This window comes from Cydia amplana, chromosome 4 (assembly GCF_948474715.1).
Source record: "Cydia amplana chromosome 4, ilCydAmpl1.1, whole genome shotgun sequence".
Classification (NCBI taxonomy): Eukaryota; Metazoa; Arthropoda; class Insecta; order Lepidoptera; family Tortricidae; genus Cydia; species Cydia amplana.
Window position 1 is genome coordinate 11,998,421 of NC_086072.1, and position 72,089 is coordinate 12,070,509.

Below are 72,089 nucleotides of genomic sequence, written 5' to 3' on the forward strand. Positions count from 1 at the left end.
TCTCTCGCGCAAACTATTCAGTTTAGAAAAAAATGATATTAGGAACCTCAATATTATTTTTGAAGACCTATCCATAGATACCCCACACGTATGGGTTTGATGAAAAAAAATTTTTGAGTTTCAGTTCGAAGTATGGGGAACCCCAAAAATTTATTGTTTTTTTTTCTATTTTTGCGTGAAAATCTTAATGCGGTTCACAGAATACATCTACTTACCAAGTTTCAACAGTATAGTTCTTATAGTTTCGGAGAAAAGTGGCTGTGACATACGGACGGACAGACAGACGGACAGACAGACAGACATGACGAATCTATAAGGGTTCGGTTTTTTGCCATTTGGCTACGGAACCCTAAAAAGCAATTTTTTTTATCAATATTCGAAGAATAAAGAATTAAAGCCTTTTACGAGCTGTGGTGTCGGTAAAAAAATATGTATTCGTCAAATCAAACAATCGTTTCACATCGGATTAATGTGAGCAAACATTTGAGCAATTAAGTACCTAGTTGATACATATTATTACATATATTATCTCTTAACGAATTAGTGCTAATCACGACACGCTTTCGGTACAATTCTACGACGTATTAATTCACTACATGGCGGGAAAACTTATGCTACGGGCTACGACGTAGCACTACACGGTAGTTTACCAGTGGATGAGTTCACATTGCGTCTACTTTAATCAACCAAAGCATGTTTCATCCTCGACTTCATCGTCACATCGGGTGAAATTGTGGTCTAAAGCTTGCCTATTCCAACATAAAGAATACCATTAATTAAAAAAAAACAAGTCCTTTTATTAATTTGGTACCTATACATTACTTTTATAGCGTAGGTAAATAGCTGCAATTACAATAATAACCAATCCTACAAAAAACGTTTGACCCAGTTTCTCAGTGGCATTTTTAACCCCCGACGCAAAAAGAGAGGGGTGTTATAAGTTTAACGTGTCTGTCGGTGTATCTGTCTGTGGTATCGTAGCTACCAAACAGATGAGCCGATTTTCGTTTAGTTTTTTTGTGTCATAGATAATTTTATCCCGAGTGTTCTTAGCCATGTTTCATGAAAATCTGTTCAGCCGTTTGAAGATCATCAGCTCTTATAATCTTATAGTCGGGGGGTTTTTTAAATTTTGGTTAGGTTATTTGCACTTTGCATAGTTTTATGGGTTGGAAGTTGTTACAAGAATAAAACAGCTTTAATCCTGAACCAGGTTGGATGTAAATCGGGTTATTGGCGCGTTGGCAATCAGAGCCAGGTCGTGCCAAAGATATAAGAAACTATTGGACACCATTTTCGGTTACCTACTTATAAGTATGTCAAATGTTAGGCAATTCTGACATATTTTCATACTTACTACATATAACCGAACCAAGCTAACTCTGCACAGACTTTGCAATGTCAAAGCGTGGTATAGTTTGTAGCTTTCTAATAGAGCCCGAAGGCTAATCCTATTGTCTATTGTTAAGTAAAACCGCTCGTGCCACGTGCCACAACCACCTGCATAAAAAATCGGTACTTCGGTTACTGAGTGCCGGCGAGTCGAACGCTACAGAACCAGTCTAAAATGTGTCATCGAGACGCGTAACAAAGGCGCGTTATCGGAGAGCGCATGCACCTACACTGGTTTTTTGAGCGTTGGACTAGCCCGCGCTCAGGTGCCAAATAGAATAATAAGGACCCTTTTTTGCAGGTAAGTAGCACGTGCGGTTTTACTGAACAATAGACAATAGGATAAACCTTCGGGCTCTACTAGAAAGCTACAAACTATAAGCAGTGCCACCAAAAACGTTAATTATATATGTGTAAATTAAGGCATTATTGCAATCTATCACGTTGATTTGTTGGTCCGACTACTTAATATTTAATACCATCAATAACCGGAGAGTTTATTTTGTCTGCACAATAGTTGCCTATATTTTAAGATACCGCGAAAAATATACTTGCGAGTAGGAAACTCTTTTCATTGAAAACTATTAATTTTTACTATAACCTACTTCTATTAACTATATCAACAATTGATTTCGTTAATTTTGTTGTTCATAATGTTCAAGGATTATTTAGAACTTTAATTACACTACAATAAAATCATAAATATATATTCCTAGACTATTGATTGAAAACAGATAGGTGCTTATATGTTAACTGGACGTCGGTTTTAAATTTCGTATTCGGAATGAAATACACTTTTATCATTATCATTTTACTTTAGAATGCACGCGGCTTGGCTTCTTTTAGAAGTCAATACCTACTAGTCCATACTGTCCGACGTCGCGGGGTCAGGCGGTGTAATTGGAAGTAAATCTAATGACCAACAGTCACTACCAAAGCCAGGCATTGCGATGCGCCGGGATTTAAATAAAATTCTGCTAAAGTTGGCTCCAGGGCGTTTTTAGAAACATATTATGTTTGTTAATCCTTTTACATGGAACTACTTTTTAGATTATTTTTACTTCGAGTCAACAAATGAACCATAACAAGAGGATATCCTCTATTATTTATTAAAATTTGCGGCGGCAGCATGGTTGCATTTCTATCGTCTGTCATGCATTATATGGCTATTAGCTGGTGTAAATCATACCTAAAGTCTATTTTTTTATTCGGTAGACTAAAATGACATTTCATAGTATGAACATAAAATGTCATTTCATACTATGAAATGTCATTTTAGTCTACCGAATAAAAAAATAGACTTTAGGTACCTACAATTTATTTTGAACATCTGATATACTTTTTATAGTTATTCGGAGCTGCTAGTCATACATATAAAAAGCACAAAAAACGAAGAGCACACTTTTAACAATGTGTAATAAGGACACGAAAGCTTTGCGAAGCATCGTTAAAAGTTACTGGCAGAGTACTTACCTACAAAGATTTGAGGTAAAATGAAAATATGTACTACAACTACTGAACTAAGAAAAATTGTTTTGCAATAAGAAGGTACTACATAAATAACTTGTTTAGCTTTCAAAAATAATACTTACTTACTTACTTACTTACTTAAAATATTCCAAAGATGGCTCTATCCTTGGATAGTCAAGTAAACCTATCCATTGACTAGAAAAGCTGCATTTGGATACATGGGCAGGCAAAGTAGTGTTATATACTACATGTTTCGTATTTGACTTTCTTTCTGTAACGTAGTTATGTGCTTTTAGTGGTTGAGGTTGACAACAAATATTTACTGTACACAATATTTTGCGAAGAATATTTCTCATGTGCGAGTGGTAACGTAATTTTCTTCAAAGCAACTGAAACTAATATGTGAGGTGCGCCAACAAAAAGACAGCGAGCCGCCTATTGTCGAGGACAGACAGCCTGGGGCGCCATTCCGTGTTATTTTTTGACGGCTCAATACAATATCAGCCGTGCAACATATCACGAAATTAGCCACACTTCGTAGAATTTAAAAGTCTATTTTGAAAAGCCAGCAAATATTTTATATCCAACTCCGGTTTTTATGTTATAGGGTGAATCAGCTGTTTCTTGTCCCTTGTTAAGGTTCGATTTTATGCTATTAAAATTTACCAAATATGTATTTTTCTATTAGTTATAAGACTTGTGAGTGTTATATTTTTAATATTTGGGAAAATTATGTGATGTAATTGGCATATTTTGTGATCTTACTAAAGCATTTGATTGTGTGGATCATGGAACGCTCATTTTGAAATTAGAACACTATGGTCTGTCAGAAAATGCCCTAAACTTTATGTCTTCTTACCTTAGCAATAGAACACAAACAGTTGTTGTAAACAAAACCCAGTCTAGCGGAGCTGTAGTCCAATTAGGAGTGCCACAAGGTTCTATTTTGGGTCCATTCCTGTTTTTGGTTTATATAAATGATTTGCCATGTATAGTAGAAAATCTTTGTGAAATAGTTCTTTTTGCTGATGACACATCATTACTTTTTAAGGTTGATCGGAAATCTACCGATCTACAGTGTAATTAACAGCACACTCGTTGATGTACTTAACTGGTTTACTATGAATAATTTGCTTCTTAATGCTAAGAAAACCAAATGTATTAGATTTTCTTTGCCGAATGTTAAACCAGTCGATAATAAAATACTTTTGAATAATGAATGCTTAGAGATGGTAGATCAAGCACTGTTTCTTGGTTTAACATTGGACAAAAATCTACAATGGAGTCCTCATATAGGAACACTGGCTAACAAATTAAGTTCGGCCGCTTACGCCGTGAGGAGAATTAGACAATTGACTAATGTTGAAACAGCTCGCCTTGTTTATTATAGTTATTTTCATAGTGTAATGTCATATGGTATTCTGGTTTGGGGCAAAGCAGCTGACATACAGACTATATTTGTCTTACAAAAGAGAGCCATTCGTTCTATATATAACTAACGCGTGAATCATTAAGATAACTTTTCAAAGAAATTAATATTTTAACTGTAGCTTCCCAATACATATATGATAGTATTATTTATGTTATTAAGAATCTAGACTGATTCACTAAGAATTCTGATGTCTATAACTTTAACACTAGAAATAAAAATAAGCTTGCTATCAGAAAGTTTCGTGTCCGTAAAGTACAAAAGTCATTCGTTGGGCAATGCATTCATTTTTATAACAAGTTACCGGAGGATGCTTTAAGATTACCCTTTCCAGACCAGCTATCATGCTCGTATTTTTATCACCTGTCATGCTATGCGTCACTTTCGCACTTACATATTTGTTAGAACGTGACAGCCATGGTGACAAATGATAAAGAGCCGGCCATCATAGCCCTACAGCTCTTAAGAATTACTTCGTCGAGGACTACTTGACAGACAAACGTGCATGGTCCAAACCAGAAACTAATAAAAACTAGTAGCAATTAAAAACATTATGTATAGAGTTATAGGTGACACAGCTCAGTTAAGAAAGCACATCAAATATTTTATGTTGGTACTTAATTCATAAGAATCAATCAGATTTATATATGTTTTCCCATTTATTTTAATAACTATATTTTCTTTTCCTTTTGTAAGTATTTGATATATTTTCTGAAAGAGCTACGTATTTGTATGATTCCATGTATATATGTATATATTTTTAAATCTAATTTCTATTACACCTTATAACAACACAGTAATAACAACATCCTGAGGATGGTAGCTGGACGCCTTGACTGCCCAATGTTAAAATATTGGGTCAGTATTGTGACGGGAAGGGCATAAAATGTATATTGGGTGACTCCTTTTTCTGTTTTTCTGTTTTTGTTTTTAATTCTGTTTTTGTTTTTAATTATGTATTTATATGTAGGTACTAACATCTAGTTTCTAAGTTTTCGATGTAAGTAGACTAACACTATGGATGTAAAAGTCTGAAATAAACATATTTTTTTTTTTTATGTATATAATTGCATGAATTCTATAGTAATTTAAATTGTATTTCTTTTTCCTTCTTTTCTCGTAATGCATGTTAATTATAAGACGTAATTTTTTTTTTGAAAAGATGTGTCCCGCCGAGTTTGTTGCCGGCAACAAACCGGTCCCATATTGGGATATCCTCCTCCAATTGAGGGGGGATTTAAATCTTCTCGGGGCAGAGGTGTAGGGTTGGAGCCGGTCTACCTAGCTTTATTTGACGTTCATAAGCGCATTGTAATTATGCCTACTTGAATAAACTATCTTTTATCTTATCTTATCTGTATAAGCCATTTCCATAATGGGCCATTAGCTAAGCATGTTAGTTGAACCTGATACAGCATTTCTTCTATCAAACTGTACCACTATTGTCCTCTGGACATCAAGAGAGAATAACAACAAAAAATAGTTACACCACCCAAAAACATTTCCTCATATTTCAAAGCCTGTTAAAACCGTAACATAGAAACAAATTTAGTTTATTTGAAATTAATTGACACCTCATTTACCAAAATTAGTTTGGTGATTTTGACTCTAAGTACGTTGGAAGTCATAATACAAACTGCTAAAGTCATAACCATTTCCTTCGTCCCACGTCTGGTACAAACTGAATCTGTATAATTCAAGCCTAATACTCGTAATATTTAATTGATACGTATAATTTAATCAATCAGGAATGCCCATATGACATAATTTTGGCACTACTACTAGGTACTATCAATTTAATTGTTGGTTTTTAGGGTTCCGTAGCCAAATGGCAAAAAACGGAACCCTTATAGATTCGTCATGTCTGTCTGTCTGTCTGTCTGTCTGTCCGTCTGTCCGTCTGTCTGTCCGTCCGTATGTCACAGCCACTTTTCTCCGAAACTATAAGAACTATACTGTTGAAACTTGGTAAGTAGATGTATTCTGTGAACCGCATTAAGATTTTCACACAAAAATAGAAAAAAAACAACTCAAAATTTTTTTTTTCATCAAACCCATACGTGTGGGGTATCTATGGATAGGTCTTCAAAAATGATATTGAGGTTTCTAATATCATTTTTTTCTAAACTGAATAGTTTGCGCGAGAGACACTTCCAAAGTGGTAAAATGTGTGTCCCCCCCCCTGTAACTTCTAAAATAAGAGAATGATAAAACTAAAAAAAATATATGATGTACATTACCATGTAAACTTCCACCGAAAATTGGTTTGAACGAGATCTAGTAAGTAGTTTTTTTTTATACGTCATAAATCGCCTAAATACGGAACCCTTCATGGGCGAGTCCGACTCGCACTTGGCCGCTTTTTTTCATTCATTAATCTAGTATAAATCTTGGGATAATTGTAATTCAAACAATTACTCTAAGGACTCGTCGTCACATCGCCTGCGCTATGCCAGCTGACCAGTGTTGCATCTGTTTAATTTATTTGTACCTACATCACAGTAGGTATTTAAGGTTCCCAATGCGCTACTCTACAGGAAACCTAAAATTAAAACGGATCTCTGACATCAGTTTGCCCGAGGACTTTCACAATAAAGTGGCAATATAATTGACATATCATGAATTGTCTCTGAACAAGTAGGATGCTGCTTCTGCTCTTCTCCTGGCAGACGGCGCAAGATTACCTATTTGCTAACAGAACACATCCTCTTCGCTTGCACTGTACTATTCAATAACGATATTTCTACTTACAGTGCCGCCAGTACCGCCTTCGAAAGTTGTTTCATACAAATCTGTAGGAAATTTAGAGATATTATCTTTATATTCATTTTAATGTTAAAATTATGTTATTTCGCTATCGGACAAAAAGTATTGTATGCAATTGCACATAATTAGCTTGGCTCGTTTCATAAAACCACACTCAAGCTTTAAGCTTTTCATTATGTATCAGGAGTATAATTTTATGAAAATGAATACAGCCATGTCTTAATGACATATTTTTTGGAAATATTACTTGCAAAAAATACCATACGGTATACTTAAGCGTGAACACGGACTGGATAACGGCTACCGTACGGGCTAACACGCTACCGTTTGTATTAGAGGCGACTTCTGCATGGGTTCAGCCCCGCAACTTTTATCAGATATGCCGGCTCAGATGAAACTTTCATTTTGTACGCGGTCGTAATAGCCCCAGCATAAGAATTATTGGCTAAGTTTTACAGAAAACTGAAAATTGCCTACTTGTCTTTTGTAATAGAAAATAAATATCTTTATTTCCTGTAAGGTATATTTATATATTAAATCGGGATACAAAGACACATTTCTCATGTAAGTATATTATTGATGCCATTATAAAGTTTTAAATAAATCTCGGTATTATCTAATTTCATTAGACATACAAGAGTCTATACATGTCCCTACACCATTCCTTTTTATAATAAACCATATTTTCAAGTAGAGGCGAACTAATTTCAAATAAAAATAAAAGTTTTATAGACAAATAAATGTACCAACGCCAAACGTAACAATTTTGGCTTTAAAATATGGATGACCCATTTCTTCAGCAATACTTTATTCTGATAGAATCCTGTCAAATACACACCAAATACACGCCGGAAATAGCCAACAATATTTTTTGAAACATCCAGCCAGGTGCGCTGCGGCCACTGCGAAATGAAATTTCCGTGAAAAAAATGAAAAATGACTGACAGATGCACACATAGATTATACTTTGGAGGGTCGACGCCAGCAACACCCAATCATGGACAATATTCTATTATATTTATATAAAGCATTGTATACCTGCTCGTACAAATTCAGCCTCGAGTAAAATAAATCCAGTTAGATATGCAGTATTATTACGGCTACTGACCTGTAGGTAGTCATTTATATATTATAATAAACGCCTACATGCCGCCCCATTTCTGACTAATAAACCCATAGATACCTTTTATAATTGCATAATAATTTTAGCTATCAAGATTCAAAAAAACACTTATTAACATAAGCAACAACACAAGCTTCTAACAATAAATACAAGCTTTCTTGAGCTTACCGTGGGGCTTAGTCAATTTGTGTAATAATGTCCTATAATATGTATTTATTTATTTATTATTATTTATTTATCAACAAAAATACTATACAGGGTCACTAAACTTTACTTAAGTATTAATGGATACATTAATCATTTTGTATCGTGAAATATCTAATAGCTTAATACTCGTAAAGTTAAAGTAATTAATATATATTTCACCAGTCATTCATTAGCTAAATAGTATCGATAGCGTGGCGATAAAATCTATTTTGTTAATAGGTTATCTCGAAATGTCCCAGGTTATCGGGAATATTTCGGTTATAAAACCGGTCACACGGTTATCTCACGAATTTAAAAGTATGTGAATGAACTTTGCAGGCATTTATATTATCTATCTATATACATACTTCATTTGTAAAACCTGAGAAAAACAAGAAGGGTATGTAGGTAGTCGCATATCGAGAAGCTAGTGACTAAGCCGATGGCAAAATAAATAATATTACTACAGCTTTTTTTTGTTTAAGCGATATTTAGGTATTTACCCACATTACGTTGCCAAGTAATTACGCTGGCATGAGAAGATCAACTTTCAAGATATGTAAATGCAGAGAAAGTTAAGAGCTTAATTCAAAGCCTTGCCAAATTTCACCCAAAGCAGACGCGAGATACCTACACGTGTAATATAATTAATTTGCTTTTTATAAAAAAATACTAATAAGTTTTACCTATATATTTCTTCGAAACTCAACTTTAGAACAGGTAATACAATAGAACATTAAAACCAGTATAATACATATATAAGTACTGCTTGATTTCACTAGCTTCTCTACGGGTGCCTGAACTCACCTTCTAGGCTGTATTATTCTAAGCTCTAATCAATGAAGGGTCGTCTGTTCCCAGGGGCACGACGTTGTATTATTACTGTAAATATCACACAGTATTACCAAGCAACGTCACTGAAGTGATACGGATATTTAGTTAGTCGTGGATAACATCGAAAGCAATCTTGTATCCGTGATACACTTTATACGCTCGCCTCGTCGCGGGCAATAAAACGAATCCCATTTTATTCCTTCCACGAAGGCGGTAAGCGTTCTGTAGAAGTTTCCAACCCAAGCCAAGGCTACTGAACAATACTACTTACATGAGCTGCGATACAACAAAGTAGGCAGATACCTACTTAGTCTACTTACGACGGGTCTGGCCTAGCGGGTAGTGACCCTGCCTGCTAACCCGATGGTCCTGGGTTCGAATCCCGGTAAGGGCATTTATTTGTGAGATGAACACTAATATTTGTTCCGGAGTCATGGATGTTTTCTATGTATATAAGTATGTATTTATCTATATACGTATGTATATCGTCGCCTAGCACCAATAGTACAAGCTTTGCTTAGTTTGGGGCTAGGTTGATCTGTGTAAGATGTCCCCCAATATTTATTTATTTAGGTACAGTTTCTAATTTAAAATAAATAAGTCTCGAGGATTCATTTGGTAAAAATATTAGTGATACATCTCAATCACCTCATGGCCCTATGTCATGTCATTTACCTACTGGGCACTTAACTCGATCTAGCCATATCTAGTCTTATCGATTGCTCGCTCGATCTAGTCTTATCATAATCATAATCATAATCATTTAATCGCAATCCATGGTATTACAGGTGTTAACTTAGATTAGGTACAGCATGGACCCGATATATATATATCTCTGGGAAAACGCGATTTTTTGAGTTTTTATATGTTTTCTCCCAGATATTAACTTCTAAAGTGGGCACATATCCAAAATATGAAATTAGGACAGGCCAGCCAGTTAATTTTACCCGTTAACTTTAAATTAGTTCTCATCACATTAAACCTTATCAGGGTCATTATAAATACTGCACTCATTGTAGATTTTGGTCATTTGATAAGACGTTGTCGAGAAGACAGCGTTGATAATTAAAACAGTATTAATATATATTAATAGTTTGATATTTTTAGGTTAGTTATAATGTGTGTAAAATTAAGTGCTGTACTGTTTCAGACAGTGTTATTGTTAATTATAAATGTAAGCAACATTTCAGAAGCTCAACGTAAGTACAAAGTGAATGAACCTATTTAATCTTGCGCTCTTGAGTGTTATTTTTTAAAGCCTAGGCTTAGGTAGGTGCCTAAAAAGATCACTTGTAAGAATTTTGTTCATGTCTTACGAATACTTAGTTATACTCGTAGTATAGTTTCCAACTTGCTTGATACGTGAATGTATAAAGGAATATGCCTAGTGCGTAACAAAAAAATAAAATTGAATAATTTGCTATATGCCTAGTGCGTTCCTAACAACAAATAGAACTAAATAATTTGCTCTTACATGTATATATATATATATATATATATATATATATATATATATATATATGTATATATATATATATATGTATATATATATATATATATATTATTTCCACAGTAAAACTAATCGATTTTGTCTTGATTGAATGCTTACGGATTTGCATTTGCTTGAATGCCGCCAAAAAATAGTTATTTGTACAACAAGAGATCAAAGTTTGATATTTCTTCGAGTGCTTATTTTGAGTCCCGTGCAAGCGAAAGATTCTATACTAGATTCACGAGCGTAGCGAGTGAATCTAATTTAGAATCTTGAGCGTAGTAAGGGACTCAAAAGCGCACGAGATGTAAATAACTTTGATCTCGTGTAGTTCACAAAACTTTTCACCTGAGCAGTGAGAACATATTAGAGAACCCGAAAAATATATTCCTTCTTCATCACTTACCTCACTCATGTTTTCTTAAGATATACCAGCAATTAAATTTTCACCTCAGCAGCTCGAACAAAGGTACTTTGCTACTTAAAAACAGTGAGCAAAATCGCATTTTGCTCACTGAGTGAGCAAAATAGCATTTTGCTCATTTTGTCTCACTCAGTGAGCAAAATGCGATTTTGCTCACTGTTTTTAAGTAGCAAAGTACCCTTGTTCGAGCTGCTGAGGTGAAAACGAATTTAAACTTTCATTAAAAAACAATATGCTGAAATAACACTACTCACATTTGGAAAGAACAATAAAGTGATAATATATACCAGATCATTGTCTGGTTTTAGTTGATATAAGATATTTATAATAGAAATAAGGAGCGAGAATAACATATTTAATTGTAATTACATTTTTAGAGGGAGTGGAGTATTCGCGGATGTAACTTCCTCCCGCTTATATACCTGACTGTACCTAGTACCTACGAGTAGAATATAGACTTGTAGGTACTAGGTACAGACAGGTAACCGCTGATGAGGTATATAAATGTGAATTAATATTAGTTACGTTACGTTTCAGATCATCGATATCCCAGATATTTTGCACAAAGGAACCACCGTGCTCTGCAGGTATTAATTTCTATGTAACTTTGTAAGTACGTAACGTATTTTTCTTTAATATTATGATAGGCTTGATAGATACGAGTAGGTATGTTAAAGCAAGGAAAATATTAACCTTTTGAACGCCAATGACCTTGGAGGATACAACTAAACGGAGTAGCCATTAACAGGCTTTCCCCTCTGTCGAAAATAGGCGGCCAACGGTCATACACAATGTATGGACTGACGTTTATCTGACATGGCTATTTTTACGTTACGCATACATTTGACGTTCCCCTCCCCCGCAAAAATCGGCAGACTGTTTTGTACAGAAAATTACAGACATGGCGTCTCCGTTTGATTATATCCTCCAAGCCAATGACCGTTATATCCGCACCGTAGGTTCAACGCCAAAGACCGATTAATCGGTCACATATCACATACCACAGAGCAACATAGACCTACGTGCATATAATAAAGTTCACTTTCAGTTTTGACACTTCGGTGACGTGGCGTCCGAGTGACAGCTTTTGTGTTTGACACGGCGTCGAAAAGGTTAATAATTACCGACTGTATTTCATATGTAAAACTTGTACCTAATGTACCTACTTAGAAGTTCGTAGGTAGGTGTGTAATTATTATCAATCACACAATAAGAGCTTAATACATTTACATAATCTTCAGCACAAATTGGGTTTACAGGGCTGGGTAGCCCAAAAATAAGTAGGTACTTACCTACTACATTGACAAAAATTTTCAACCAAAAACTTCATTACACAACCATTCGAACATTTTCTTTTTCAAATTTTTTTAGTCATTTAAATTTTGTTCCAGGTTCCGTCCCAGTTCAAGGACACAGTGTCCCTAAAAGTGTATTACGAGAGCCATTGCCCCGGCAGCGTGAAGTTCTTCAAGGAGCAACTGGCTCCGTCGCTGGAGCGGCTGGGGCGCCATCTGGAGGTCCTTATGATACCGTATGGACATGCAAAGGTATGTGGGTGGTTGTTACCTGCACCGGTAAGAAGTAAATGTACTGTCAATGTATATGTCGCAGTAAGATAGATAAAGCCGTTATATAGTTATAACCCTAGGGATATAACTATATGTCGTAACATAGTTATACGAAAGCGATTCATTACTATCTTACTAGGAATATAACTATAATCAGAGATGTGAAAAATACTTTATAAAAAGTATTTAAATACAAAATACAAATACTTCCTTGATATACTATTTCAAATGCAAAATACAAAATAGTTTTTGAATTTGTATTTAAAATACAAAATACGAAATAGGTATTTTCAAAATACTTTTTAAAAATACAAATACTTTGCGATAAAAGGTACTCTGAATAGTGAATACCTAGTCTGAATTAAAAAGTATACTCAGAATATCCGAATTGAAAAGACTCTATTCATTCTTTGAAAACAGTGTGTCAATCAGTCCTCTATCTAAAGTGCAAATTTCTAGTTGTTTGCTCATATTAACCGGAAGGATGGATGGATGATGGTTTATAACGGACAATTTTTAAAAGCATTAATTTAGATTTGTAATGTTTTACAGCTAGTATAATGCCTCTCGTTAGTGTGATGAAAACGTCTCGTTTGTGCAGAAAAGTTTCATCAGGGCAGAAAAGTTTGTTCTCCTCTCGTACATTGAAACCCTCGCAACACTCAAGATTCCACTTTTTTAACCACTCGCTACGCTTGTGGTCATGTGCGACGTTACTAAACAGATTCAACAGTATGAGAGAGTTGCCAGGATTGTAACATCAGAAGAGATTGTAACTCCTACCTACATTACCTAATACTATAAAGTATTTTGTATTTTGAAAATCGGTCCCAAAAACTATTTCAAATAAAATACAAAATACTTTTCTTCAAAAGGTATTTAAATACAAAATACAAAATAGGTATTTTGCATTTAGTATTTGCATTTTAAATACAAGTATTTCAAATAAGTCACATCTCTGACTATAATACGGTATTTGACTAAACTAATGTGGTTAAATGGTTATCTGCCAGGGAATCAATGAAAACAGTAAGTATATTCGTTTTTATTTTTATTACAAAATCAACTTTGTTGGTTGCAATTAGTTGTATTACTTTTTAGCAATATTACGTAAAAGTACAGGTCGATTCACGAAAGCTGGCTCGAGATTTCTACTGAGTGACAGCTATTTTCATAGAAATTCAGTCAAATCTCGCGCCAGCTTTCCCCCCCGAAGAAGCCCCCGCCGCCGACTCCGCTGCATCCCCGCACTACACTGCTACAATTACTTATTACTATCTTACTAGGAATATGATTATAATACGTACTATACGGCATATAACTATATCCCTAGGTATATAAGTATACCTCCGCCGCACCGCCGCACTCCTACCTACAATTATTTCACTAAACTGAATCCAGTAATATAACTATATCACTAAACTAAAGACGTATTATAGTTATATTCCTAGTAAGATAGTAATGAATCGCTTTCGTATAACTATGTTACGACATATAATTATATCCCTAGGATTATAACTATATAACGGCTTTATCTATCTTACTGCGACATATACACTGCGTGATTGTAGATAGATATATCACCAAGTTAAAATGCTAAAGTGTAAATAACGTCAGATAAATCAATGATGCGCTGGAGGATCGATCCAGAGGCCGTGAGTTCAAGTCTCACCCGAGGCAGTAATTTTTCCACTTTTAAATTTATTCTAAGCTTAATACTTCGCAGACGTTTCTGCTTGTTAAAAATTAATTAAAACAATGATGTTGTGTGAAGTTTAATACCCTTTATTTTTAACTACACTATGAGAAAGTAAGTAATATGTTTGAAATGATAGGCCCCGAAATTGGCTTCCATGCAGCAGGCAAAAATAAGTCTATCGTGTATTCATGTAAGCGACAGAAAGTGAAAATTGGAAATCATTATCGCCAATGAAAAGGCGAAAGTGATGAAATCAAAAAACAACCGAAATCGTTTTTATTTGCATATTTTTTGTGGTTAGCAATGAACTGTTGGGACTTTGCCTATGACAATAAGTCTTGTTACTTTAATATCACTTTGGCTAAGACTAGTAGTAGAATTGGAACTTCGCCTTTATGTATCCATCCGTAGTATTTTACCTAATACTTACTGTTACAAGACAAATGCTATTTTAAACATGTACTTAATTAATGGATTAATACAGCGGTCGGCAACCTTTCAGCCGCCAAGGGTCACATAGTAGTTAATGAAGATGACGCGGGCCGCACTTTCTTAATATTTATGACTTTATCAGACATTGTCGTTTGTCAATATTACATACATAATCCCTGGCTGGGAGGCTCGCGGGCCGCAAGTGACAGGTTCACGGGCCGCATGCGGGTTGCCGACCGCTGGATTAATACATTAAGTTGTTCAAAGGCACAACCGGGCTCGAATCTAAAACGGGTCGGGATCATCTAGACGTTTATATGATACCGCACGGACACGCGATGGTAATTATTCAACTAGTAATGGAGTCCGGCAGGACTAACTAACCTGGTTAAATTAACTTATACGCTTACGTGGAAATTTTGTACTTAGGCTAATTACCGAGTACGGCTTACGGTATATTCATGGTTAGCAATTTTCAAAGTTAGGTACATATTTAAAAAAACGTACCTATTCGTATGAGCATTAAGACGCTGTAAAAATATAACGTAACATTATGCAATATGCAAAACTTACAGACGACACCAAAAAAAAATTACGTGTGCGAGTACACACTGATATTTAATAATTAGTGTATTTATATTGACTAACTTAAACAAACTATTAACTTCATTAGCTTAGACAGCTTCCCGACCTTTAGCATAATCCAGTGGGTTATTTTGTCTAGATAGTACGCCTTTTAACTAGATAGTATGTGCAACGTAGCTAAAAGGTGAGATCAAAGCAACGCTACGAAAAACATTTCCAACACAAACTAAAATAAACGAATCCGGATATCATAGCATTCACAGCCTTTAGGTGCGTCCAAGGTTTGTCGATTGTGCTGTGCGCCACTCGCCACTCACAAAAGTTTTGTGAAAGAATCGCTAACTGCTCGCATGCATTTTCTAGTAAAATGTACAGCGCGTGTGCAGTACGCAAGGCAAGAGGACCATCTAGCTAGAAGGATCTTTGAACACAGTCATCAGTGTGACACAGGCAAGCTTTAACAAGCGATTTTTTTCAGACTTATTACGAAAACGGGCGCTACACGTTCGAATGCCAGCACGGCGATGTGGAGTGCTACGGGAACATGCTGCACGCCTGTGCCATAGACGTCGCACGGAACAACACCAAAGCCGCGCTGTTCAACGCCTGCATCATGGAGCGGACGAACGATTACAACACGCTCAACTACCTCGTCAACTCGGTAATTGCTGTTCTATTCTTTAAAACCACCACGCGCCGCGTCCAATTAGTGAACTCACGGCCAACAAAGGTTACATACCTTACTATACTATAAATAGGTACCTACCTACCAGTCCTAACTCATCTATAAAAATAATCGTACAAATTTAAATTAGAATAAGGTAAACGTCCTAGTACTTGGCATGCTAATGCCTAATAGATGAGATCCTGCTGGCCCCTGTATTGACAATGATATGTACTGGGATAATGACGAGCACTTGGACGTCTACCTTACATACCATAGACACACACACACATACAACACATACATATATACATATGGTACATAGGTTAACATTTATTTTTAGTATTTAAAATTAACAAACCAAAACCAAAACCAAAATTCATTTAAAATACACATTTTTCCTAGCATGGCACTAATCTATGTTTTATTTTTAGTGTGGCCACCAATACAATATTTCTGCATACGCTATATGGGAAACTATGAACACTGGCAGAGGCGCAATGCTCCTAAAGGGCTACGGGGACGAGACGCATGCCCTACGACCTCGCTACGTGCCCTACGTGGTGCTCGACGGCGCCGTCGCGGACTCCGTCACGACCAACCATCTCGGATACTTCGCTTGTCGACTGCTCAACCCAAGACTGAGTGCTTGTGATACTGGGTTATAGTGTGATATATTGGCTACGGACACGAGACTAGTGCGTTCCGACCGCGCTACGTGGTGTTTGAACAAGCAGTCGCGGGCTGTAAACTAATCAACCCGTGACTGTTTGGGATGGTGTGTTATAGAACCTGTTTACACAGTTAATAATGTTTAGTGCCACTTAACGCAAAGCGTTAACGTGCCCATGGTGTGAAAATGTGATTGCTACTAGTACAAGACAAATGCGCTACGTGCCCTAGAGGCCGTCGCGATTCTTATATTTTAATATTGAGACCGTACGAACACAACTCTACTAAAGTCCGTAAAAGACGTCACTACATAGTATAAAACAAAGTCGCTTCCCGCTGTCTGTTTGTCTGTCCCTATGTATGTTTAGATATTTAAAACTACGCAACGGATTTTGATGCGGTTGTTTTTAATAGATAGAGTGATTCAAGAGGAAGGTTTATGTATAATTTGTTAACCCGTGCGAAGCCGAGGCGGGTCGCTAGTTATTTACATATCGAACGCACCGAGGGAATGTCGTTCTTCTTCTGTTACTACTGAAAAAGATATTAACTGATGAGAATGTAAATAATATGTGTAATAAAATATGACTGGAACATTCACTGTTTTCTTTATTTCAAAGTAGGTACCTATCTATATATTCTTACTACATTTAACTTAAGAATTACCTACACTTGTAAATATTTTCAGTTCAAGTACTGCAGTAATTAAAATACAAATATTCTTACGACATACAAAGTACGAGTACCTTGCGTTTTTGATTTTACGGCGTTAGTATCATTGAAATATTTATAATTTTAGTCATACCTACACGTGTATTTTCCACGTCGTGTAATATTTTTAACTTTTTTTTCGTAGAATTGAAATAATTTGTCGTAGGTACCTATATGTTTAATACATGTATCTCATGATGCACTATTGTATACATACAAGACATAAAAGTACCTTAAGTAACAATTGTCAAGAAGATAATTTACCTTAATATTTTTTTTTTTCAAATTTAAACGGCCAAGCCAGATACATATTTTGACTAAGGTGTAGAGTTTATGAATTTAGAGTTAGGGCGTGTAGAGTTAGAAGTCTATGTACATGAGATCTGATAAGTTTTTGACAGTGCGAGCCTTAAGGTGACAGTCCATTTCCAACCGGAGCTGCACTACTGTTCATTTTACTATGGAAATTGACAGTAAAAGCGACGCGTTCAGTACCAGTAGTGCAGCTGCGGTCAGAAATGGAATGTTACCCTTATGACGAGACTTGGCAACATTTTGCATGAAAATGTTTTGGTGGGATTATTACTAGCGTACTGGCGTGTTCAATAAAGTGTGATAACTAATGCAATAGTAGATACCTACGTAGGTATTTGATTGTGTCTAAGACGTAAGTAGTTAGTCACAAAGTACGTAAGTAGGTAGCATGTGTTGAGTTATCTAGTACTAAAATTCCCTTCCGGGTAGACTAAGGATGATATATAAGTACTAATTGACAGTAATTATCATTCCAACAGTCGACAACGCAAAGTTAGCAGTCACACTGATAGATTCACTATGTTTTTGAGGTGTTTATTTATAAGTTTGTTTGCTATTAGTTTTGCTTATAGTTCCGGTATGTATAACAACCTGATATTTTTGTAAATATAACATGGCCTGTGTAGTCAATCTTCGGACATAGAATTTATCATAAAATGTAGATCTGGCATTTGCCCTTATATTGTTGACCGATTGTTCAAAGACTGATTTACCCATACTTTTCTTATCGTTCACGATCATCGATCATTCAAGTTGTGTTCTTTCATCTTAACTATTGCTGAACAGTGGTTTATGTTATCTGTTTTATTCTATCGTTCAATCATATCTGACAACGACATTATGTAATAATTAAATGTTTTTATTTTATAATATAGGGTGCCTGCCATATTTATTGGCCAGTCCTTAATAATCTGAAGTAACAAGCCAATTGAAACCTTATTATTAAAAGTGGCCATTCATTACTATAGTATACAGTGTGGAAAGATAAGTCGGGCCCTGGAGGGAAATTACCTTAAATCCTTAAGCTGGCTCATTTTACTTAAAGGAGACATTCCTTTATTTTTAAAAAGAAACAAAACTGCATTCAAAGGTTTTCTAAAACTCGCTTGCCCTGCCCGGGACTCGAACCAACTAAAATGAAAAAAAAAAAAACAAACACTCCCTATTTTATTATACTAATCGATTTATTTTTAAGACCAAATGTTTGTTAGAGAAATTTAATCCTGAATAATAATACTATCAATTAGTATCATAAAATAGGGAGTGTTTGTTTTTTTAATTTTAGTCGGTTCGAGTCCCGGGCGAGTTTTAGAAAATCTTTGAATGAAGTTTTGTTTCTTTTTAAAAATAAAGGAATGTCACCTTTAAGTAAAATGAGCCAGCTTAAGGATTTAAGGTAGTTTCTCTCCAGGGCCCGACTTATCTTTCCACACTGTATACTGGCCAATAACTATAGCAGTTACCCTATTGAAAATAAGAACTTTATTGTGACCATAAATTTTCTTCAGATATTGGGTCAGGGAATAAGATCCCTGATTTATACGCACACCATAATCGTAACTATGAAGTAAGTATATTTTATTATTAGTAAGGGCTATTTTCAACTGTTTGTTATCCAATGTAGCCTAACAACCGGAAGCAATGAAACACCAACTTACCTATATCCAGTCCAATTTCTTCCTCCCTGCACAATTTTTTTAAGTATCATGATCACAATTTACTTTAACTTTCAAGCCTTTTAAACGTTATTAAACTAAAACGGAACGTTATTGTAAATATGTAATGGAATTTTCTTTTTCGAGATCTCTGCATCATTGTTAGAATTTAGGTTATATAAGTAATCGTTTTCCTTGATTGCAAAAAAATTAAATCTTATAATACTGTATACCTGCAATACTTAGAACCATCACATATCATACGTAGTTGTTGTTAATAATTATATGAAATTTTACAGATTAACAAAAGTGACAAGGTTGATGTCAGATTATACTACGAGTGTTTGTGTCCATTTTGTATAGAGTTTTACACACACACTTTAATCAAAACAGTAGAGAAACTTGGGGCATACATCGATCTTAAAACATATCCGTATGGGAACGCCAAGGTAAGGCATACTCACATCCATCCACAATTAGATTAGGTTACCATACTTTTATTCGTTTGTTATAGAAGGATCCAAAGTCCTCAGCTTCAGAAACAAATTATACAAAACCCGTACGAATAAGAAACTATACCTATGTAGACTTTGGATAAACTACCCAATTAGTAGCCTTTTGAAAGTATACCTACCGTTATAAGTCTCATATTTGTAAAAAAAAACACTAGGTACTGTTGCCGTTAAATAAGGTTGAAGCAGCCAATCATTGAAAGAAGGCCAATATTAGTATGAGTATTGGCCACTCTTACCCAATTTGTAAACTTTATTTTCAGAGGACAAAAGAAAATGGAAAGACCGTTTTCGAGTGCCAGCACGGCGAGGAGGAGTGCTACGGTAACAAGCTGCACGCATGCGCTATAGACATACTCAAGAATACTACTCGGTCCGTGTCTTACATCTCCTGTATGATGTCAGGACAATGGCAAAATTCTGGTTCAAATGATAATGGCGCTACTAGAGTAAGCGAAACGCCTTATCTGTTTAATAATAAGTACATAGGTACACTCATCAAGTGCCCATATCTTCGACCGCATCTAGCTTCATTTCCACCGCAGAATGAGACGTTGGCACAATTCAATGAAAATGAAATCCATGTGACCTTTTTGTGTCTTTTTAAATCTGTATGAGCGTTAGGAATCCTCCATTGTGACGATATACTTAAACGTAACTAGAACTTGCAAGATAGTCACCTGAAAAAGGGACAATAAGTGACTTCATTAAAGATTACATATCTGTTCCTCAAGCGTTGTTGATGTGTGCAATTTATGAGTCTGTAATAAGACTCTTGAGTAATAATAAATGATTGCTTATCTAATTTCAGTGCGGTAAAGAAATGGGAATCAATGCAAAGAAGATCATCAAATGTGCTAAAGGTAAAAAAGGCGAGGAACTACTAGAATATTACGGGAAAGAAACCGATAGAGATGTTCCGAACAAGGAAGGTGTGCCATGGTCGCTAATAAATGGCAAATATGTCAACGGAGGTGAACTTGACAAATGGCTTGCAACAATCTGTGCCGCTTTAGAGCACCCACCGCCACAGTGTAAAAAATTGTAAACTATGGTTAGCTGGACTAAGAAGATAAATTTGCTTTTTTTATACTTGCATTAAGAAGATAAATTTATATGAATCAAAGGGTAATTATTACTAATTATAAAAACACATATTTGTGCAAATTTTATTTAAATCATATATATGTTATTGAAATGAAAAAATAGATTTATAATTTCAGCTAGAGGTGTTGGAAATATTGTTTATAATTATAATGTCCTTAAAAAAATAAACAGTGTATCCTTTCGATCCTGCCCTGAATATTTTAACGCCAGTTATCCGTCCAGCATTGATCCTAAACCTTTCGTAAGCTATTGTATTGTTGACTCTTCAAAACATGAACTTAATGTTGACATGCTTCAGTTGAATAAGTATAGGATTGTATTGATCAGTGAAGGTTAATCAAAATTGACCAATGATGCTTAGGACTTGATCTGAGAGCCACACTGAATTAATGCATCTTCGAAAAATTATGCGGGAAAACCAGTCCCGAGGCTCGGCCTGTGTACACTAAAAAACGGCAGTAGGTAAAATGGACGTTTTCGCAGGTAAAATGGACTTTTTCCTACTGTTTTCCAAGAGTAAAGAAGCCTTTACGAACAAGTGAGATATAAAACTAATAAATAGCCGATGAGATTCAAATTAGGTACTATTCTTTGTCGAAAACCTTCCTTCATTAATGACATAACGTAGGAACGGTGAAAAAACTCTCTTTGTAGCGTAGTAATTCAAACGTTGTGTTGCTAACCCGCGATTTTTCAAATTAGCCGCCTTTTTCTACTGACAAGATTTGCTTGACCAAGTATATTTACATTGTTAATAATTTAGTCCTACTTATTTTTCGATTAGTAGTGAATGTTTTTAAATTGTATATTGCTTGACATTTGTATGTAGGTAGATCATAATTATTTAGCTACTATGACGATCATGATATAAATTGGTATTAGTAGATTAGCCTAGAAAAAACTATATTGTAGTTTAATATTATGAAACAAATAAATCTAAAGCTACTTAATCGTATGAAAGTACGGAACTCTCCATTCTGCGTAGTCGGTCATGGCGGGTTTTGCTTTGGTATCAAGTACACTTTATGACCATTTACCCCGTCTACATTTTGCTGCTAAGGCCTATATAAATACTAGTTGTTCAGCTTTGCTATATCATTCGTTCGCTAGACAACGATCAGAACCATACAAATTCAAAATGTCACTGTTCTTGAAATTATTGTTTTATTTGTCGGGTATAAGTTTTGCTGTCAGTTTTGGTAAGTACATTATTACCTATCACCAATATTGATTTCGCCTGTAACTACCTATGCAAGACGATAATTTATATAGCAACCTTTACGGAACCGTATATAAACCTGAAATTTGGTAATAGTTACAATGTAAGTGCGGATGAAATATTATGTTAACCTACGTGTTGGCGACTGACTGACATGTGACGATGACGGTTTCTTTTGTTGACCTTGACTTTATTATAATATTTGTAAAACCTTTCTATACTAGTTTGAATTCTTCTTTTCCATGTCAGTCTGCCTGTCACCGCCTAACTAATATAATAATTAATTTAATTAATAAAATAATTAATTTACCTACAAAACCTACGTGTTTCCATCATTTCATTATACAGTCCGCCCCGTTAGCTATCACTACGAATGAGCTTAGTTACTTACCTAGGAATCCGGGAAAGGCTTACTAGACTTATAATAACCTATTGATATTGATGTATTTCCGGACCGTCACGTAGAAGTTATTACAGACTTTTTTCTGTACCTTGCTAACCAAATATGTATACCTCTTTGCCTTCAGAAATTGATCACAGCAATCCTGATGTCGTCGAACATTATAGTAACTCTCAGGTAAGACTATACGGGGAATAAGATAGAATATTAAAACTTAGTTTAAGATAAAATAAATTGTACGCCCAAAAAGGGTACAACTGTTGATACTCACCAAAAAATGTATACCTATAGTTATACTTCCTGTACCTACACAGTTTATACAATAAATATTTCTGATTTCTGAATAAATTATTTATTATAAAAAATTAAAAAGACGACTGCTGAATTTTAAGCGAACTTTTTTAGCAAGCAAAAATTTTTAGTATTTCAAAAAATATTGATTTTTAATTACTGAAGTTTTCTCCATCCTAACTTTAATTATTGCCCTCGTAGGTGTATTTGTAAATCCACATGCAAATACATATCTGAGAATAAATAACGCCCGACATATAAATTTAAAATTGCTTGCAATCCGGAAATACAAATGACGGCTAAATAAAATTCATCTCATTAATATAATAAAAAGTATTTTATAAATGATATGCATCCTTTATTCTGCGATTTCTATGTGGCCCATACCAAGTACTTTCAGTACCTACCTATGCATAACAGTCTAGTATCTTAGCTCAGCTAAATATCATGACCTTCAGGGCTCAGTGATAGAAATAGTCCAAACATCCGATATCAATTTAAGAGCCCATCAACGTGCACACTAGCGCCACGACTGCTAAATAATCGTGATTATTTAAATTAAACGAAAAATATTTAAAAAAGAGGGCCGCTACGTACCGTAAAATGGGGTGAGTAGGTGCAAAATTTCATTTCATTTTTTTGTCCATATTAATGCAATAGAAGGAATTCAAAGAAAATTTGTCAAGCGGATGAAGTATAAATTCAAAGAATTTAATTCTAAAAATATTTTATCCCTTCAAATCAGACGCGAATTTAGAGATCAAATTCTATTATATAAAATCCTTGGTGGACTCCCCCGCGCTGCTCTCCCGCGTCTCTCTGCGCTGCGCGGACCGCCGCACGCGCTCCTCTAAATTATTCGCTGTCCCTTCCCATCGAACCACTTACGCTAGGAACAGATTTATCATAAGAGCGTGTAAAAATTACAATGATAAATATTCTCATGCTGACTTGTTTTTCATTCCGTCAGTACAAAAATTTGTTTCTGCAATTAAGAGCGAATGAACAAATAATATATTACTCTACAGCCAATAGAGCAAAACTAACACCATACTGATTTTGATAGTTTACTATTGTACAATTAAATTAATGCATGTCACATTTATATTTTAAGTAATTTATTGAATGATATTGAATTGGATTGTATAAACAAGTCTTGTCTGAGCAACTATAATGAGCTAATTAATTAGTGGAAACTGTTTTGGCTTATGTAATATTTAATTGTAATGATCTATATGTGTTATTTTTCGCTGTTTGTTTCCCATTATCAATAAATAAATAAAAAATAAAAAAACTGACATTCAAACCTCGATAACATTTTATTTTTACATATGCAAACTGAATGGTGTACATAATAAGTGTTCCGGACGTTTGTATTTTAGTTTTTATTATATTTTGGGTAGTTCCATTTCATAACTTTGACGATAAACAGGAAATCCCACCTCACCCCGTAGTCCCTCGTATTTGGGGTGAGTTAGGTTTTCATACAAAGGTGATTTTGGCAGATTGTTGGATCGATTTTTTTTTATTATGAGTATTACTATAGCTCCATTTTAAATTGGAATACATTATTTTTGTAGCAGTAGCCTTAAAATTCCATCTCACCCCCCTTTCATCCCTTCTCTCCCCATTCATAACCCATCGCTCCCCGCGAACCCTACTCACCCCATTTTACGGTACTGTATTTCAAAAGGTACTTTAATACAAGATAAACTACGTAACGGCCCCCTTTTTAAAATATTTTTCGTTAAATTTAAATAATCACGATTATTTAGCAGTGGCGCTAGCGTGCACGTTGATTTGCTCTTATTGTGCTCCTGGTGATACATTATTTTGATTTCTCTATATTTTCAGATAGTAAAAACTGAAAAAGTTGACCTGAGAGTGTATTACGATTGCTGGTGCCATGGCTGCCGCGACTTTCATACAAAACAACTTGACCCAACTTATAAGAAAATTGGATCTTACATAGATCTCAAAACGTATCCTTATGGTTTAACTATTGTAAGCAGCATTCATTTATATACTGTTGTTTCCTTTTCAAATAAACTTATGTGTTGTTTTCTGGGACGTTGTCCAAGTGACAATAGTGACACAATTTTGTTCAACATAGCTCCTAGTCATCTGCCACTGTACTGCCCCATGCATACGTACCCTACGAAACTCCCAATTGTAGTTTTGACCAATAAAGTAGTACATTTAGCGTCATATAAGTAGATAGATTAGATAGTTTAATACATAACACACAGCTTTTTTACTATAGCTTGATGGATGTCAGATCGAAATGTTTAATGGTGATGATTACAAAAACTGTCAGAAAGAATTGAGATAAATTGAGAACCAAAAAAAAGTGTTAGACCTGACAGAACCGTAAATATTCTGGTTTGAATCCCGTAGTCATAGAAGGTAGGATCCTATAGAAGTGGTCTACGCGTGCCTCCATGAGGGACAAAACATACGCAATGCCCACCATAATCCATACTAATTTATGGTGGGGAATAAAAAAAAATGTTAGGGCAAACAATAATTGCGCTTTCGCTGCTACTCTTACTGAAAGATACATAAGACTATCCCGTTCGGTCATTTCCCCCCGCCCCTCTTGCCTGGTCCAGTTAAAATACTAGGTTCATGCCCGTAGTCCACATAGTGATGCACAGCAGATTAAGTTCCTACCAGTAGGGTAGTATAGAGTGAAATAATTTAAACCAGAATCCAATTAATATTATTAATATTAATTAATTATGTTGTGGAATGTGGTATGTATTGTATCGATGTCGAGGTGGTGTTTCGTATATTTTCTGGTCTCTGACTAAACGTAAGGGCGGTTGCTTATTTTTTTTTAACAGAGATTCGTAGATCATGGAAAGCTTTATTTTGATTGCGCGTTTGGCCCAGAGGAGTGTCACGGACTCAAGCTGCACGCATGCGCTATCGACATACTGAAGAACATCTCCCAGTCAGAATTCTACAACTCTTGCATGATGAATGGTACTTGGGGAGGCAAGGGGTCAACTGATAAAGACGCTATCAATGTAAGTACCTACGGGTTCAAAATCAAACTCAAAAAGAAATAGGTTTTTTTAACATTTTTTTATGTTTGATAAACCTTTATACGGACCAGATTTAAAAAAATCCACAATTCAATCCTCATTGCCACTTTATAGTAATAATAATTCAGCATTTAAAAATAAGATGGCCATGTAAGCCTCAGACACCGGTTCGATTGCGGCCTCCACCACCGGTAGACTTGGTAACTTTTTTTTAAGTGTATGACATCTATTTAAGTTTATAAAAGATGAAGTTATTGGATGGCCATTTTTGCCTTCCAATTTGTAATTGTAGGGTAACCCTTTGTAGGGTAGGTAACCCAACAAAGGGTTAAGACATACTGTGGGTTAAGATGAGTTTTATTGAGTTTGCGTTGTGACATACAGGGAAAATTCTTTAGAGCTTGAGCTTGGATCTAGAAAAGAAACTCTATGTTTTATTGCGGTTTATTTTTTATTTTATTTATTATATTTTAGAAACATACAGTCGTTTACAAACAGTACTTATATATACAATATTGCTTAAGTTTAGACCTAGAGTTTCATTTGTTACATAAAATCAACAGTCTGTTACAATTTTAAATGTTACCCAAAACTAAACATTTGAGAGCGTAAAGAAAGGAAAAGATATTACCTAAAGAAAAGCACGTTTTAAAGTATTCGTGGAACAAGTAAATATATCTATGTTAGAGAGCTTGTCATTTTCGTTAAATAGTTTGCAGGCACGTCTTATGAATATATTTTGTGCATAACACGTTCTACTGTTGGGAATCGAGAATAACCTTTTCTTCTGACAGTGGCGCTGACGTCTACGAGGAACCCTGAGCTGTATTTGGTGTAGTAGTGAGGGGACATCTAACATATTGCGCATAATTTTATAGAGTAAGACGGAATCTGCGATATCTCGACGGTTACTGAGTGTTTGAAGTTTATGGTGGATCAGTGATTCGCTATAGCTAACATGTGTGTGACCAGTTCTAAAATCGAGAGTTTTAAGGAACTTTCTTTGTATCCGTTCCACTCGTTCAATATGGATATTATGATAAGGTTTCCAAACTGTGCTAGCAAACTCGAGATGGCTGCGAACAAAGCTGTTAAAAAGGATTTTGTAGGTGGTACTATTTTTAAACGGTTTACCAACTCTTAGAATGAAGCCTAGTTGTTTGTACGCCTTTTTTATGACAGAATCTAAATGAGGTATGAACGACAGTTTAGAATCCATTAGAACTCCAAGATCACGGATTAGTGTTACTCTACGCAGGTAATTATTACATAATGTGAAGTTATATTGTGCATTATATTTTTTCCGTGTAAAGTTTATTACAGAACATTTATTTATATTTAAAAATAAGTCATTATCTTTACAGAATGTCTCAAAACTTATTAAATCATCCTGCAGCAAATAATAATCTTCAATCGTATTTATGACTTTATAAATTTTCGTGTCATCTGCGTAGAGCAAAACCTTTGAGTGTTTGATGTATTATGGTTGTACCTGTGCGCAAACTATATACCTGCCTGCCGATTAAACAGCTAGCCAAAATATATTCAGTTTCAGGTACTTCCCGAGTTTTCTTATGGTGACATTCATAAACGGATGCTAACTTAATCAGTTGATGATCGTCGTTTGTCCCTATTTGTTGTTATGCCATAGAGAGGGACAAACGATGATCAAGCTGAACTTAGCACACGTTTATGAATAACGCCGGACGTCCTTATCCTGTTAAGGTCAAGTGAGGTAAATGCAACTATGGGGTTATTGCGTCTCTCCCTTCTTTGCCTGAGCTACTTGGAAATGAAACGTTGCATAGTAGAGGGCGTTTCGACCAATCGTATTCGAGAAAGAACGGAGAGACGCAATAATCCCATAGTTGCATTTACCTCACTTGACCTTACCCGCTTTTATTTTCAATACAAATACCTACAATTTAGCCTACTTTTCAGTGCGGAAACATAATGAAAATAAACTCGAAGCCTATCATTGAGTGTGCTAATAGTGCAAGAGCCGATGCTCTACTGGAATATTACGGTATAGAAACCGACAAGGTAACAAACCCAAGGTATAAGGCCATGCCGCTTATATTGCTGAACGGAAAGAAGTTTGACTCGGACAATCTAATGAAGACAATCTGCCAAACTTTATCTAAGCCGCCACCAGAGTGCAAATGATATTTTTAAGTTACCTATTGAAAATTGTTTATATTATGTGTCCATTTCAAATAAAAACCTTATCGTGTTGAACAATATTTTCATTCGTTTCTAAATTTAAATATTAATAGGTAGTATGTTAAGATCGCCTTCGCCTTAGTCACTTTTAGGGTTCCGTACCTCAAAAGGAAAAAACGGAACCCTTATAGGATCACTCGTGTTTCTGTCTGTCTGTCCGTCCGTCTATCACAGCCTATTTTCTCCGAAACTACTAGACCAATTATGTTGAAATTTGGTACACATATGTAAGTTTCAGACCCAAAGATGGACGTGTAACGTAAATAAATGAATTTTAAATATGGAGGCCATTTTTGGGTAAATGAGTAAATTAAAAAAAAAACTATATCGTTTTCATATCAAATGAAAGAGCTCATTGTAAGAGTCTCAAATAATTTTCTTTTTATAATTTTAGGATAAATAGTTTACCAGTTATTCAAGAAAATAGGCAAAAAATGACCATCCCCCCCCTTACCTCCAAAACTACTGAGTCTAAAATTTTGAAAAAAAAAATACACAAAATAGTTCTTTACCTATAGATGAGATAATTACGAGAGAGAGAGATATTTTATTTGATATAAATACGAGTGTGACATCTATTTCTATTCCTTTAACATTAAAGATCCATTGAAAAAATAACTAACTAACTAACTAACAATTACGGCTCAGCGACCCAAAGAGGATCTTGGCCTCCGAAACGACAGCACACCATTTTTTGACAAAATATCATACTTAAAAAATATTATGTACAAAAAATCTACATGCTACATGCAAATTTTTTTATCAATTACACCTAGTCTTTATTAGTACAGTTTGTTAATTTTTTTCCGTTAAATATCTATACTAGTCGTCTAATCTTATTAACGGTTAACTACCATACGTAACTATTTACCACTAGATGGCCTTTCACGCACCCAACGAGAGGATGTCCATTGAACACATTCAGTGCCTGTGAGCGTGCTACTCGCTACGAGCAGCCGATAACACGAGGCAACCCATATGTAGCGAAAAACGCCTAGGAACAGAGAACCCGCCTAGTGGGTCGCTGGCAGTGAATGTGTTAGTGTAAGGCCTGAGTGGACGCTCGAAGCGGAGCGTTCGGCGGGGCGTGCAGCGTGGCGTCGCCGTCGGGCTCACAAGTGATTTGAGCAGCGTGCACTAAGGCCGCTCCTATACGCTTGCATTTGTTTAACATGCACGCCGCACGCCCCGCCCCGCTGCACGCCCAACTCGAGCGTCCACTCAGGTCTTACACTTAAAGTCCTTTGCTTGGTGATGCCAAAAGGTAACATTTCCTAATGTTAGCTTAGTTGTATTAGATTATGATATATGATCTTTATTTTAAAAGTGGTACAGTTGTCCCGGTCTACCCGACCAAAAGTGCGAGCTTATCATTAGTACCTAATTGTGTCACTTGCGTACATGTCAACGGTCAGACGGTGCTCCGCAAGCTAGATAGCACCGTATATATTATAGTGTTGGTATGTATTAGAATTTACAGCTTTGGTATTTTTACAAGCTAGGTTCACGTATATCTACATTTACTTAAATTTTCAATAAAAAAAGCATGTGTATTGTGAGCGTTTTCCAAAAAAGTGTACATTTCATTCATGTCTTCAAAATATTGACTTCTTGGGCTCATTTTACTCAGAATAATTTGTACATTCACGCCTCATACATAAAAAATGTGTCCAAAAATTTCCCTTTCTGCTCGTCACATGCTTGTATGAAATTTTTTTTTATTTGTATGAACGTGACGCACTGGAAAAAAATTTTTTCATACAAAATTTTGGGATACATTTTTTCATGTTTGAGGCGTGAATTTACAAAAGATTCTGAGTAAAATGAGCCCAAGAAGTCAATATTTTGAAGACATGAATGACATGTACACTTTTTTTGGAAAACGCTCTTGTGTACTGGGCGTTTTCTAAAAAAAATATCGAAAACCTGATTCTTTCAAATCTCGACATCCTTGGCCTTATCTACTCAGAATAGACAGCATTCTCCATGACATGACCATAACAAAATGTCCATACTCCATACCATTACGTCACGATTTAGTATGATAATTTTTTTCACTTGTATGTAAGTACGTGACGTATTGGAATGTACAATTTTCATACACATTTATGGGACATTTTTTTATCACCTGGATTGAATATGAATATGCTAGTGATTATGAGTTGAAAGAACCCAAAATCACCAGGATCTGCGAGAATCAAGGTTTCAATATGTATTTATTTTAGGAAACGCCCAAGTAACTATATATATTTTGCAAGCCTTGCAATGTCATTAGACGACACGATTTTGTATAGCTTAACTAGTATACAGTGTGTAAGTCAAATACGGGCAATAAATTAAACCAGATATAGAATTTACCCGTCTTATCATTAATTAAGATGTTTTTTTAAGTTACACTTAATTATGACCCCGTGATTAATTTTTTCCACATGTACCGAGCAGCAATGTACTGTAAAGATTAAGAAACAAGATGATAATGACATTACGAGATACGAGCTTTTCATAGTAACTGCCAACAAGCGTTGACAGTTACTTTAAAAAGCTCGTATCCCGTAACGTGTGTGGTGTATTACATTGCGGGCCGAATTATTTTGTATGATTATAATTTTCAATGCATTTCTAAGTAAAATCTATCTCAATATACTTTTTAGGTCCTATGCTAACCACCGTTTAAATATTCGCCCGTATTGGATTTACACACTGTATATGTGATTTTTAGGGTTCCGTAGCCAAATGGCAAAAAACGGAACCCTTATAGATTCGTCATGTCTGTCTGTCTGTCCGTCCGTCTGTCCGTCTGTCTGTCCGTCCGTATGTCACAGCCACTTTTTTCCGAAACTATAAGAACTATACTGTCGAAACTTGGTAAGTAGATGTATTCTGTGAACCGCATTAAGATTTTCACACAAAAATAGAAAAAAAAAACAATAAATTTTGGGGGTTCCCCATACTGTGAAGTGAAACTCAAAAATTTTTTTTTCATCAAACCCGTGTGGGGTATCTATGGATAGGTCTTCAAAAATGATATTGAGGTTTCTAATATCATTTTTTTCTAAACTGAATAGTTTGCGCGCACTTCCAAAGTGGTAAAATGTGTCCCCCCCCCTGGAACTTCTAAAATAAGGAATGATAAAACTAAAAAAATATATGATGTACATTACCATGCAAACTTCCACCGAAAATTGGTTTGAACGAGATCTAGTAAGTAGTTTTTTTTTAATACGTCATAAATCCCCTGAATACGGAACCCTTCATGGGCGAGTCCGACTCGCACTTGGCCGCTTTTTTTTTCTATAAAGTGCTACCATAGCCCCGGTCTACCCTACTAACTTAAAAGTGCAAGCATTATCATTTGTTTGTCACTTGCGCGCAAGTCAACGGTCAGACGGTACTCTGCATTCATAATGTTATCATATTCCAAGTGCTTGTTATGTTTGTTGGCTATTAGCACCGTAGATAGTGTCGGTATGTATTATGAATTTACAGCTTTGGTATTTTTACAAGCTTGATTTAACTACGCACGTGTGCCTATTTAAATTTGCAATATAAAAACTCGCATACCTGGTCACACACATATTGATTACGAATTATGACCAAACATTATTATAATATTTTAGTGTTTTCTATTCGATAATACTTAATGTTTTTACTATAATTTCATGTATGGACATGGAATCAATCGATATTGAACGCTTCTTTGAGGGGGATATGTCGAGTCGAGCCGTACTTGCCTACCTACAATTTTACCTGATAGTGATAGGTACATTAAGTTATAGCCTGACCAGTAATATATGATAATTGTCAAGAGGGCGCTGTTATTCTCATGTATAGGGTGACAATTTATTTATTTATTTATTTATTTAAACTTTATTGCACGATAAAATTTGTACAAATGGCTGATTTAATGCCTTAAGGCATTCTCTACCAGTCAACCAATGGGTCAAACAGAAAACTTATACTTAGTGCAGGATTGTAGACAAAGAGAAGAAATATGATATGAAACACAAATCAAGTTAAGTATTCTAAACAATATTCTAATTATACACTTACACACATTATATATATATATATTCTATATATTCTAAATTCTAATATTACACATATACCTACAAACATGCATAAATACATATATAAATAAATATATTATATTATACTATATTATATTATGTACCCAAGTATACAAGTAACATGCGGATCATTTATTTTTAAGCGAGTTAGTGAGGTGTTTACGTAATTTGATTTTAAAAGAAAATTTGCTCTGTGCTTGCCTTAAGGGAAGAGGGAGATCATTCCATAGACGAATAGCCTGAAGGACGAAAGAGTTGGAAATAAAGCCAGTGCGGTGATGGGGAATAGTCAGTTTAAGACTTCGAGATGTACGTAACTCGCAACCGGGACGCGGTGCTACAAAATTAAATTTAGATTTAAGGTAGTCGGGGGCGGCTGGATCAAATAATATAGAATAGAGGGTGCAAAGAATTCTTAGTGACCTACGTTCACGAATGGGAAGCCAGTTCAGTTTGCGGCGGAAGGCCGATACGTGATCGTATTTACGAAGCCCATATATAAACCTAATACAACTATTCAGTAGCCTGTCTAGTTTGTTGAGTAACTCCTGGCTAATATTAGAGTAACACACATCCGCATAATCAATCACGGGCAACACCAATGCCTGAATAATAAGTGTTTTAGTGCTGACGGGGAGAAAGTGCTTGAACCTATAAAGAGATCTCAGCATGTTGGTAACTTTGCGACAAACGTCAGACACCTGGGAGGTCCAAGTCAAACCACTGTCAACAATAAGACCAAGGTTTTTCACGTCAGACTGAAACGGAACTACATTATTTTCGAATTTAATCGGATCTAAGCGCGTGATGTCAAGTAAGGACAGCAGACGTGGGCTACCCAGTATAATGGCCTGACACTTGTTGGGGTTGACAGAAATCCCAAAATTGCGAGACCATGCAGATATGCTTTCTAGGTCATCATTTATTTCCTGGATCGCTTTATCTAGGGTACCTGGGCTTGCTTGGGCATAAAGTTGCAGATCGTCAGCGTATAGGTGGTTCAGACAATTCAGTGTAGTATGAAAAAAAAAATTAGTTCCAGTGAAATTCCGCAACATGGCGCACCCTCAATAGATCCTGGTTCACCTATAATACTTCCACCAACCTGCCTCTCACCAAAAAAACGATTGATAAATGTTGTTTGAAAAGTTTTGTAGTTCACTATTGACATCTATTGATCAGTCCGTCAAGTTAGGTTGATGCAACTGGCCCTTAATGGCCTTAATACTTATTTTTTACAAAATAGGTACTAAGAAATAAAAGGTTTAATATTTAGTTTTTTTTTTTACTTTTAGAAATCTACTCAAACTATCCGGATCTGAAAGCTCTTGAACAATATTATCACTATCAGGTAAGCCCACTTATCCCATAAAATTATTGGTGTTTTAACAACTTACCTAAATTAAAAATTAAAAACGTTATAAGGTAGGTACTAAATAGGTACCTAAAGATTGCCTAAGCCAAATTACATTATAATTATGTGTATAGTTTAATTCATGTGCTTAATTTGTATGTCATGTTTCTTTTGATATTGGTCAGCAATAATAATAATAATAGTACATTACATACCTAGGGAGGTGAATTCGTGAATGCTACAGATCGCAGGTGTTTGTGGCCCGAACCGAAGGTGAGGGCCATAAATATGCGATCTGGGGTTTTATGAATTACCGCCCGTGGTTTGTCTAAAGTTTTACGTCTTGCCTTGGCCAGGAAGTGAGATTTTCTCCTCACGTAGCGGGGAGAAAATCCCACTTACGGGCCTAGGGTGACGTAAATAATATTAAACATTTGTACTGTATTGTTTTCAGATAATAAATGGAGAAAAAGTTGAACTGCAGGTGTATTATGAATGCTTATGCCCTGACTGCATATCCTTTCATCTAGGCCCTCTAGACGACGTATACAATAAAATCGGATCTTACATAAATCTCAAATTATATCCATATGGAAATGCTAAGGTTAGTGATAAACTCATCATTTACTAATCAACTTATCTAATTGCGATTTTATTTACCTATATACGAATAAATCGCATTATAATTTTAAATAAATACAGAATAACGTGTCAATATACCTACCTATTTTGTCAGGCGTATTCTGATTTTAATAACCGGTTATGAATTAGATCTTAATTAATTAATCTAATACATACCTAATCTATTATTAAAATCAGAATACACCTGTGTGTCAGTTTGATAGCGTTCTAAATAAAATTATTTTATTATTTTTAATATTATTTATGAGATATTAACACATCGATGCCCTTCTAACGAAGCAGACCACCTAAACCACGAACTACACCAAAGTACCTAGTAACTTAAGTATTTTCGCGTTGCGCTACAGAGCTGGGACCACACTAGGCTAGTGAACGCCCATGTCACTTGGTTCTGTTGATGTTTAAAAAAAATTACATTTAAAAAATTGAATTGGGAACTAAAATTTCAGAGAACAGAAGAAAATGGTAAGACCGTAATAACCTGCCAGCACGGGCCAGCCGAGTGTTACGGCAACAAGCTACACGCATGCGCCATCGACATACTGAAGGACATCAGTAAATCGGAGTACTATAACTCCTGTATGATGAACGGGACATGGGGTGGCAGAGGATCCACTGATATGGACGCTACTAATGTAAGCAAACTACCAAAATTAAATCAAGTAGATGGTGACTTTTTCAATGATTATTCATCATTTCTCCATGCAATTTCGCACCTTACCCTACTCATCACTTTTTATAAACCCGTAAAGTGCGACTGCAACCCGCGCACCGAGGGTTGTTGCAATGCATGCAACTTTACAGTTTATTATTTATGTAACAACAGGCTTTGTTTTTCGAATTTGAAATCGATAGCGTAAGTGTAAGGCTTGAGTGGACGCTCGAAGCGGAGCGTTCGGCGGGGCGTGCAGCGTGGCGTCGGGCTCACAAGTGATTTGGGCAGCGTGTACTAAGGCCGCTCCTATAAGTACGCTTGCATTTATTTAACATGCACGCCCAACTCGAGCGTCCACTCAAGCCTTACACTAAGTAGTTTTCCAGAGTAGCAATATCAGATACAATGAATCTAAATCATCAAAGATAAATCGTTTCAGAGATCAATAAAAAAAAGAGATCATTAAACAAATCGTTGACAGTAGGCCGAACAGGCGTTTTTTTACTCACTAAAAAGTAACATCCATTGACTTTTAACGAACGCTTCCATCTAATTTTGCTCTGCTTTTTTCAAATTTAATCAAAATCGAAATGGTTTTGCTATTTTCCTAACCTTCTTAAGTACCTATGACAGACAAAAACTGCATAGAATCGCGTTGCAATAATGTCAATATATTCGGTTTCAGTGTGGACAGACAATGGGAATCGATTCAAAGCCGATCATCGCATGCGCCCAAAGTAAACGAGGTGAAGATCTTCTTGAGTACTACGGACAAGAAACAGACAGGCTGATAAACAAACAATACGTGCCTTGGGTACTGATAAACGGAGAGCTGTTTGACACCGAGAACGATTTGATGAAAAAAATCTGCGAAACTTTGAGCAATTCGCCACCTCCGTGTGCAGAAATAAGTGATTAAACCTCCTCTTTCCATGTGTTACATATATTTCACAATACCATAGACTATTTATTACTCTGGGGCGGGTCCGTAGTTTATAATGTTATAAACTACGGACCCGCCCCGGCTTCGCACGGGTTACACAAATCCTTAACAACAACTAAACCTTCCTCAGGAATCACTCTATCTCTTATTATTATATTGATAGGTACTCGTACCTAGGTGAAAACCGCATGAAAATCCGTTCAGTAGTTTTGAGTTTATCGCAAACATACAGGCAGACGTTTTATAATATTCACCTATCTTAAACCATTTCAATAGGCTTTCTTAGTTATTAAACTCTATTTTGTACATACAACTGTAATAAATGACAATTTTAATGGCCTAGTTAATACGGGTTACTCATCTGTTGATTGGCTTTTTTTATCAACCATATTTAGTTTTTTTTTATAAATGCCTATATTATAAACACAATATCGCCGCTATACTTACTCAACCTCGTATCTGCAACACTCATTTGATGACAAAAACACCCGTATTCCGAATGAAAGAAAAGCGACATTTCCATCAAATGATTGTTGCAGATATGAGGTTGAGTAAGTATAGCGACGATATTTCTAAAGTGCCTTTTACTTGAGTATACCGCTTTGCGGTGCAATATTGAAAGGCGCTTCGAACTCGCGATTAAAAATGTTTTATCATATTTTTAACCCATCAACTTTGTTTCAGCGGGCTCAGCACGGTTCCATTTTTATCCACTATCACTAAGCCCGTCACTTTCGCACTTACATACTTGTTAGAACGTGACAGGCATGGTGATAAATGATAAAACTGCGACCGTGCTACTAGGGCAGGACTAGGTTCGTTTAATTACGCGGAGATCTTCTTTATTTTTATTAATTTTCTAGTCTATCGCTTCATACGCACAATGTCTATAGCAGGGATGTTGCGAACATCCGCATCCGCATCCGCAACCGCGGAACTTCCGCATTATTTTCAACATCCGCATCCGCATAAAATCGATGCGGAGCTTATGCGGATGCGGATGTCGAACAAGTCGGTACAGGAACGTCTTAGCGGCGGCGTAAGTGCTAGGTAATTTCGTCATTACCTATAACGAAATCGTCTAGCTAGATCCAGAAAAGTCGGCGAAGTTGCTGTTTATCTATCTATCTATCTATCTAATACCTTTAAACGAGCAATTCTTGTTTAATTATATATATATTTCGGGGATCTCGGAAACGGCTCTAACGATTTCGATGAAATTTGCTACATGGGGGTTTTCGGGGGCGAAAAATCGATCTAGCTAGGTCTTATCTCTGGGAAAACGCGCATTTTCGAGTTTTTATATGTTTTCCGAGCGAAGCTCGGTCACCCAGATATTTAAATATAACGCACCTGAGCGTTTTCCAAAAAAAGTGTACATTTCATTCATGTCTTCAAAATATTGACTTCTTGGGCTCATTTTACTCAGAATCATTTGTACATTCACGCCTCATACATAAAAAAATGTGTCCAAAAATTTCCTTTCCTGATCGTCACATTCTTGTATGAAATTGTTTTTTATTTGTATGAACGTGACGCACTGGAAAAAAATTTTTTCATACAACATTTTGGGACACTTTTTTTCATGTATGAGGCGTGAATGTACAAATGATTCTGAGTAAAATGAGCCCAAGAAGTCAATATTTTGAAGACATGAATGATATGTACACTTTTTTTGGAAAACGCTCACCTATATTCTTGCTCAAATACTAAACGTTAGGGCTTTTTATAGTTTTTCGTAAATAACTTTTAAACGGTAGCCCACAGCAATAAATTTTCTTTTACGTAAATAATCTATTTGAGATTTCTTATAAAATAAATGCTACTTTTTTTCGCTAGGATCAATATTTACGGAAAACTAAAAAAAACGATCCTAGAACAAATTATACGTCACATTCCCACTTTAATACATTTTAAAATATTGATTCTAGCGAAAAAGTGCACTGAATCTTTTTTGTAGAAAATTTTATGTAAGTAGATTACTTATGTGATAGAACATTTTTTGCTACGGGCCACCGTTTAAGAGTTATTTAAGAAAAACTATAAAAAGGGACCTTAACCCCCTACCCGTTAGCTTCACCCCCACCCCCCGGTACTTTTAGTATCTCGTTTAATACATCTTTATCTACACCCATGCTAAAATTGGCTTACACATGTATTATTTCCACTGTAATTCCTTCGTTTGGTGGCCTATAAAAAGAAACATAGGTGCAGGACTAAGTTGTGTTTGAAGAATTCAAATATCACAATCTCGTTATACCATGTACCTATCTATTTTACTAAAATATCGACTTCTCTTTTGTACTTATAGATTCTCTAATAGGAAATTAGAAATTATCACTGTTTTTTCCACCTACACTGTTAAATACTTATTAAATATCAAAGAGAATGTGGTGTAAGCAGTTGAAAAGCAGCGGAATGCAGCCACTAGCGTAGATGAATCATGTAGAAAACCTGCTGTTATGACTTATGACTAACAAAGAACTGTAGTTATAGGTTGTAAAAGCGTTCTTTAGTCATTCGGGTACAATGGCCAAAGGGCCTGGAATTTCATTGCAAATTTTAAATGCGGTTTTGGTGCGTCTTTGGAATGGAACAATGTGTTAGTCGGTAAAGTTAAATTGACTATTGCTCGATATTTTACATATATTCTCAAAGCTAAATACCTATTTACACTACGTAAATTCATAAGTGAGTTATTTTGTTAACTACCTACATGTGTGTGACAAGGAGCAAAATAGTATCTTTGCATTTGACTCTGAAACAAACTTATCTAACCAGAAAATTTAAGTTTTATTTTAGTAGATTTCTAACAACACGATCAACCATTTTGGTGGATAATAAATAATTGTTTACTGTTCCATGTATTACTATTTTTTATTCTTTTCACTCCAAATCAATCAATTATATTTATATGATGTGTCAAATTCGACTTTTCGAAGTCTACCCCCTGAAAATAAAAACAACTGAAAAAATCATTAGATAAATTCAATAGTAATCCCGTTGATATGCGTACAAAGCTCTCAAGGCCAGCCAACAAAAGTTAGACAATAAATCACCAATATTGACTAGTATAGAGTGTCCATGTTACTCATCCAGGCCAAGTTAAGAACAAGAAAGATCGTGCGAGAGTCCGTGCCATTCGCTGTAATGGGCCCCGGGGCGCTTTCGGTGCTCCAGCAATTCCGACTATTAATAATTAGTTCCACGAGACCCTTGAGATACGACTCCGGAACTCTGACTGACCTGAAATAAACACTTTGCCTTTGGTCTGAAATTATTCCGATGACATAAAATATCCAACCGGTTCAATATCTAACGGCACAATCATATTTCCTAATCACAGGAAAAACTCAATTGACCTAGTTCCAAAAATAAAGTTAGTAAGGAGAGCAATGCTTTTATTTCTATTTGAAGGGCTTCCTTTGAAAAGGCAATCTGCAAAAAAAGGCAAATGAAGTTGAAAATAACCTTTTTACATGTAAGTAAAAGAGTTTTAAGCTTTGATTTTCAATTCAGATTCTTTTGTGTACATGACTATAGATGATGTACCTATCCATAGGTTATTTGGGGATTAGCGATTAAAGCAATCATAAAAGGATGATTAACTTCACTCCTTATCATCATACATATACATTATCGCAGATAATAATAACGTCAAGATAAAAAATATGCATAGCAATACTTACCTACTTAATTTGTTCTGTATAAAATAGGTAGCTGTTGTCACACTTGAAACAGATATTCATATTACAAGTAATATTTAAATATTAATATCGTATTCAATTCAGCTAAATGATAGCCACATAATGCTGCTACTGATGCTAGTAAGCAATAGATTGCCTATATATATTCAATTTAAATTAAACAGATGTATGTATACCTACATATATAAATTCATTTCAATAGCTTAACACATTTATGTAAATTACAGGAAAAATCTATAAAAAATAATTAAAATCTAGCCCTATACCTTCCCAAAATATTAGTTATAGAGCGATGGGATCAGTTGTACCTAATTATCTAATTAATTGCTTCTATTGGAAGTGATTTTATTTTATGTTTAAGTAGGTACCTACCTAAACACAAAAAATTACATTTATTACACACACCGCAAGGTTAGTCAAAGTAAATATATATTCAGAAGTCGCATGCACCACTGCTGAACGCTCAGGATGTCAGGGATGGCGATTCGAACCCGAATCGATGTCAAATTTATCTCATTTTGACGCAACTATTCAGTGAATCTATATTTTTTTAGTGCTAGCGAAATAAGCAAGTCATAACAACATACGAGTATCAATATCAGATTCTGCATAATTTAAGTTCGAATACTTACCACGCACGGTAACGTAACGAACGAATGGCGGTGAATTTTTCACGCGCGCGTTATTCCTGAAGAGTGCACGCTGAAACAGGCCCGACTGCTGAAGTGACGAGGGTAAGGTTAATTAAAAATTGTTGTTTTGAAACCTTACTCAATCTGTGACAATTATGTTTTTTTTTTCGGTATTATTTTTGTAGTAAAAGCGTTGCAAGACTTGCACCTTTTTACCTGTAATGTTTTTGATGGGATCTCATCTCTTTTTGTAGGCAGTCCTTCTTTTCGGGTACTCATACCCATACTATGTATACACATATCATAACTAACATATCTTCATTCATACTCACATCGTACATCGTAGTTTACCTTTACCTACTATTTGTAGGAACTGCAACAGTAACTTTGTAATATCATATATTTATATGGGATTACAAACTTACTTATGCAGTTCTTAGATCTTTAAAACGTGACTGATATTGCAATATTTTTAGGTTTACCCTTTATGTGGCCATTAAACCCTAACTTAGTACCAAATTTCAGCTCTCTGAGTTTATGGGAAGTACTAATTCTATTCTGATGATCATGAGTGAATGGATGAGTGTCATAAATGCGAAACTTTGCTTTCGCTTAACTTCGGAACTAAATGACCTACAGACTTGAAATTTTGGATTTTAAGTACGTGATTATAGCTTACTGGATGACGAAAATTTCTGCGTTCTGGTCTTATCCAGAGGTTCTCAAATAGGGGCCTGAAAATGCGGCGAAATGGTTCGAGTAAAGGATGGTACGGCAGCATGGTATAATAATATACTCCGCCTGGTACTCTCTTCCGAGATTCGCGAATGACCTAACTGTCACTTGCCTACGTCATTATGCTGTTTACTCTCAAACTTTAAAATGTGGGTGAATTTTAACCAACGGTGAAAATTATTTTAACGGCATTAATTTTAAGTTATTCATGTAGAAACATAGTAAAATAAAACAAATCTATACTGCACTTTTCACTCCTACTCTTACAGTTCCGAATAGAGCAGCCAACCATTTTTGTAACAAAACATTAATTACGAAGCTTACGACGTGAAAAGTTTGGAAAACACTGCGACTGCTGACACTGAGCGAGAAGGAAATAACAATTAACACGCGTTCGACAAGGATGACGGTTAGGGACAAAATGGCGGATTGTCATATGTGACAGCGCTATCCTGTGTTGCCAGCAGTGTAAACAGAATTACCCGAACGTCTGAAATTTCTTTCGTGAATCGGAAGATATTGCTAACGAATAATTAAAAATGACGTGTTATTGTAAAATTTAAGATAAAATACATATAAATGAAAATTATTACATTATAAAGAAATAAATTAACTTTTTAACCATAGATATAATGTACCCATGTAACATGTTATGTTGAAATAAAGTGGCAATGTTATTGTGACGTAGGCAAGTGACACTCTGGGAAGAGAAGACCATGTTTTATTAGACCATGGTACGGCAGTGTTTGCTTCGCGCTCGACTTGGCGGGGGCACTGCCGTGCCCCCAGATTATAGCCAACATACTTCAGCGAAGCGATCTTTCGGTGCGGTAAGCCATCAAAAACAAATAAAATCTAAGTTTAATACCTGCCCAAATGTTGTATCTAGATATGATTTTGGAATAGTAATACCCAGCCTTGAATTTAAACGTTTTTTATTGTCTATGTACTTACAGGTACAGGCGCATCACGTCTAGCACATATAGGTATATGTAGACGTAAAAGACAATATTTATTTCGGGACCAAAATAAAACATATCTATAATAAATGATAAATAAATAAATCTACATAGGTATATAGTTTGTTTACCTAATTAATTATTTATGTTACGGTGCCCAGAAGGCTGGCAGCCTCTTTGGTTGGCCATCAGCCTTAATACTCTGGCCCTCTGGCCGAACTAATAACTTTCCTGATAAGAAATCGCAAAATAAACATATTTAGATGCAAATATTCAAATTTCCCAATTGTAGTTTCCTATGTTTCAGCGGTGGCGTGACGGCGCGGCGCGGCTGCAAGGCTGCGGCAAGGCCAAGGCCCGAGCTTCATTATGTAAATTATGGCGCCTGCGCAGCTAATCGCCACGTTAACAACATTTTCCTATTCCAAGTAGACGTATGTCACCATGGACCCCAAATATCAAGTGGAGTTCAATACATATTGCAAATAATGTTCCAGATCTAAAGCAGAGCCCAACCTTACAGACAGCCGCAGCCCAATAACACTATAAGTACCCTATTCATAGTGTTGTGTTCCTGCCGGTGAGTAAGGTTGCCAGGGCTATAACCGCGAAAATCGAAGTTCGCAAATTGCGCGCATTTTTCTCTTTCGCACTAATTACGCCTTCATTGGAGTAAAAGAGAAAGATCCCCGCAATTTGCGAATTTCGATTTTCGCGGTAGCCCCTCAGAGCTCAACGAGAGGAGGGAGCACAACGAGGGAGGGAGGGTCGCCAACGCGCAAGTACATACCACCTCTGGAGTTGCAGGCGTCCATAGGCTACGGAGGTTGTTTGCCAGTTGTGCGACCGACATAGTTTACGAAATAAATTGTTTTGTTTATATTATTTGCAAATTCTATTCAACTTCACTTTCGTCATTTAATTTTTGGTCAGTATGATAAAATCTGGCTTTATTCTTAAAAGGACTTAAGAACCTCAAATTGGGTAATAGTTAAGGTCTATTACTGCTACGGCTAAATGCTCCACTGAAACACTGAAAGTGAACTAATTGGCGAAAGACTGGCCTATATAGAAGATTTAGCCATAAATAGTTCCCTCTTGTTCGTTTCAAATTACCTAGTATGCATTGCTTCATTGCCATGTGAACTTTTTGGCGCTCTTCTCGCTTGTTTAATGTATCAGAATAATCCTAACAAAATCGTTGAATACTTAAGTCAATAGTAATTTCAAAGAGTATTATATTTATATGTCATCGGTCGATCGTAAAATTCACCAGATGATGAAGATCCCTATGAAACGTCGCTCTATCATAATCATAATATGCCTCAGACTTGCCCAGGCATATCATGATAGTAACGTAGTAATCGATATAGGTATATGACATATACAAGGCACATCGTAAATGTTGGTATAGTTTCTAACCGAACCCCGATTTTACGCAGTCGCTAGAGAATAAGTCAGAGGTGGTCAGAGTCAAACTCGTGGTAAGGGTATATAAGATTTCTTATAAATCATAAGTTTCGTTTGACATTTTTGTTCCAAGGTTATTTGTAATGTAAAATAAGGTTTGCTTCCACCAAAAGGAACATTGTTACATTTTCACGTAAAGTCAAAATCATGAAATGGCGTCGTCTCATTAAATGTATAGGAATTTCATGTTAGTTTGTTGTGATTAGTCAACTACCGTCGCGTCGCCCATGGACATCTGCAACACCAAAAGGATTGTAAGTACGTTGTCGGCCTTTAAGATTTTGCTTCTCTAAATGCGTACAGTACAGCTTAGTTTCACAATTAATTGACTTGTAGCAAAGATAACGAGGAATTGCATTTATGCCAGCATCTGTGGCGGCCATTTATAAACTAGGTACCTATACAAAATGTTAGTATCAAATGGTACGTAACGAAATTTCGCTATTAAACACTTTCATTCACAGCATCACACTAGAATCGTTATACGCAGACGAATCGAGCGGGCTGCAAAATATGTTGTCCAATTATACACTTATTCCACATGTCAATAGAGTTGAAACATGGTGTACGTTTGTCTGTTAACTGTACCTACGTAGTAAATGCCTGTCGACTTGGCAGGCGGCCGGGGACTCTGGGACCTCGTGCCAAAGACAATAGCCGCGGGCTAGACAAATAATGAGTTAGGTTATAATAACCACAAATTATCTTATTTGTTACAGTATATACATATATATGAATTTAACAATGGGTCGACTCATCTGCCTATATATCCTGTATTGTATAAATATGTTACCACTCAGCTACTGTGTTCGTAAACGCACTTATTGCACTTAGTTCACATTATAGATGCTCACAATCGGGAAAAATCAAACTTAGGTAGGTCTAATTATATTTTCTTAAGCAAGTTTATTTTTATTAAACGGTTAAAGTGAAACAGAAAATATATAGAAGTAGGATCTCGTAGGACCAATAAAGGCAGTTTAAAAATTTTCATGCTTACCACTTAAACTAGTAAAATATTATTTGATGTGGAAAATAACATGTAGTTACGATATGTATCGCGTGCTAGCAAAATAAAAAAGGTTTTCATCATAATCGTGTTATAAAATGCCCTTAGAACTCTCTAAGGTCAAAGTAATTTCCAGTTACCATTATACATATATAATATTTACAATTATAACATAATAGTTACGTTATCTAACTTTAACTATTTATTTTACAATTGTGTTGCAGCAATGAATGTAATGTATCGGATGGTGGAAGGTCAGATTTCAAAAAGGTCCCATGAAATGTTGTTATATCTGATTTTATGAGCACGTGTGCGTTATACATATATTACCCTAGGTAGTAGATACGTACGTACGATGTACATATTAATTATATATACACTTACCGCACTCAAGCAAAATATTTCAGTGTATTTATTATTGTCAGTTGTTAATAAGATAATAAGGTGCTAATTTTCCGAAAGATGCAATTAAATATGTATAGTAATCGGCTTTACTGGGAACCGATATGTGGTGACTATTATCTGAAAACGTCACACGCTATAAATAGGGACCTAGGTATGCATTCGCAGAACGTTACTTTAACTCACGTTGCTAACGGCCTTGATTAACTGATTTTACAATTCGTTTTACAAGACGGTTTAAAGCATTATTATGGGCGGCGTAACTCTAGACTGAATAGTAATACCTAGCTAACACTGAAGGCAAATTTGATTAGTTTTAATGACGGCTCGTGACATTACAAGTATAAATTTCTGTGTCACCAATGATGATACACCGACCGTTCAGCATACATTTGACTTGAGGAAGTAATAGAAGTTCATATGGCTATCTTTATGACAAGTGATTATGTCACGGCTGCACATATATTATTTATATTTACGCTTTACGCTTACATTCTAAACCTGTGCGACTACATCCCAAATTTTACGATTTAAAACGTTTGGATTTCGGCATTATAATAGACATAAAAATATTGCCAGCTATGAGTAATAGACGGACGTTTGTTAAATCATAAGCAGTTAAGAAACAATGTTGAATAATCACACACCTACCTGTACGAAAGTTGTGGAAAGACGGCCACGCCATCGTCGCGATGACGTAGTTATCCTGTTACATATTGAGAATATTTTATACGTTATACATACACCATTGTGTCTAAAATTTTAACGGGAAGTATGACACTAACAAGTTCAGAATAATAAAGAGCATTTCGCATTCACAAGAGTTATTCTTTTAGCAATTAGTGCGGTTTGGCGCTGAGCGAAGTGTTATAAAAGTCGTCGTGCCGACCGCGACAGCAATTTCAACTTTAGTTACTTAGTCGTACGGTGGTTGCAAACATTTTGATGTTATTCGAATAAAGAGATGCTATTTTGTTAGAATAACTCAGACAGAAGACAAACATTCCGCTTGTTTGTAAGCAAATGAATGAATTATTGTTTTCGTATCTACGTGCGTAACACATAGCTGAATTATAGGCTTCTTTATTTTCATATATATGGTCTTATCAAATTTTGTTTTTAACCTAACCTCTAACATTGGGTACCTGCATATTCACATCAAAACATTACAATATATTCTGATAAACACCACTCCAATGGTGATGTACTTAATTACTAACATCATTTACCTACTACTTGTAACACCACAATTTGATTCTTTGAGGAAGTGGCGCATTCGGAAATAGATAATATTATATCAAATCGATCCATTCGATACGCCGCGTTCATCGGGTGCACTACTAGTATACCTACATGAGTGTGACTGTCTGCGCCGAACTGATATTGATAACAAACGGGTATCATGGTATGTTTCTAAATACGCCCCTAGTCTCATGAGAGTGTCTGACGTAAAAAAAGCAGGCGGGGTCGGCTTCTGATTCATTCGAGCGCATCGCGTGGCGTCGTCGATCGACGCTCCGCTTGTCTGATGCCCGATGCATCATTCTCGGAGACTGGTTTGTAACACAACAAAAATATACATCTCATCTGATGTCTGGTGTGGTGGCTCGCAGTATTATGAAATACCTATACTATAGAACATTATAATAGTTATTCATAGTTATGCAATTCGGCAATTGTTCTGTAATTGCTAATGTTCAATTATTGATGCACGTTTTACACGTGTATATTAAAAGAGAACGCCGCTATCTGATACCCAATGGACAAACAAACACATATATCCAAGTAAGACTACCCCTGGCTTACTTTATTCGCCACATCTCTGCCACCTATTGAAAATTTTATCAGTAGCAAAGTCAGTGCAAACTTCAAAACATCGAAATCTTATCTCGAACGTCCTATCTACTGATCTAATCCGCAATTAAATAAACAGAAATTGAAATGCTTAGTAGTAGGTAATTAATTTAATAATCTTTATCTAACATTTAAATTAGATACAACAAGTAGCGGAATATAATTTGATTTAAACCTGTTTAAACATAAATAGCAGATCTCCAATTTTCAAGAGGATATTCTGACTGAATACTACACAATGTGAATACTAAAAACCACACTTCTTTTGTTTCGATGTTGACAAATAAAAGAGAAACACTCTTAGAAACTAATGATGACCTATTCCTCAGTCAGCTACGAGTGGGTGATGAGTGTCCGTCATGTCATGTCATTAAGACGAAACAGGAGCTGAGGTTTAAATATTTTAGGTAAATATACCCGTCTCGCTAACGGAAGCGGCTCCTAAAACTAGTGCGATAAGGACAAGGCGAAAAATCCTGCGTAAAAATCTCAAAAATCGAGGTTTCGTACTCGACTGTTCACTCTTCTCCTCCAAAACTTACCCAATCGTAACCAAATTTGGAAATCTAAATGATTATGAAATTAGCTGTGTCGGACCGTTTTTATTTGTTGGCTAATTGATATCAGTTTTGAATACCACGCCTCTCATTGCGGCATAGTCAATTAGGCCATTTTGGCCACTTTTGAAGGGCTCTAGCGCCTTAAAAAACAAAAATATCAAAAAAAGCAAAACGGTTCGACACAGATATTGACAATAGGTATTAATCTGTCTTCAAAACCTACGGAGGAAACAGTCGAGTACGTTTGAATGGAGAAATGACCACTCCTGTTGGCTCTTAAGTTATAGTTATTCAAATCGCACATTATTTGCTTTGGCTTGCTGTAGAAACTATACGGTAGTAATTATTGAAAATCGAACCACCGTGGAATCTAGTTCATGTAATATTTATTAAGGAAAGTAAAATCACAATGCGGCAGTTTTCCTCATTTTAATGTGGCAGATACACTTGACATGATGCACGCGAATAGCTACATACAACATTGTGTTTAATAAATATTTAGGTACGTTAACACGTACTATACGTTATAGTTCATTGTTATTTTTAAGTACTTTTTTCTACTTATGGAAAAACCTAAAAATACTAGTAATTTATAGCTACAGGTTGAAATTTTAATCACCAGCCATACTCTGCGTAGGTACTTAATGACTTTATAGGTCATACTGAACAACTTTTATTATGAGACTTCGCCGAATGGGCCGAAATCGCAAAAAAAATTTGGGTGCTTCATACATTTCGGCTGATGTGATGCCGCTAATTTTACGGGCAAGGGGGTACCGTAAAACGGGGTGAGTAGGTTTCGCGGGGAGAGTTGGGTTATGAATGTGGAGAGAAGGTTTGAGAGGGGGGTGAGAAGGGATTTTAAGGCTACTGCTAGAAAAATAATGTATTCCAATTTAAAATGGAGCTATACGCATAATAAAAAATATCGATCCAACAATCTTCCAAAATAACCTTTGTATGAAAACCCCTCTCACCCCAAATACGAGGCACTACGGGGTGAGGTGGGTTTTCCTCTTTATCGTCAAAGTTATGAAATGGAACTACCCAAAATAAAATAAAAACTAAAATACAAACGTCCGGAACACTTATTATATACACCATTCAGTTTTCATATGTAAAAATAAAATGTTATCGAGGTTTGAATTTCAGTTTTGACCCTACTCACCCCATTTTACGGTAATTAATTTAGGGGTTTACAACTATTTTCACTTGGGCCCCTTAATTTATGAATTTCCGATGAAAATTATGAATACAATATTTCACTTTCACATTATTCATAATTAATCATAAGTTTATAATCATGAGATCGGGCATGACTAAAGGATGGCTCACGTTAGACCGGGCCGTGTCCGGGCCGGAGCTTTTCGTTTTCAATGGAAAGCATCACGTGATCACCGGTCATCTGTCATAGAAAAGAAAGCGCCGGAAGCTCCGGCCCGGACACGGCGCGGTCTAAAGTGAGTCATCCTTTAGCTCGTCATAGTATAGGAATGTGTGGTCTATCACTAGTTCAGATCGTATTTAAAAACACACGATCACGCAATAAATAATATATTACTTTCGTATCAGAGCCATTACCCTGGAAGTACTGAGATCACAGACTACTACATTACTAGATGGCGACTCGAGGTCACCAGTGAGCATGAGCTCTACCATACTAGTTTAAAATAGCTCAGATTTAAAAAATCAGAACGCGACCACTTATCCTAGTTTCATCCGCGTGTACGACCTGTATTTGTGTAAATTATAATATTTATTTAATAAGATATACCTGCGCCAAAGAATGCCCATCGTTGTTTTTATTTTTCTTATTATGAATACACCTGTGATTTAATACTTGTAGTTTTGTGTATGGTAATAGCGAACTATTAGTAAATCGAACTATAAGCTCAAAGAACCGGGCTTTCTTTGGCACAGGTACCTTACCCACAACGCATGAGTTACATAGATAGTGCAAACAGGGTTTCGAATTGTGGTAACTACGAGTATTCGTAACCGCTTCCTCTTCACAATGCGGAGTTCGTGGGGTGTATTCACCTGATAGTACTGTCACACGCGTGTGGAAGCATTAATCAAACGTTGATAACAACTCCAGTGCCGCAAATATCGCTACAGTAAATCACTCTTTTGTGCTACGATTGTGAGCGTTATGTTTATTAATTTGTAATAACTTTCACTATAATTGTGAGTTATTTCTGTTGGACTTGGGCACAGGAAGCGACATGCCTAACCGCAGATACGTGATAAATTTATATGTAATTGTCTACATGAGCCAATTACGCATTGTTTAAAGTCTCAAATAATTATTTAGGTACTTTACACAAATAACACGGATTGAAGTATTCAAACAATTTATTATTAATTCAATTTAGACTTTATAATGGGCCATTTTCGTTGATTAAATTTAGTTCACCTTACCCTTTTCGCTCCGTGCATGACTGTGGTGCCGCCCTAGTGGGTGTGGGACGTGGGACATGATATATATTATTGCTTAATGATGATGTCGTCCCACGAAAGTTCATATTTTCACCACGTCGTGCGTTTGGCGTCGCTTGTTTTTCACCCACCACTAACGTCGCACATAACGCGCACAATTTGCATGCGCTTTCCTGGTTACACAGCACAGCGGGCACTTGTTTTTACGATCACGACCACTATAAAAGCATAGGTCCCTATTTAAGCTGAGTCCATGTTGTCTGTAGACCATACAACAAAGGTGACATTGGGATGTCAACTGCAGCTGCATTACTGCGGCGGCATTGATGCCGCCGATATATCTGTTAATTTCATTGACAGAATTGATGTGACAGAACGAACGTCAGAATCGTGCGTGGTCGTGCGTGGCAGTTGTGGCAAAGCGGCGTAGCGAATGTCACGTAGCGTAGTGTCGCAAAATTGACACATACGAGTACAGTGGCGGCATCAACACCGCAGTAGTAAGGTTGCAACTGCAGTTGACATCCGAGTGTCACCTTAAGCTAGCAACAGGCCGATCCAACGCTGTTATTTAATCCGTCTCGGCTCACTGGCTTCATGATAAGATCAACGTACTGCGAAATAATTACTGATCATTTGCAAAAACCATTTATTTAAATTTAGACAATTAGACATATTGAATAATGACGACATGGATTCAGATTAATTGATATTAACCCTGACCCTATAACTCTGACTGCAAAGTAGCCAGTTCGAATCTTGGTAAGGACATCAGAAGCTGCTAAGCGGGCGACGTGCTCAAAATGTTCTTGACGCAACTTTATTGTTAAGAGAATAAAGGCGTATTAATATATATTTAAAACATAAGCAGTACAAATTGCGCAAACGCAGATAACGCTGCAATCGTTAAAAAAATGCCTTTAGATATGTCAACTCTAACGAAAAACAAACCATAGACTCTAATATAGTCATAAACCATACCCTACCCTATAGTCTATGGTTTGTGACTATTTTTTGGTTCTACGACAGGTCTAACTAATATATTCTTTGGGGTTTTAACCTCCCTAGATCAAATTTACCTGCCCAATTTTGGATATAGTACCTAATTTACGTACGATGACGAAGAGTCACATAATTTGTACCACTCTTACCCAATTAAAAGCTCATTCGGTTCCTGTTATACTTTACGAGCAGCCTGCATAGCGACAAGTTGACGCGTGGACCACGTGTACTCAAGGAGCCAGCAATCACAACATGTATTTGGATTGCTAGTGGAAGACAATCATAACAGTGTAAGACTTGCACAGTCACTTGGGACATTACTCAACTGAGAGCATTAGACTGCTATTGTAATTGCTTACGAAGGAAGTATTTTTAAAGCGAACCAATAAGAATAACACATATGGGGTCCTAATAAGTTTATGGTGAGGCAACACATTCGAGTTGTAGCCAACTACGCAATGAAGTGGAGGGACATATGCGCAGTTTATTTGTCCAAGAAGGTTACTGGCTAACTATACTGGTTCAATTCCCGCTAATGTTCTGTAAGCGATTGATATTGAACTGTATGGAGGTGCAGACGGTGCAGTGCGAGCCGGGGTGAAGAACCGGCGGGTCGGCGCGATAAACCGCCGTCCTGTTTACTGGGCCATCATTATAAATCATAGCAACCATCTGACCCCTCGTTAGTGTTTGACTCCCGACCACGGCCAGGGCGCACCGAAATAGATCGCTACCAACGAACTAGAGTAACTATAGAAGCCTGACTAGAACTTAAAAATTGCCCCATGAGTATGTGTAGCGCGCAGTTTAACGGCGTCAAATATTGTTGATAGCTAACGTGTGGACTGTAATGAGATTTCCTCCAAAAAAACATCATAAAACCTATAATGTTTCATATTTAAATGTACTCCAGGAGCTTAATCTTATATATGCAGTCACTGATCGCTACGCTCCGCTGGTAGTCGCGCAATATTTCCGAACGAATCAATTCTGCGCAGTAATAAGGTCAGTAGATCATCGCCATGGATATCATTAATAATTAACTGACCTTGCTGAACTGTTGTATCACTGATTTGAACGGGTCATTGCAATGTTAAGCTACGTCAGCTAGGTACGATAACGTTTCGGGGCTCGGGTAGAATTAAACAATACGATTTCACGCACAATTTTTGCGCGTAACATTTTACTTCCTCAGATTCATGTCAGGCATGCCTTGAATGTGTTATGCTACCAAATCACTGTGTGTTGCTTAGTGTGGTTGCGTCAATTTCCTTTACCATATGAAAAGGGAGATGCAAGTCGTTTTTTTGCAGGGCAGATTCCGGATAGCAAACGAGGCAGCTAGCTAATAATCCGGATAGCTAAATACAAGAACTTCTAACTACTAAATTAGGTAAATATATGAATAAACATAAAATTTACTGCCTCAATATACTTACATTTATCAGGCATCGATTTCAAATGAAACAAGATCGTAACCTGTAACAGTTGCAAGACCCTTATCCGATAGAAGCAGGCAATTATTTCTTGCATGCAGTTTAATCGTAGGTATTGATTGCTGGCCCAGTGGTGGCGACTAGGACTTCCTGCGATATGCACCCGGCCAGATAAACATGCCGACTTCCGTCTCAACCGGCCCGACCCCTACCCCTATCTCTATTCTATACTCTCAAACAGGTACCAATAAAACTACTTGCCTAATAGCCATTCTCAAAAAATGATTTTTCGGGTGGCGTCTTATTACAGGTACCTACTTTTCTCATTTTACTTTGAGTCGCGGTAATTGGATTGGAGTATAATTATTTACCTACACATTTAAAATACTTGTTTGATAAACCTAGGTAGGTTAGGTACCGTACCGCATAATAAATACAGAGGCATAGTGAGCTAATGAACTAAACCTAGAGGTATTTTATTAAACGTTGTTTTGCCAGTCAACCATAGGCCCAAACAGAAATGTAAAGCATAAAGACATATTTTCTGTTCGTTACCTGTCTCTTACTTATCACTATCAGTCAGTTTTAGATCTAGGAGACTACAAATTAAAGATAATTATACGAATTACATAAAATATATACAATATACAAAAGTCAGTATATAACTAAGTTAACCTTGTATAAATTTTTTCATAGTATATCAAAATTTAAAATATAGCTACATATATAGTTATATAGCTGTATATATCATCGGGCTTCTGCTAGTATATTTTGTGATTTATGTTTATTTGAAATACCTATTAGGTACTGAATAAAAGGAGATTGCTAAATGAGATATTTTCTAAAAAATTCCCATACTTTTAATAAGTTCCTAACAAAATCTTTGATACACTATGTTTACTTAAATAATCTTTACAGTACATATGGGGCTACTTTTCCGCACTAGTGCGTAAAATAGTACTTTTTGTGCGTATGTCGAAACTTTAAAGTGCCATATGTACTGTAAAACGTTGTTCGATACACGTGCGAATAGGTAATTCGCAACTCGTGTTGACCCCTCGGTCGTGTTTTAATTTTGTCGCCACTCGTTTCGAATTTCCTCTTTTTCGCACTTATATCGAAAATAACTATTAAAAGCCCTAATTGTTAACAATTTCGAAGCGAGTAGTGTACTCTAATGTCGAGTAGCGATAATTCGTTGTCAACAGATATTAGGGTCAATTGCCTTGCTCGCCATCGCTGTTGGTTTGAGCTAGTCTTTAACTTCGATAACACTATTTAGACAGGCAACCAGCTCCTGCCACATACTGAACAAATATTCAAAATGTCAATAGATAATAAGACCTAACTTTGGAACTGACCTCGTTTTGCGGTAGATAGGTACATATTGGGTAAATAGTTATATATATTATATTATACATCCTTACTCTACATCATTATTTAGTTACATTACCTACTAATATTTGAGTAAAGGTATATTTTATGTAACAGATACCCACTAGACAGAAAAATATATACCTACAATGTATAATTATGAACAAGCTAGTAATAAAAAAGTGAATGCGTTTAATGATTTTCTTCATCCTTAATATTTAGGTATTAAATGAACGGATGTATCTATTGTTCAGACGATTTCCATACGATGCCCGAGTGATACGTCACTTTAAACTATTCAATTGTGTTGATACAAAGAATATGTTTTAATCTACTCGTTGTAAAACAACAATTTGTTGGAATATAAAAACATTAATAAGAACATACTTAAAGCCAATGCATTTCCTCAAATGAGTAATTAGTATTATATCAGAACAGGAAAATAAACATAGCTGTATACAGGTCAGTTTGTTGTCGTATTACTGTTAAACTACCTACATTTAAATAAAAAGTCCAGCTCACATGAAGAATTTGAATCGACGTGATAGCAGCGGTGATACAAATGGAACATAAAAAACGTGAGGGTGTAAATCGATCCAATCACCTATCAACTATCTGCCACTATTACATCCCTCGTGGGGTGAATATGAGATTGTGTGCATCCCCGAGCTTTTCCTTTGTTTTGTATACCTAGAAATCATCCATAGAATACATCAGGCCAATTCGAAAGTACACTGATATCAGGATGATATCTGAATGATGTTATTTAGTTGTCGTACGTCTCTCTCGCGAGTCACGTACGACATGGACGGAAAGTACGAAAACTGAATGACATTATTTATATGTCATTCTGATGTCAGGGTACATTCGAATTTGCCTGAATATCTAAATATAGCAGTAAATATAAAGAGCGAAGGTCTTTGTTTCAGCTTGGACATAATACCTTCGTATAATATCCGGATGTTCTGCTGTACCTATAGGTCGCATTTCTCACCCGATTGTCGTGATATTTTGTGAGCAGGTTCGATAGTTACATATATTGATGTTTTAGTCGATTCAGTTTTTGTTGAAGTGAAAACTTCTTTAGCGGCGCTGTGCACTTTTTGTGATGGGGAAAAAATGTTAAACTCGTAACAGGTGTCACGTGACCGTAAGACATAAGACGGACACGTGACCTGATCGAAAAATTGTTACTTCAATGTCATTGAGTTTTTCTTTATTGATTTAAATGCCATCTAGTGAGTTTCGCTCTAACTGGTATTAATATAACTCGAGTACTAACAGTGATGTGCTTAGTGGTTTCAAGTAATGCGACGAAATAACGCTAGATGGCGTTAACCTCAATTATACATACTTAGTGCTGCAGACATTTTGCAATAGTGATTGAGTTTTCACTTCTGCCTGCACTCCCTGAGTGCAACCCGTTTTTTTTTTTTAATCCACAGCACTAGTATTTATAATACTTATGTCACTGTAACAAGTTGTAGCACCGCACCAATCCAATGATATTTCCTAAATAAGTGCCTATGGTAAAATCCGTCAAGCCGTTTCGCGATTGCTGCAAAACGTGTCAAAGATGCCAAAGAGTGCCCTACTCTTCGTAAATCAAATACAGTTCCGCGTTTGTACTAAATAGGATTGATTACTTACTTCATATTGAACAACATAATAGTAACTAATAAAGAATCGCATGTTATAATCATTGGGTCCATGAACCATAACCGCTACTTGCTTTGCTTCGTTTTTTATCTGCCATTGCTTCCTGCTTCAATAATTATGAGTATTTTTACTGTTATAAAAACCAGTCAACAAGAAGCGTAAATTAATTCCAGATACCTAATTATTTATACTAAATAATATTCTAAAAAACGTATCTAAAGACTAGGTACCTACGTCTCTTTAAATATGCTGCCACAAAAGCGTAGTTCAAAAATTTTAGAAATACAAATTCACATTGATATTAACACTTGTAATCTGAATTTATCTGTATGTCCGAATTTGTGCTATCTGTCTATATATTAAAATCAGTAGGTATCTACAAAATTATTTACTGCCTTCTAATACATATAAAGTATCTACTTATAGATAAGTAGTATTAAAAGATTTAGTTCATATTTATCATCATTTTTACTAAAGTTATTACGGAACATACCTACATAATTATTTAACTATAAAACTTTGAAATACATGGATCACATGGATGTACCCATAGGTATCTGGCAGATGTAAATATCCTAAAATGAATGTAAGACCTTCACTTCGTTTCGTTCATTTGGACCATAACCTTTTTCTATACATATGTCACATCACTTAGACCAAAGTCAGGGCTGTAAAACCTAACAGTATAGGTAGTAACTGATTGCCTATATGAAAAAGGTCCACAGACCACAGAAACCATTAGTATGCATGGGTGGATTTTGCATGCCAAGTTAAGCAAGAAGTCTTACAAGGCGCATGTTATTAAGTTCATCAAGATACTTGCTTTGTGCCACTGCATCAGGGCATACTGCTAGTAACTTGTTCATTGGAAAAAGTGAAGTTTACTTTTATAGGCCTATGCAACAGATATGGTGTGAGCGCTTGGATCGTAAATATAAAGGTGCATTGATTGGTCTACCGTTTTTATCCAGGTTTCTCTTTATCCAATTTCTTGATGTTTCAAACGAATCAACTCTTGTTTTTTTAAACGAATATGTAAAGGGAATACGTTGTCCAAAAAAGCCATCCTTGTTTCGCGCTAATAACTGTAATAGATGCAGACAGATGTTTTATTAATTGCGATTTAAACGCGACCATGAATATACAGCCATCAGCATAAAATAGGACTTAACAAAAATTTGCCAAATGTCCTCTTTATCCTTGTGAAGCCTCATGTATTTTTTAAATATTGTCGATCATCAAAGGAAATACATATATCATATGATGACAACATACCTACATATCGTATTGATCTACGATTTTTCGGTGACACTGACCAGTGGCCACCTTTGTGAAGCTTGACCACGTAGTCGCTACGCAAACAAACAAATACAGTTACGAGTAAATTAACTTAAATGTGCTAACCTAAATTGGGAGTGCTGGGTACAGCTGAGTGGTCAGCCAGGCTAGTGGAGCATAAGGCCGCGAGCCCACTGCCCACAGCGGCGCGTGGCGGCGGCGCGGCGGCGTGACGCAACCGCGCGTGACCGTGACATCAACGTGATGGACTGCAGTTTTGCAGTTGCACCTTTATGCTTCGGTTACATTATGTTGCTTTCGTCAGGGCAGAGAACGCCATAATGAACAACAAAATTTACTCATGCCGCCTACCGGATTTTTTTCCGCGGCAATCAAAGAACGTGCAATCTTTGAACTCGATACGATCACTTGCTGTTGATCTTTTCTCAGCATGGCAACCGATAGCTGCAGAAGAATACTGCTGGTATTGGACGTAATGTAAACTGGGTAAGTAATTGGGTTTTGGTTTCGGTACCAAACTACAACAAAGAAGGTTCCAGCAGTTCCAGCTCTGCGCGACAGCTTCGAGAGCGATGGTGAAGAGCAGAGACAAAATCGTCATACATAACCTTCAAGGGTATTACTGCGTTAACAGGACTCGCCTTTCCCCACCTGTAAGCTTATCTCTAGCAATTAAATTGTTACAGTGAATCCTAAGGCTGCCTACGCCCATGTCACAAGTATCTATAGCATATATGTCTATGGCAATGCTTTTCTTAGGGACGCTCCTACACCAACATGTCTTACACTGTTTGCTAAGTATAAAAAGTCATGTGTGAAATCTTAGATCTTATCGGTATAGTATTCGTAAAGGTGACTTTCGTATATCAACTGTAGCTGCATTACTGTTGCGTCATTACTGCTGAGGCGTTGATGCCGTTGATGCCACCCCTGTAACTGTCAATTTACTTAATACTCGTAAAATTACTGACGAATTGAGCGTCATAATCGTGGTAAGAATTCTCAATCACTCGCTGTATCTATAATATGAATTAACAAGCAAATTGACAGATACAGCGCCCGCATCCAGGCCGCAGCAGTAATGTCGCCACAGTAATGCAGCTGCAGTTGCCATCCGAACGTAACGCGGTACCTTTAGGAGGCTTGTTGCAATAGAATTCAATCTATGCGTTGCGTAACATCTGTCATCGTCATATTTAGTCCGTTAAAGGTGACAGTCCATTTCCAACCGCAGCTGCACTACTGTTCATTTTACTATGGAAATTGACAGTAACAGCGACGCGTTCAGTACCAGTAGTGCAGCTGCGGTCAGAAATGGAACGTTACCCTACGAGTGTCAAGCCGAGTGAAATTGGATGTTGCAATTTTTCTAAGATGTACAACACTCGTAAGGAATGCGCCTGAAGCACCTGAAGCTACTAAGTATAACCAGTCTTCAGGATGACATTATTCTGAACACCAAATTTCACTCTCAATATTACCTATAATAAATCTTATAATGTAGATACAAATATCAACATAGTCGTTCGCACTTTAGAGATCTAATAAGTAATAAGTAGTTTACCTACTTCTGAATTTAACACTTCAAGAATCGGATTAAATTCCTTGTGATTAATGTTGTTCTGAAATTGCATTGACCGCGTGCGATTAATTTTCGAAACTAGTTTCTCCACGTCTATTTCAAAAGTGCAATGTTACAAGACTCGAATAAAATTTGCACGAATGTACATTATAAGGCATGAGAGTATGATTGAATGGATTCAGGCGATCACACAATAGAATTAACTCTCACACACGTTGCCACGTATTAAAATCAAGTTCATTTATAGCTGTGGATTTTACTCTGCAAACGAGCAATTTGCACAAACAAATCCGTGATTGAAATGATATTGCAATCGTATATCGTATTGTATATCATATGTCGAAGCGGCTTTTTAATATTGCAATACTAATTAGTAATCACTTTCGATCGTAAATAAAAGAAAGTGAGAGTCCATTGTGAATGTTCCAAAAAGTTAATTTAAATTTAATGATACTCTTATACTTTAAATCATTTATACATACACAAGATCTAAATGGAATTACATTCCCCTAAACTTGACTGCTAGAGCAATTTTAAGACAGCTTTCTTTATGTCCCTCCCCTACATAGAGGCTTTTAATCCCTACGCGGCTTATGCCCTCCCTTCCTCACGAAACGAAAAAAAATAAACCACTCTCTTTCATATGATGCAAATAATATTACTCGTATCTTCTTTATATTTCAGTATGATATAGCCCGGTGCGTTATCGTGTGTCTTTCGTTAAAACGAAACCATCACATAAGTCGCCAAAAATGAGTGAGCCGAGTGAGCTCATTCGCAGCGTACCTAATGTGCCTTATGTGCCCATTAGACAGGGATCCTTCCGTTCGCTCGACTTTTATGCCCTGCGTAAAAAGAAGCTTGTGTATCGCCGTCAAGATTCTTCGAACTTTAATCTAACAGCGAAAGAGCTAATCATTAAGTAAGACCATAGACTAGGAATCCTCTAGACGGAGTTTAGAGCAATTATTTCATGAAACCGATGCTGCCAAAAATACTGGGGTGCGGGGGACGAGGTGAGCGAGTCCCGTCCCGTGATTGGTCCGTTCAAAGACACGGACGTCACACAAAAACACTTTGACTCGAAAATGGAATAAAACTACCGTATATTTGTGGCAGAGGGGTAGCGCTACTATGCTCAGTCTGGAGGATGACTTGTCTGTGAGTAAGACACATGTATACAATTTATAATTAAGAACGCATAATGCTTCTGTGCATGAACAGACTTCTAACAAGTTGATTTATGTAAAGAATGTCAATTAACGCGAATCCAATTAGACGATACTCGGAATACTCCCGCTACGCATTTTGTTAAGCTGTTTACTATTTCCAAGTAAAACGGGGAAAGCTTATTGTGTAAAGCCGAGAGCATTTGCAAATGGGAAATGCATTCAGTGACATGTAGTGCTGCCAGATCCGCATATACGGGTTAATCGTATTTAACCAACAGATTTTCCAATAATTGAGCGTGAAACTGCACGCTAACTGAATATACGTCACGAGCTTCTGCGGGTAAAATGCATTGATAGGAAAATTAAATTTTGAACATTTTCATTTAAATCATAGAAAATTTGAACGTCTGAAATTACAGCATATTCTAAACAGATGTTTTTTCTGACAAAAGAAATGACGGCAGCAGCAGCATGTTGAATGATAACCAAGTACCTAGGTACATATTAGCCAGAGACCCTGTAACGCGAAAAACGAAAATCGTAATTTCTTTATCTGCCTCTGTATCGCTCAAATACAATAAATGTACCTATGTATGTGCAACACGAGATCAAAGTTATATAGGTACATCTTGAGCTTTTGATTTCCTTGCTACGCTCAAGATTTTTCGAACTTTGCTGTCTTGTTGCAAATAACTATTTTCACGGTCTACAGTAAACCCTCATTCAGAGCCTTCTTACCGTGCTATTACATGCCAAACTTAAATGTAGCTTTAGTGGATTTACAGTGCGTGTAGCGTCGGATTGGCGTCCTTTTACTCGGGACTGTACAAACAGAGGCTGGGACGTGACGAGCCTATTGCTCACCGAGCGTAGCACAGGCGACTCGTATGCTCAAATATTCCAGTATAAGTACGCTATCATTATCCAACAGTTCCTACGTATCTAAAGGGCGCAATTAAAGTTGTTCGCGTGACCGTTAGCCGTGCCTGCACTCGGCAGGTAGAATAGGCATCCACGGCCTGGACCCCTCACGCCCCATTATTTAAATCCCACTAGACGTGAGCGCCATTATCCGCGGGACAGGCTCACTTGTGAGTGGACACGATGCCCGTAAACCGACTGTTTACTCTTTCACACCCTCTTCTCATTGTATAAGTACTTATTTCTAAATGTAAACTCTAAATACAGAAAACTAAGTCCGTTTTCGAAGAAAGTTATCGCATTGTATACGAGGTTATGAAAGTATAAGCTCTTGAAACGCGGTGTTAATACCTGAAGAAGGCCCAGGCTTACTTTCTCCCTGTTTTTAACAGGACATAAAGGATTAGTCTCTTTATAAGTAGAGCTGTTGTTATTGAAGACCCCAATAATGGAAGAGAACCGGCTAGACTCTTTGTTTTGTTATGTATTTCAATTAGGGCTTCCAAATACCGGACTTCTCACAATACCGGTATTAATACCGAAACTGTCTTCACCAATACCGGGATCCCGGGATCCCGGTATTGGATTAGAATCGCTTATAATATATAGTTTTATTAAAAAGGGGAATTAGAAATGCTCACTGGAATACCAGATATGACCTAAAAGCTATTACAACAATAAACAATCAATGCCGCCATCTGCAATGATTTTATTTCACACTCCAGGTTGGCAATAATTTTATGCAATTTGTTGACTTCACCTCACCAGTCACATTTGTAGTCCAACTTAACCAACCAGACAACATTTTTTCAAATTTCCGTCAAAATTGGTTTGCCATTATTACAGTTATCCTTGCTCTTTCGTTTTATTTTTTGATAAAATTATAAGAACTAATTATGTTAATGTTAATGTCACTATCATCATATTCATCACTCACATAACTTCCAGGATTCATCCACTACCAACCACCAAATATTTATCTGACGCATTAGGCAACGATCTTGTTTCAATAATAAAATGCGGGCTAGAGACCAGTTAGTGTTAGACCAAGTAAAGTCTGCAACGAACAAAAAATGAGGGAAATGCGCAGTATAAACCCTTTAAATCCATTATATTCGGCTGTATCAAAAAGCTTACTAAACGTCAGACGCATCTAGACTTAGACCAAGAAAAGTCTGCAACGATTTTGATAGCATACGCAGTACGCAGTGCAAGTGTTATTTGTAGATTATAATTACATAGAAGTTTGATGTTTAATATAACACTTGCACTGCGCGTGCTATCAAAATCGTTGCAGACTTTTCTTGGTCTAACTCTAGATGCGTCTGACGTTTAGAAAGCTTTTCGATACAGCCGAATATAATGGATTTAAAGGGTTTATACTGCGCATTTCCCTCATTTTTAAAATACCGGGATCCCGGTATTGCCTTTAAAAATACCGGTATTGAAAAATGCGTTTAAAAAGACGGGATCCCGGGATCCCGAAATACCGGGATCCCGGTATTGGAAGCCCTAATTTCAATTAAAAACGAGTGACATCAAATCGGTCAGGTTTTGTTACCCTAATTAATTGTTTGTCTCAAATCTTTAATCAATCTTCTAAAAATGCGACTAAATTTATTATTATAAAACTCAGCTGTCCGGATCGAAACGCTTGCTCACTTTGAAGATTGATAGAACAGAGCAATAAAATTTAAATAAGTTTGTATGCTTATTTCCAAAACGGAGTTAGTATACTTCAAACCAGTACTGTTTTAAGTTGTTCTCGATAGAATTAATCAGCAGAGCAACGGATGACGGCGGTAAGCCACCGTATTTTGCAACTTCCCATCGGGAAGGAGGAATCTCTCATAAAATCAATTAGTAATAGTCGCTGAATATTGAAGCGCGTCCTCGATTCGCAGAATCAATTGAATTAGTTGCGTAAGTTGCGTTGCATAATAATTCATTAAATTTTGTTATGTCACCTTAGAATAGAAATGTTATTTGGTAAACCAACTGGTAAAGTCTCTCCTTATTGTTCAAAAACTTATAGCAAAGTTGCATTTTATTCACATGTGAGGCAAAGTAATCAAATGCAAATTTTTAGTTGTTTTCTTATGTTTGCTGGTAGAATTGACTTTTAAATGATTTAGAATGATAAATATTGAATAACATTAATTTGGAATTGATTTGGTATAATTTTGTTTAAAATCTTACAGTTCATATGTTCTTCGGGTTGGTCTGGTGAAAAATGTTGTGTTTCACTCGGGGGCAAATTTTATTTAACCCTCGTGCTTTGAAACCCTCGCAACGCTCAAGGTTCCGTTTTTCGACCCCTCGCTATGCTCATGGTTTAATTTTGGAATCTTTCGCTTGCTCGGGTATCAACATTAGCACGAGCGGTTAAACAACAACTTTGCCCCCTTGTAATACAAATAACTATTGTACTTATAATTGTTTTGAAGTTTCGTTTCGTTTTTATAAGACCCGTTTTTGAGCACTTGTTGATTAAAAACATTTTATTTTTATTATGGGCCTGATTTGTTTGACTCCAACTACATTCATTAATTCTGTTCAACAATAAATATATCTTAGCAAACGTTGTGCTTTGTTGGCGATCAGTTTTCATAATAATTGTGACTCAAAAGCTTCGCATCGCTTCGCTTCGGCCGAGAGCGGGGCCGAATATTTGGGTATTCGGCCCAAACCACTATTCGGGGCATCTCTAATATTTATACTTCACAGACTCAATGCGCCTGCGGGAGGCGATTTTACAAAATTTGCTAGTACCGTAAAATGGGGTGAGTAGGGTTCGCGGGGGAAGTTGGGTTATGAATGGAGAGAGAAGGGATGAAAGGGGGGTGAGATGGAATTTTAAGGCTAGGTACTGCTACAAAAATAATGTATTCCAATTTAAAATGAAGCTATAGAAATACTCATCATAAAAAAATCGATCCAACAATCTTCCAAAATCACCTTTGTACGAAATCCCATCTCACCCCAATTACGAGGGACTACGGGGTGAGGCGGGATTTCCTGTTTATCGTCAAAGTTATGAAATGGAACTACCCAAAATAAAATAAAAACTAAAATACAAAGGTCCGGAACACTTATTATATACACCATTCTGTTTACATATGTAAAAATAAAATATTATCGAGGTTTTAATGACAGTTTTGCCCCTACTCACCCCATTTTACGGTAATCAAATACAAATTCATCACCACAATGTATTCGCCACATCGGCCATCCTGGATTAAAAGGATTGTTGGTTAATCATGAATAATCTCGATGATTAATGAACAGCATCATATTTTAAAGGGTCGCAAATGCCAGAATCGATATCGGTTTATTGCTAAGTCCCGAAGGCCTATTTCACACATTATTTTTACGTTTTAATCGACCGTGTTCAGTTGGAATGGTTTTACAATTTATTAAAATGTGGTTTGTACAGAAACATACTTATCATAATTACTATGCACGTTCATTATTAATATTTATTATTTATAGACAATACAAGGATAATTTCCTAACCTATCTGTACATGTAAAGTTTTCTTATGCCAAGCTGTAAGAAGGTAGTACCAACTACTAACTGTAGCACATATGAAATAAAAGTTGTTTAAATTTTATAATAATATTTATTGCAACACGTACATAAATAACAAATAACAAGGGTATGATCGAGGTAAACAAGGTACAGTCAACCAAATGCAACTCTGCCACCACAGAACCACACCTCGGACACTGGCGATCAAATGTATGAAACAAACGCGTTCCTACGCACACAGCCTAAGCTCGTGTAGGTGAACGCGTACCATGGTTGTGTGAGTGAGTTAAGACATTGTAGGGTAACTGTGAGGTAACCGAGAGCGGGTCTCAGCGGGTGGGCGGCACTTTCAACGGGAGGCAGGGAGCGTCCATCCATACTGTATGCTAGTACTCTTTATTATACTGTGACAGAACTATGTTACAAACTTTAAAAATCGAACCAAAAAGCCATTAAACCATAAATCTCTAACCAATTATTAATTTCTCATTATTTCATGAGCGCTCACTGTTCAAATTTGGTGAGCTCATTGTTCAAGTCACAAAATGTTCGAAGCTGCTGTCCATTCCACTGGAACAGTGTCCGTTTAATGTAGCACCGAATTTAGTAATAAAATAATAGAGGGAAATAGCGTCCACCCACGAATTCTGTTATGTCACTTCGTGTTAAGTTAAATATATATACGTCAGATGCATCAGATGGAAACAGCATTCATCATGTGGACGAGTGGGTGATGGGCACTGACGGCCTTTAAACTACACGTGTCTCAAAATAAACAATTGAAACAAAACAGACCCATTTTATAAAATCCTGTTTAAATGCCCTCTCGCCATTGGTCAAGTGCATTTCAATGACAGGACAGCTTAAAATTTTAAATTATAGATTTTGTCTTATCTACCTACGCCCCCTGTCCATAGGAGTGATGATTGTTATGAAATGTGTGTGATCCAGGTGCGTTGAGGTGAGGTGAATGAGCTCCCTGCCGAGGTTTTCTCGAGGGACTACAAAAAAGGATGCAACAATTGTTTAAAGAGCCGCCAACGCGCAAGATATTACCCCTGGAGTTGCAGGCGTCCATAGGCTACAGTGACCGCTCACCATCACGCGGGCCGTGCTTGTTTGCCACCGACGTGGTATTTAAAAAAAGTACAAAGTGTGTCCTATGCACTGGTTCTCTATATAAAATCAGTTCTCGCCGCAATTCAGTACCAGGAGAGCCATTTTTTTTAAACTAGTAAATAAGGTAGGTATTTATAATATCATTTAAAATAATAATTATAATATAATGTAATGAATTGGCGGAGGAAATGCGGCTATCTAGAATTGTGTATGTTAATATAATTGACACATTTATTACCGCTCATTATCGATATCGCCATTCCGGCTACGTTTCATTTATAACCGCATACATTATTATTTGCGAACATTTCCAATGCAGCAAGTAAATTAAAAAGCATATGTTTTCTGTTAATGCATCTTGGATTTTCCAAAGCAGCAGCTCTGGCCGCACCCAATGGTTTACTGCAATCTTGACCAGATTATTGATCCGGCAGTTGACGTATTTTGAATTCTTTCACTTCCATATAGGTATGTACTTACTTGATTCCATCGTCACCGCTTTACTCACTCTCCCTTGCCTATGCTATTATGCATAGCCTCTTATCTCAACGTAGTCCTTTTCCATGTTCTGCTTCTTCTCTTACAGCCCTACCTATGCCCTATTTAACATTGAAAAATGTCACATGATGTGACTCCTGTGACAGCATTACATTAAGTAAGTAGTTAAGTAAAAAAAAGAAAAATAAGTCATTGGTTCATAGGAATATGGACAGAATATCGTCATATTCTGTCCATATTCCTATGAACCAATAGCATCCGCATCCCTTGCGTGTTGATCGAAGGCTAAGAAGGAACAATTCATGAAAGCATCCGTCGATGCTTTCATGAATTGTTCCTTCTTAGCCTTCGATCAACACGGAAGGGATGCGGCATTCGCACTATTTCCCCTCTGCCTAGGTACAAGATCAACTGATCTAGCGCGGGTAATAAAACTAGTTGCGCTCGGATTTTTAATTAGACCGAGTCCAGACGCGCGAGTGAACACAGCAGCAGAAAAAATGCCTAATTGCTCGGTTTTTTGTTGTAAAAAGAGGTCGGGGACATCAAATTTACAAAAAGAAGGTGTTACATTTCACATGTAATATTTTTTTTACATGTCATACGTTTAATTACATTTAAACACAATTATTATATTTTAGTCTCATGTAATTGCTGGATTTATCGATTTTGCTCGCCCAGTACAAATTGCGGATCGGTCGAGCGACAAATCCGACTTCTCATCTCTCAGAAAACAATAAAATTCTTTGACGAAAATGTGTTAGTGTGCGTGTTGTGACACTTGTGATTCGTCCGTACACAAAAACAGATCGAGGTGTGCAAGATTTGTCTGTGTAGAGTGTCATTTTCTATGTATTTGTGTCGTCATTACAGATTGGATTATGTATGTAAGTGTGTGAGAAGTGCGACTGTGTGCACGTTCCCCCCCGCGAAAAATGGCAGAATGATTTGAATGTCTTGACATCTCTTGATATCGCTTGGGCCTATCCCTTCCGACGTGTCGGAAGCCCGTGTTGATCGAAGTTCTTAGCAGTTATGTAATACCTAAGTATCCTTATTAGGTACTTGTGAAATGGGATAAAGCGATAATAATAAAAATCATAAATTTATACGAGTAACTATTTAACATTATATAATGTCTATAAAACCGGGTCATATTAAGTTGGCCGGTAGTCGATGGTTAACAAGGACGGTCGTATCGTAAAACACCCTGATGGGACAAACTTACGACCCCTCTAGTGTCGCACTATCTATATACTCGTTGAATATTTGATCTCACCTTGGGAGGACAGTAGCAGAGTAGATTTATATCAGAGTAGTCTATCTTAAAACAAGGATAGGTAGGCCGACAAAAAAAAAACAAGTGACGATACACGCTGCAAGGGCACAACAAAAGTAGAGTCAGCGATTTGAGTTTTAAACGGGAATACCTAAATGTGTAGAGGTAGGTTACGTTATTTTTCCTACATAGCTGTGGAACAAGTATGCTCTGGGGCATAGCCTTATATGTAGTAACATTAATGCGCCTGAAAATAACTCAAAAGCAGCCTACAAATATTTACAAAGTCTTCACAGCCATGATGAAGCCTACAAATATTTAAAAAAAGTCTTTACAGAGCCATGAATAGGCATTGAAGCGATGTTTCATCCAATGCACGTTGAAATTAAAAGTCTCGGATACTACTGGCCTCATCAAATCCACGTGTAAGATAGGCTTTTGGCAACATGCCTAAACAACCGACTGAACCCTTAAAGATGACTCACGCTAGACCGGGACGGGGCCGGGACGGAGCTTCCGGCGCTTAGTTTTCTATGGAAACACCACGTGATTAGCGATCACCGATCAGCCGACATAGAAAATGACATGTCGGACGCCTCGGCCCGGGCACGGCCCGGTCTAGCGTGTCAGCCTGTAAACAAAAATACCTTTTTTAGTAACTACTAAAAGTAGTCGTACCGAAAAAAATGTTTGCTCAGTTCTAGAGCAGTTTACTTAATCGACTGTCGATGAAAAAAAACACAGTATATTTATGTCGGTAGTTTTGTCTAGTCTGTGAGAATAAAAATTCCCACCAACTACCACCAAAGTGAGTTGGTGATTTTTCTCAGTTACTGTTACCACTGGGGACAGAAGAAAAAAATCTCAATTGTTAATTTGTTACTACATACAGTGCCAACCACTTAAATAGCCTCACCTATATATTGTGAGTATTATAATTATACGTGATTATTTTTATCAATATATCTTAAATTTGAATTGTACGCCCTGACGTTTATCGAACGACACATTAACAAGTCCGAATTTGTCTGCGCGCGAAACGTTGTGGACGCAAGAGCTAATACGGGCCGTCCACATGAATAGCCTCAGTGTAACATAATCGTCCAAACCGTGCATTTAAGTTTCGCTTTCAAATTTATTTTATTATGATTAGATAATACAGATGGCATTCTATTAAGTACCTGCAGTAACGCGATAAACACAGTGTTTTTGTGACTATGGGACGTGGAAAAAACTTACAAGTTTAGAAATTGAAAAGGTTAATTTTTATTTAACTCTAAAATTATCCCATCGTGAGATAGCTCAAAAAATAGGTCGCAGCCCTAAAGTTATTAATAATTATGTTAAAAATAAGGAAAATTACGGCCACCAGTATAAAGGACGCACAAAATTTGCCACTACAGATCGTGAACGTCGACTTATTTTACGCACTGCTTCAAATTCCACCAAGACCGCCAGGCAAATAGCTAGTGAAATAAATACTAGAGCACCTCTCTCTACAGTTCGACGGATTATTAGAACATCATCCCACCTCAAACGAAAAAAAATCATGAGTAAACCTCCTTTGCGCGAACAACATGTGGCGGGTCGACTGTCTTTGGCTAAAAAGTACATGTGCTGGAAAACCGAGTGGCGAAATGTGATTTTTAGTGATGAGAAAAAGTTTAATCTAGATGGTCCAGATGGATTTAAATATTATTTTCATGACCTAAGGAAAGAACCGAAAGTACTATCACGTCATCATTCAACTCTCGGATCGGTGATGATTTGGGGAGCAATTTCTTACTATGGTACTGTTGATTTAATTGTGGTAGACGGAAGACTAAATTCTGAAAAGTATTTAAATTTATTAAAAGAAACAAAAAGTAAGATCAGAAAAGTAATAGGTAGAAAAAAAGTGTTTTTTAGCATGATAATGCTCCCATACACAAGTCAGCCATAGTTACAAAGTGGTTTGAAGAAAACCAGATTGAAGTTCTAGATTGGCCATCCTTGTCCCCTGATCTGAACATCATGGAAAATGCCTGGGGTTGGCTTTCTCGGCAAGTATATTACAACGGAAGACAGTTTAGTAATAAAGAAGAACTCATTCAAGCTATTTACACTGTTTGGGATTCTGTGGACGTTAATTACATACATTCTTTATATGAATCACTACCTAAACGTATTTTCGAATTAATGAGGTCTAATGGAAGGTATACGAAATATTAAACGAGAGTTTTAATAACTAAACAGTATCTTTTAGCATGTGAGGCTATTCAAGTGGAAGGGTCAATTTATTTGTTTGACGTTATTTCTTAAAACTTTGATTAGATAACAATAAATATTGTATTTACTATTACAAGGCTTCTTGTTTTATTTCATATTTAATGTTTAATATATATCTCCTTTTTATATTACTATGAGAAATATTAATTTTGTTGAGTGAGGCTATTCAAGTGGCTGGCACTGTAGTGGTGGTACCACTAGTAGGGAATGCAAATCGGTTATTTTTTGTATGGAAATAACCGCGGTTTCGGTTAATAACCGATTATTTCCATACAAAAAATAACCGAAAATAACCGATTTGCATTCCCTAACCACTAGACACATTGTTTCAGACACCACACATCACTGTCATCAAATTAATTTGTACATCCGTTAACACATCACCTACTCTATCGCGCTACGTGCGTAGCCGTTAACACGGTTTTTCCCGTTTGTAGCGAAAAGCGCATACCTAGATTGGAACCGATATGCATTTGTTTAATTTCATTAAAAATCAAAACACTCTATGTATGTTCATATTTCATAATATATTAAATTTTATTGTCAGTTTCCTTCCCGGGACTCTATCCATGCCAAATTTTATCTAATCGTTCCAGCGCTGTCAGCGTGTTGAGGTAGCGGTAGCAGACAGCGTTAGCATTTAGAATATTATAGTGGGAAAATTGATATAAAGAGACAAGACAATCATACAACTTAGTGTTAGCTTGGTCGAAGGGCAAGGCGTAGGTAGCGAGCGACAATAATTACCGTGCCGTGTCGTGTCGTCGACTCCGGGCAGAGCGTTCACCCCGGGGGTCGTACGCAATGCACCGACACTATCACTAATCTGGGACGCACTTGCACCGATACGCAGGCTGCAATTATGTACACAATACTAATCAAAATTTTCGCATTCCGATTGGTAATTATTAGAGATGCCACGAATATTCGGCAACTATTCGGTATTCGGCCATTTTGCCGAATATTCGGTATTACAACGGCATCCGCTGTTGCACCTACTTAAAAAGAAAAATTGTACAATAAAAATAACCAAAAACTATGTAGGTATATTAAATTTAGAATGTGTTTTGGAAAGTTGTTAACTACGAAGACTCTATTTTGAGCATTTGTTGATTAAAAAACATTTTATTTTTTTCATGAGTCTGTTTTGTTTGACTCTATTCATTAATGCTGTTCAATAAAAATATATCTTAGCTAACGTCATCTAACGTTGAGCTTTGTTAGCGATCAGTTTTCATAATAATTGTGTTTTGAGTCACAATTATTATGAAAACTGATCGCTATTCACATGTCATGCCGAATATTCGGTCGCCGAATATTCGGTATTCGGCCGAAAGAGGGGCCGAATATTCGGTATTCGGTAATCGGCCAAAACCACTATTCGGGGCATCTCTAGTAATTATAATTTCTAACATCTAGGGAACGACCACAACGATATTCAATAAAGTGTCGTAAGGAACCGTGCCGTCTGGATAAAATGGATATCTTTGTTGGTGTGTAAATATTTTATAACTTGCGTGAAACTCATATAAACAAAACAGAAACAGGCCATTGAATAACACATTCATGTAATTAATAGGTACAAGGCTAGAATACTTCTCTCTAAGGGATCAGTTCCAATTAACCTTTAAGCAATATATAATATAGAAGGTCTAAAAGTCTAGACAAACTAAAGTAGAACTTGTTTTCTAATACGTAATACCTATCGACTAATGCTTATACTCGTATGTTAGTAAAGCATGCGTGTTTGTGCATTTTCGATGTTTACGAGATCAATCAGCATTCGGTGTTTCACTAATTGATAGGCAGCTAAAGAAAATAGGTAAAATGTTATATTATACAGCTTGATAAGTTTTAATGACCAGCAGCATTATTTCCAAACAAATTAGTCTTAGAAAACTCACTCATTAGCTGATGCCATACGTTTTCAACTCCCGTACTTTTATTTGTCATTTAAAGGGTCGTGCACACACCTTTAAAACCCTATACCTTATAGTTGTCAAGACAAGTCTTTAGTCTATTCCCCAAAAAAGAATTTGTGCATACATCAATCAGTTGATAATGAATAAGTTGACGATGAAATGTATGTAATTAATTAAAATAATGAGCATGGATTGTTATATAAGATCTAATTTTAATAATTTAATGTAAATATTTAATTAGGTTAAGTTATTTATAATAGAATTTCAAACACAATGTTAATTGTTATATGAATAAATAAATATGAAATAAATATGAAATATAATATATGAGTATCTTTTTGGCGATTTTACGATACTTCGTGTAATGACCACTTAAAAAATATTGAATGAAATACAGTGTTGCCAACCTTATTTTAAATGTCATCTCTGACAAATAAGTGAACCATAGACATGTTTTTCTTTAAATTCCTTCATTCATTCATTCTTTTCCCGCCCGTACCCTCCATTTTTGCTACTTCTTGAATTAAAAATATTTGTTAAATTTACAATTTTATTTCAAAGTAAGTGCTTGGTCGTAGAAAAAGTATTGTATGCAACGTTGTTTAACTGAGTCAAAAAATACTCGTGGCGTCTTTATTAACAATTTGAGGCGAACCCGAAAATTGTTAATAAAAACGCCACTCGCCTTTTTTGACCTCTCTTAAACAACGGTTGCATAAAATACAATTATGAAAGCTATTTTTCTGTAACAAATTGGTATACCTCTTTTATAACTGTGAGGCGTGCTATAACGTACCTATTTATTTATATTTTATTGTACTGAATTTACCTTAACCATAAATGCATTATTCTACCTTACCATTAACTAACCTACAATCAAGCATACCAAAGTAAAAAAATAAGTGAGTACAAATAAACACGGAGACTCGATCCTCGCCTTGTCAAACAATGTATCCCTCACAACCATCAGTGATCGCTCCTTTAGTCCAGTAAACCTAAACAACACATATATAAAATCCAGTGACGCAGCACCAACAAGTAATTCTATAAATACCTGGTACAAATATTGTTTGATACGGTGTATTAAAAACCGCGATAAACTTCATGTCAAATACAAAAAAGATAGTAACAACAGTATTTTAAGAACAACATACACGCGTTACAGGAATTATTGTAATAATCTTTTAAAAAATATTAAGCAAAACTACGAAAAACAACTAATGGATAAAGCCAAAGGTAAACCCAAAGATACATGGAATGTGATAAAGCGGATTGCCAATATTCAGCAAGTACAAAAAAAATCACAAAATGAACTGTTATCCCTGTGTTCAGATCCTGTCTCATCGGTAAATAGTGTCAATACATTTTTTGCTAGCATCG

General features: G+C 36.3%; 4 protein-coding genes and 1 long non-coding RNA gene across 6 annotated transcripts; all 5 read left to right on the top strand.

Moving 5' to 3' along the window:
• The first annotated feature begins 10,314 nt into the window (after positions 1-10,314).
• Positions 10,315-16,733, top strand: LOC134647627 (gamma-interferon-inducible lysosomal thiol reductase-like). The gene is made up of 5 exons (XM_063501984.1): positions 10,315-10,399; positions 11,654-11,703; positions 12,508-12,663; positions 15,879-16,061; positions 16,499-16,733. The coding sequence occupies exons 1-5, from the start codon at positions 10,318-10,320 to the stop codon at positions 16,730-16,732; spliced, it is 705 nt and encodes a 234-aa protein (XP_063358054.1). The 5' UTR covers positions 10,315-10,317; the 3' UTR covers position 16,733.
• A 1,482-nt stretch (positions 16,734-18,215) lies between these two features.
• On the top strand, positions 18,216-20,987 carry LOC134647628 (gamma-interferon-inducible lysosomal thiol reductase-like). 2 transcript variants are annotated; one of them, XM_063501985.1, is made up of 5 exons: positions 18,216-18,339; positions 19,271-19,329; positions 19,717-19,866; positions 20,193-20,378; positions 20,741-20,987. In XM_063501985.1, exons 1-5 carry the CDS (start codon positions 18,282-18,284, stop codon positions 20,975-20,977), a joined length of 690 nt encoding a protein of 229 aa, XP_063358055.1. In that variant the 5' UTR covers positions 18,216-18,281; the 3' UTR covers positions 20,978-20,987. The 2 variants fall into 2 exon arrangements, with proteins under 2 accessions (XP_063358055.1, XP_063358056.1); XM_063501986.1 differs by lacking the exon at positions 19,717-19,866.
• A 1,145-nt stretch (positions 20,988-22,132) lies between these two features.
• LOC134647629 (uncharacterized) lies at positions 22,133-24,942 on the top strand. The gene is made up of 3 exons (XR_010096842.1): positions 22,133-22,235; positions 22,783-22,832; positions 24,801-24,942. It is a non-coding gene; the product is annotated as an uncharacterized LOC134647629 (long non-coding RNA).
• Positions 24,943-25,687: 745 nt separating this feature from the next.
• On the top strand, positions 25,688-28,239 carry LOC134647522 (GILT-like protein 1). Its single transcript, XM_063501873.1, has 3 exons — positions 25,688-25,702; positions 25,793-25,978; positions 27,938-28,239. Exons 1-3 carry the CDS (start codon positions 25,688-25,690, stop codon positions 28,160-28,162), a joined length of 426 nt encoding a protein of 141 aa, XP_063357943.1. The 3' UTR covers positions 28,163-28,239.
• A 3,298-nt stretch (positions 28,240-31,537) lies between these two features.
• Positions 31,538-35,871, top strand: LOC134647630 (gamma-interferon-inducible lysosomal thiol reductase-like). Its single transcript, XM_063501987.1, has 5 exons — positions 31,538-31,684; positions 33,582-33,637; positions 34,095-34,244; positions 34,732-34,917; positions 35,623-35,871. The coding sequence occupies exons 1-5, from the start codon at positions 31,624-31,626 to the stop codon at positions 35,854-35,856; spliced, it is 687 nt and encodes a 228-aa protein (XP_063358057.1). The 5' UTR covers positions 31,538-31,623; the 3' UTR covers positions 35,857-35,871.
• Positions 35,872-72,089: the final 36,218 nt, after the last annotated feature.

Bases quoted from the DNA above. Each gene is read 5' to 3' on its own strand.
- LOC134647627 (XM_063501984.1), top strand. From the start codon at position 10,318: ATGTGTGTAAAATTAAGTGCTGTACTGTTTCAGACAGTGTTATTGTTA. The intron at 11,704-12,507 runs GTATTAATTTCT...ATTTTGTTCCAG, and splicing joins GGAACCACCGTGCTCTGCAG to GTTCCGTCCCAGTTCAAGGA. The intron at 16,062-16,498 runs GTAATTGCTGTT...TTTTATTTTTAG, and splicing joins TCAACTACCTCGTCAACTCG to TGTGGCCACCAATACAATAT.
- LOC134647628 (XM_063501985.1), top strand. From the start codon at position 18,282: ATGTTTTTGAGGTGTTTATTTATAAGTTTGTTTGCTATTAGTTTTGCT. The intron at 19,330-19,716 runs GTAAGTATATTT...GAAATTTTACAG, and splicing joins ACCATAATCGTAACTATGAA to ATTAACAAAAGTGACAAGGT. The intron at 19,867-20,192 runs GTAAGGCATACT...CTTTATTTTCAG, and splicing joins ATCCGTATGGGAACGCCAAG to AGGACAAAAGAAAATGGAAA.
- LOC134647522 (XM_063501873.1), top strand. The intron at 25,979-27,937 runs GTAAGTACCTAC...CCTACTTTTCAG, and splicing joins CTGATAAAGACGCTATCAAT to TGCGGAAACATAATGAAAAT.
- LOC134647630 (XM_063501987.1), top strand. From the start codon at position 31,624: ATGTTATCATATTCCAAGTGCTTGTTATGTTTGTTGGCTATTAGCACC. The intron at 34,245-34,731 runs GTTAGTGATAAA...CTAAAATTTCAG, and splicing joins ATCCATATGGAAATGCTAAG to AGAACAGAAGAAAATGGTAA. The intron at 34,918-35,622 runs GTAAGCAAACTA...ATTCGGTTTCAG, and splicing joins CTGATATGGACGCTACTAAT to TGTGGACAGACAATGGGAAT.